This window comes from Zonotrichia leucophrys, unplaced genomic scaffold (assembly GCF_028769735.1).
Source record: "Zonotrichia leucophrys gambelii isolate GWCS_2022_RI unplaced genomic scaffold, RI_Zleu_2.0 Scaffold_228_81185, whole genome shotgun sequence".
Classification (NCBI taxonomy): domain Eukaryota; kingdom Metazoa; phylum Chordata; class Aves; order Passeriformes; family Passerellidae; genus Zonotrichia; species Zonotrichia leucophrys.
The window spans coordinates 17,333-81,185 of record NW_026992433.1 but is presented as its reverse complement, the minus strand read 5'-3'; the positions used below and the strand labels follow the sequence as shown (position 1 = coordinate 81,185).

At 51.4% G+C, this 63,853-nt stretch overlaps 2 protein-coding genes across 2 annotated transcripts; one reads left to right on the top strand and one right to left on the bottom strand.

The window, feature by feature from the left end:
• Nucleotides 1-3,873: 3,873 nt before the first annotated feature.
• Nucleotides 3,874-4,942, bottom strand: LOC135461231 (zinc finger protein 239-like). Its single transcript, XM_064738237.1, has 2 exons — nucleotides 4,880-4,942; nucleotides 3,874-4,464 (listed from the first exon to the last, which is right to left on the bottom strand). The coding sequence occupies exons 1-2, from the start codon at nucleotides 4,940-4,942 to the stop codon at nucleotides 3,874-3,876; spliced, it is 654 nt and encodes a 217-aa protein (XP_064594307.1).
• Nucleotides 4,943-9,812: 4,870 nt separating this feature from the next.
• LOC135461232 (zinc finger protein 883-like) lies at nucleotides 9,813-42,054 on the top strand. Its single transcript, XM_064738238.1, has 3 exons — nucleotides 9,813-9,864; nucleotides 10,052-11,110; nucleotides 41,408-42,054. The coding sequence occupies exons 1-3, from the start codon at nucleotides 9,813-9,815 to the stop codon at nucleotides 42,052-42,054; spliced, it is 1,758 nt and encodes a 585-aa protein (XP_064594308.1).
• The last annotated feature ends 21,799 nt before the right edge of the window (nucleotides 42,055-63,853 follow it).

Sequence of the window (63,853 nt, the reverse complement as noted above, 5' to 3'; positions counted from 1 at the left end):
TTCCTATATGAAAAAAATTTCCCCAGCCATCAAAAACCACCCTTCATCCCCCATGGCTACCCCTGTTCTCCCCCCGTCTCCACACCACTGCCCTCAGAGCCTCGCCTGTACTTGCTGGTTTGTGATGGGCCCCCAAAACCCCATTTTGGGAGACTTTTGTGTTTCTCCAAAAGGTCTGTGAAAATGGAAAAATAGTGGAAAAGGGAAATTTTCTCCCAAATGTTCCCTTGACAGAACAAGGGTCAATATCTCTAAACAAAACAAGGGGGGATTTACAATTGTTAGAAGGAGGAAATATTTTACAGCTAGGAGAGGGGCACAAAATGGCAATTTTTTTCCCAGGAAGTGGTTTCCCCATAAGGGAAATTTGCCCAAGATCTGTAACCATGGAATAAACATCTGGAAACCCTCCAGCGGAATCCTCTCCTTTTTCTCTTCACCATTGCCAGAAGCTCTCTCTCCTGAGGTAAAAAGAGTTCCTGACAAGCTTGGACTTGTTCAGTGCCCTGGTGCAATCTCCAGCAGCCAAGGTATCTCTGGGGTGATCTACACCACAGTGCCGCCTTTGGCCCAGCAGCGAAGGTCAGACTGGCCCAGGCACCATCTTACTGGTAATATTTGGATTCATATTCCAATATCTTTCTAAGGGACAGGACTGAGAAAATGTCCCCAGATTCCAGGTAGACCAGAACACTGGTGGCAGTGATGGCAGGTGGGGACAAGCGAGGGAAAGGTGTCTCTGATGCTGAGCAAACCTGTGCCTCTGTCCCTGCAGGCTGTCGGCATCCGCCGGCTGCCCCACCTGGCTGGGCCCTTCCTTTGCTGACAGCTCTGCCCCCTGCCTGCCTCTGCCTGCCCACACAGAGCCTTGGGCTGCTCCAGGCTCCTGCTGGGGACGTGCTGCACCACAGCCCTCCCCTGCCAGGGAAATTCCTTTCTCCTGGTGTTTAGTCTGGACCTTTGTAACTGCACTTGGTGCTATTATGTCTTCTTCAGGCTCATTCCTACTATGAAGAAAAGTTCAAGCCACTCTAAAACCACCCTTTCATCCCTCCATGGCTACTCCTGTTCTCTCCCCGTCTCCACACCACTGACCTCAGAGCCATCGGCCTGTACTTGCTGGTTATGTGATGAGGCCTCCAAACCCCATCTTGGGAGACTTTTGTGTCTTCTCCAAGGTCTGTGAAAATGGAAAAATAGTGGTCAAAGGAATTTTCTCCCAAATGTTGCCTTGACAGAACAAGGGTCAATATCTCTAAACTAAACAAGGGTGGATTTACAATTGTTAGAATGAGGAAATATTTTACAGCTAGGAGAGTGGCACAAAATGGCAACTGTTTTTCCAGAGAAGTGGATCCCCATCACAGGAATTGTCCAAGATCAGGACAATTTGTGCAGCCTGACCCAGTGAAACTCTCTCATTCCCAGGGACAGAATTCCTGTAGTGTGGGTTCTCTCACTAGGGTGACCTCACAACGTTTCTGGCCAGAATGTTGCTGAGGGCAGCCAGGCTGCTGCAGGGGCAGTGACCTCACAGCCATCACCATGGCAGCCCTGTCCCCTGGGCCTGGCTCTGCCCTTTGCTCTGCCCCTGCCTTGGCTCTGCTGCCATGAAGACTTTTGTCATTAATATATTTTCCCCAAGGTGCTGGGGCCAACGGCTTCCCAGTCAGGCTCCTGGAGCAGAAGTGGCTTTCCAGAGCCCAGCCAGGAGTGAGCCCTGAGGCAGCAGCTCTGCAGTGGTGGCCGCCAGGCCGGACTGCCAAGGGAGGCTTCTGGCCATGGCCTGCAAGCAGCTGCTGCTGCCAAGGTGCCTTTGGTGCCTCAGGCTCTCCCTGGCCCAGCTCCCAGCACGGCACTCTGCCCTTGTGCCCGAGCCCTTCCCTGTGCTGGGGCTGGCCTGGGGCTTTTCCTGCAGCGGGACCTGCCCTGCTGATGGCACAGGAAAGGCAGTTCCTACTGGAGCAGGAGGCTCTGCCTGCAATGGGCTCCAACAACTCCAGCAAGGCCTTGTTGACTTCAAAATTGCTGCCTAGAGCACTATACTCTAATAATAGTTATAGCTCCTGAACTGTGGAGTAAATAACTGTGCTAGTGATCTTTCCATCTGATCATGATCAGAATAACCAGAGACATATTTATATAAATGTATCTGGTATTCTGTCATTAACCCTGAGAGACAAATTTTTGTGTTAAAGTTGAATTCCACCAGTTCAATCTTTTACAACTTTGATAATTTTCTGGGGCTGGCATTGGATCCAGCCACTCCCAGTCTCCTGTCTTAGAAGGAATTTTAGAAGTCGAGGGGCCCTGCAGGGGTTTCAGAATCCATGGTGGCTGTTCAGTGTCATTTCTCCACCTCTTGTCTCAGCAGGAGTTTATCCAATAAAGAAATAAAGTTTTTGCCTGAAGCTCCCACTGTGCCCATGACAGGAACCCCTGTGAGTGTCTGGGACATCCCAGCTCTTTGGCAGCCTGGGGACTCCTGGGGTGTCACTGTGGAGCCCCTGTGAGTGCCTGTGACAGATCAGTGCCTTTGCAGCCCAAGGTGCCCTGGGATGTCACCATGGAATGGCTGTGACTGCCTCTGACCACAGGGCTCTTTACCATCCCCAGAAAGCCCTGCGAGGTCTCCATGGAGCCCCTGTCTGTGCCTGTGACATTCCATCTCTGGAGCAGCCTGGAAACTCTTGGAAAGTCCCTATGGAACCCCTCTGAGGGCCTGAGACAAATCTGATCCTTAGGAGGCAACCATCACCAGGACCCTGTTGCTATAGTCAGTTTCCATGGCAACCATCACCAGCTCCCTGTTGCTATGGGCAGTCCCTTGGCAGCTCCATGGAGACCCCATGCCAGGGGTGGTTGCCATGGACACCAGCTCAGGCCTGCAGCCACAGCCCGTTGCCATGGCAACCATTTGCAGCCCCATCCCCAGGCTCATGGGATCCCAGAGCCACAGAATTGGCTGAGCTGGGAGGGACCCATCAGGATCCTCCAGTCCAACTGCTGGCCCTGCACAGGACACCCCAACAATGCCAGCCTGGGCCTGGCAGCGCTGTCCAAACGCTGCTGGAGCCCAGAGAGCCCTGGAGCTGGGACCCTTCCCTGGGGAGCCTGGGCAGGGCCCCAGCAGCCTCTGGGCAAAAACCTTTTCCTGACATCCAACCTGAGCCTGCCCCGACTCAGCTGCAGCCGTTCCCTCCACTCCTGTCCCTGGGCACCAGAGGGAAGAGGTTCCCACAGCCCCAGCCAGGGACCCGCTCCCAAGGCTGTTGCCCTGGCCACCAGGGCTGGCACCAGCTGGGATGCTCGGTTTCCACGGGCCGGGGTTCAGGAATGGGGTTCCCCAATTTTCTGCTCTCACTAAAACTGTGCTGCCTTTGCTGCCCTCCCACCTCCCATGGAAAGCACAAAAGGCAAAGATCCTGGGCTGGGATAAGAACCATTTATTGGGAACAGCAACGAGATAAGGAACAAACAGGAACAAAAACAATATTGATAACAGAAGGGATAAGTAAAACTATTTGCAGAGAAAACTAAAACATCAACAATTGGCTCTTCATGGCAATGTATTTCCTCCTGTCTGCAAAGGACACCTTCTCACCCTGGGGTGAGAAAGAGTCCCTTTCCTGCCCCGGGAAATGTTCCGAGGTAGGAGTGAATGTAATGACAGGGCCATGGCCAGACCCTCATGTTTTTCCATCCCACATCATGTCATTGGCAGGGGCAGGAAAAGGGACAGGTGTCCTCCTTGCATGGATCATGGGGAACATGGATCACCAGGGCTCTTTCCAATATGGGTCCTCAAATGAGGGATGAAGCTGAAGCTGGGCATGAAGCTCTTCTGCTTTTGGGGCACTGATAGAACGTCCCTTACCGGTGCTTCCATTCGTGATTGGTCAAGTCAGAGCTCTGGGTGAAACTCTTCCCACACTGGAGACACTCGAAGGGCCTCTCCCCTGTGTGGATGGGCTGGTGCCTGATGAGGGTGAACTTATGCTTGAATCCCTTCCCACAGTCAGGGCAGCGGAAGGGCCTCCCCTCTGTGTGAATCCGCTCATGCAGACGGAGATTTGAGCTGGTCTGAAACCTCTTCCCACAGGTGGGGCACTCGTAGGGCCTCTCCCCAGTGTGGATGCGCTGGTGGATGATGAGGTGGGACTTGCGCTTGAAGCCCTTCCCACAGTCAGGACAGCAGAAAGGCCTCTCCCCAGTGTGAATGAGCTGGTGCCTGAGGAGATCAGAGCTTGCCTGAAAGCTCTTCTGGCACTCGGGACACTCGTAGGGCCTCTCCCCGGTGTGGATGCGTTGGTGGGTCACAAGGGTGGACCTGTAACTGAAGCCCTTCCCACATTCGTAGGCCCATTCCCTGGTATGGATCATCTGGTGGCGGATCAGGGTGCTGCTCTGCCTGAAGCTCTTCCCACACTCCAAGCACTTGTGGGGCTTCTCCCTATCATGAAGCTGCTCACGAACCACCAGCTCTGTGCTCCGGCTGAAGCTCTGTCCACCTTCCTGACTCAGGGTGGGTCTTTCCTCCTCAGCACACCCTGGCCTGGGTTTGGAGCCCCTCTTCCTGTGGAATCTCCGGGGATTATCCTCCCCATTGAATTCCTGTGTCATGGAGCTGCTCAAAACAGCCTCTTCCTCCAGGTTCTGCCATGGGGATTTGTCCTCCCTGGTCTCCATCCTCAGCTCCTTCTCTGGCGGAGGAATAACAAGGAGAGGATGGGATTTGCCCCCATGCCAGAGGGAAAGGGAAGGAGATCCCACCAGTGCATCCCCAGAAGGATGGCATTGGCAGAAGGGTTGTTCTGCAGCCCAGGGGCCATGCTGGGCTGGGAGATGGAGCAGGAGAGAGGGAGAAAGGGGCACTGACTTCCTCCTCACCTATCTGGGTGTCCTGGGGCATCTTCCTCTTCCTCGCAGTCTCTCCCTCCATCTGGCTAAGTTTTAGGAATGGGAAATTCTGTTTTGGGAGGAAAACAAGCAATGAGCACACTAAATTTTGTACCGGATTGAAGGCAAACCTGGGGGAGAGTCTAAGCCAGAATTCCAATTCAAAAACAAAATTGGGATCAATGATACAGAAACCCTGCCTTAAACTGACAGAGTCAGGATATAACCTGACACCCTCTTGGTCAGGGTGGTGGCAGCCGTCCCATTAAATGGTGGCTGCAGTCCTGTGGGAGTGATGAAGGTGAGTCTGTCCAAGAAGTGATGCTGTAGAAGGGTCTGGTCTTCCTCTGAAGGTCCAGTGATGGTTATGGAGCTCTTGTGCTCTGGGAATCCAGCAGGCAAGATGCTCCTGGTGTTGCCAGCCTCAGCTTATATCCAGGTAGGAATGCTTGGATCCTCCCCCTGGGCGGAGCATCCCACAAGGGGATGATGGAATTTTATCAGTCCTGCAGTGACACTCAATGGCCCATTCACAGAAGATATCTCCCCTGGAGGGTGTTATCAGGGCTGAGTCATGGAAGAGATAAAGAACCCTGCCCCACCTGTTTATAGCAGTTGATGAAGATGGGGATTGAAAACATGCATTTGGTTACATCTTGCATGGCAACCTGAAACAGTGGGGTAATCCCTGCTCAGGGGGTGAACACCACCCCCCTTACCCAAACTGGCTCAGGTGTAAAACCCCCACCCTGGGAAGGCCACACACACAGGGGACAATGTCACACTTTCCCTGCTCCAGGTGAGGTCTCTGTCCCTGTCACTCTCTTTCAAAGGCTGGAGGCTTTGCCAAATTTTAGAATAATTTTTCTCTTTGTCCCTGTCACCTTTGTGACAGCTACACAGAGCTTCCCCTTCCTTTTCATAATCCCTATTGGGCCTAATTTCTACTTTTCTTTCATCAGAATGTGCCAGCAGCTGAGCTGGATCTGTGCAGGAACAATGGAATTTGGATTTGCCACAAAATAGCTCCTATTGTAAGTTTATAAAATTTTGGGATTTGTTTGCATTTCCATCACAAGTGACTTGTGGGAAAAGCAAATTCAAGGCATTTTATCTAAGATTTTGATTTCTGACAAGAAACAACATTACTTTGTCCGGTGCCCAGGGTTGATCGAAGAGCCTCTGTGCCTCTCACCCTGGGATGTGCTTCGGGAGGTCCCTGTCCCAGACCATTCCCTAGGGGGTTTGTCCCTGTCCCTGTCACCCCAGCCATTCCCCAGGGGGTCTCCATTTTTCTCACCCCAGGGAATGCCTGGGGATTCTCCGTCCCTCTCACTCCTGTGCCAGGGGGTGCTCGGGGCAGTTTCTGTCCCTCTCAGCCCAGGGGATGCTCAGGGGTCTCTGTCCCCTTGCCCTGGGGGATGCTCGGGGGGTCTCCATCCCTCTGGCCTCAGGCAATGCCTGTGCAGGGCTGGGGACCAGGGGCTCTGTGTCCCTCTCACCGCTGAGGCTGCTCGGGGCTGGGGGGGCTCTCCCACCTTCTCACACCTGGGGAGGCCGGAGGGGTCTCTGTCCCTCTCAGCCCTGGTGGGACCTCACCCAAACATCATCGGGGTCAGAGGGACAGAGACACTCCCAAAGCCCCAGAAGGGCTGAACTTGTGGATGGAAAATGCCCAGCTGCCCTTTCCTTCTGGTGCCTCCTCCTCTCCTCAGCTGAGGATGTCAAACTCCCCAGGAGCAGGAAAATCCCCATTCCCTGTTTCCTTGTGGCTGCAGCCCGGAACATCCCCTCAGAATGGAGAACTTTCTGATAGCTCTGCTGAATGACAATGGCAAGAGGTTTGTGAGAATGGGAGGAAATTGTGTTTTGATAGTAAATAAAATGTGCAAAATTATTTCGTTCTGACATATTCCTTTTCAGTCAGTTCTGGTCTGTTTTCAGAGTGCCACTTTCTCAGCTGATTTTTTTGTGCCCTGCTTTCTCTCCTGCCTCTCTTCCTCTGCTCTGTTTCTCTCTCAGTGTCTCCCTTGACCCAGGGCAGCTCCCACCAAAGACCCTGCCCTGATTTAATTCCCAATCCAGGATCTACAACAACCATGGGTGAAGATATGAAGGCTGGCAGTGAAATGTCACTGTAGGATCTTGCTCCACTTGGCTTTTGGCTCCTTCTTGAGAGCTTTTCCTTCCAGGGCAGGAACATCTTTTGCTGGCAGGGAACTGGAATTCCAGTCCCTGGGAGTGTGTGCCGTGGATCCCAGAGGGGCATTCCCGAGGCTTCCAGGACACAGGGAATGGGGATTTTCCTGCTTCTGGTGAGTTTGACATCCTTGCCAAAGGAGAGGAGGAGGCACCAGAAGAAAAGGGCAGCTGGGCTTCATCTTTCCACTTGAATTAGGTGGGGGGGAAATCTCTCCTCCTGTCTGTAGCTGCTTCCACAGGGATGTGAGGGCTGATCCCAGAGCCCTAAGGGTCACAGTCAGGGCTGCCCTCAGGGAATGCTCATCTCGTATTGAGGTGGGAGCATGGGAGCCCCTGGATCTTGGAGCACCCAGCTGCTCCCCATGTTTGGAGGTGCCTGAGGAGGGCTGGGATGATGCCAGGGACATCCTGCAGTGACATCCCCTCTGTCCCGCTCTGGGTGAGCTCAGTCCCAAACCTGACCCTGATCCTGGTCTCAATCTCACTCCATGTTTAGACACACTCACAGTTCTGTATTTAATCACATCCCAATTCCAAACTTGTCTAGCCCCAGACCCAATCCCAACCCCAGCCCTAAAGCAAATCCCATGTCTAGCCTTAACCCCAATCCCAGCTCTAATCCAAATCTCAGCCCCAACTCCAAGCCCAGCCCCAATTCCAGCCCCTTCCTAAATCCTCAGCCCCAAACCAAATCCCAGGTTCAGCCCTTCTGGGGGTTTGGGGGTGTCTTTGTCCCTCTGACCCCGATGATGTTTGGGCACAGGCATTGCCTGAGGCCAGAGGGACAGAGACCCTCCGAGCATCCCCCAGGGTGAGGGGACAGAGACCCCCAAGCATCCCCTGGGCTGAGAGGGACAGAGACTGCCCCGAGCACCCCCTGGCACAGGGGTGAGAGGGACGGAGAACCCCCCAGGCATTCCCTGGGGTGAGAATGATGGAGATCCCCTGGGGAATGGCCTGGGGTGACAGGGACGGGGACACCCCTGGGGAATGGCCTGGGGTGACAGGGACAGGGACAATCGCAAAAAATTCCCCCTGAGCGTCCCCCAGGGTAAGAGGCACAGAGACCCCTTGAGCATCCCCAGGGCACTGGACAAAATAAACTAGGCAGAAATCAAACTTAATCCTACATAAAATACTTTGATGAATATTTGATTTTCCCAAGAGTCACATGTGATGGAAATGCAAACAAATCCCAAACAGGAATAAACTGACAATAGAAGAAATTCTGTGGCAATTCCAAGTTTCATTGGTTTCTGCACAGCTCCAGCTCAGCTGCTGGCAGGTTCCAATAAAAGAAAAGTGGAAATTAGGCCCAATAGAGATTATTAAAAGGAAGGGGAAACTTTGTGTAGCTGTAGGGATGAAGAGAATAATGGTTCTCACATTTGGCAAACAACCCAAGCCTGTGAATTCCAGAGTTATTTGGGAATTTAGGTACTTGAGCTGGGCTTTTTTTGGGATTTATAGCAGCCTTGTGTTCCTCACCATGGGGTGAATGAACCTTGTCAGTCTCGCTGGTATCATTTGCTTCCTTTCCTCCAGTGATTTTAACAAACATTTCAAGGAAGGACAACAAAATATTTTCTTTTTCACTGGCCACCTACAACAGCCAATTTCCTCCTCAGTTCTCCCATAAGTTGCTCAGAGGAAGCTGTGTCCAAGTTTCCAAGAGTTCCTCCAGAGAGAACCACAATCTTCTCAGAGGAGGGAACCATGCTGTTGTCAAAGGCACTTGGGGTCAGACAACAGTGCCCTGAACCCACTATGGCAAAATAATGTCGCAGTCTGGTTAAGAAAATTGTTGGAGAGATGCCTCTGCCCCAATTAAGGTGCTAAAAAGACCAAATCCAAGGTGGATTTTATTGAACAGTAAATGTGAGGTAGAAAGGGTTGGAAAGAAAGAGAAAAGGGGGGAGAGTAAGGGAGTGACAGGGACAGAGACCTCACCTGGAGCAGGCCAAGTGTGACATTGTCCCCTGTGTGTCTGCCCTTCCCAGGGTGGGGGTTTTACACCTGAGCCAGTTTGGGTAAGGGGGGTGGTGTTCACCCCCTGAGCAGGGATTACCCCACTGTTTCAGGTTGCCATGCAAGATGTAACCAAATGCATGTTTTCAATCCCCATCTTCATCAACTGCTATAAACAGGTGGGGCAGGGTTCTTTATCTCTTCCATGACTCACCCCTGATAACACCCTCCAGGGGAGATATCTTCTGTGAATGGGCCATTGAGTGTCTCTGCAGGACTGATAAAATTCCATCATCCCATTGTGGGATGCTCAGCCCAGGGGGAGGATCCAAGCATTCCTACCTGGATATAAGCTGAGGCTGGCAACGCCAGGAGCAGCTTGCCTACTGGATTCCCAGAGCACAAGAGCTCCATAACCAGCACTGGACCTTCAGAGGAAGACCAGACTCTTCTACAGGATCACTGCTTTGACAGAATCACGTTCATCACTCCAACAGGACTGCAGCCACCATTTAATGGGACTGCTGCCACCACCCTGACCAACAGGGTGTCAGGTTATATCCTGACTCTGTGAGTTTAAGGCAGTGTTTCTGTATCATTGCCTTGATCCCAATTTTGTTTTTGAATTGGAATTCTGGCTTAGACTCTCCCCCAGGTTTGCCTTCAATCCGGTGCAAAATTTAGTGTGCTCATTCCTTGTTTTCCTCCCAAAACAGGATTTCCCATTCTTAAAACTTAGCCAGATGGAGAGAGAGACTGCGAGGAACAGAAAGGTTCCCCGGGACACCCAGGCAGGTGAGGAGGAAGTCAGTGCCCCTTTCCCCCTCTCTCCTGCTCCATCTCCCAGCCCAGCACAGCCCCTGGGCTGCAGAACAACCCTGCTGCCAACGCCATCCTTCCGGGGATGCACTGGTGGGATCTCCTTCCCTTTCCCTCTGGCACGGAGGCAAATCCCATCCTCTCCTTGTCTTTCCTCCCCCAGACAAGAAGCTGAGGATGGAGACCAAGAAGGACAAATTCCCCCAACAGAACCTTGTGGAAGAGGCCGTTTTGAGCAGTGCCACGGTGCAGAATTCAAACTGGGAGGAAATGCCTCAGAGATCCCACAGGAAGAGGGGCTTCAAAGCCAGCCCAGGGTGCTCTCAGGAGGAAAGACCCACCCTGAGCCATGAAGGTGGACAGAGCTTCAGCCAAAGCTCAGAGCTGGTGGTCCATGAGCAGCTTCATGATCAGAAGAAGCCCTACAAGTGCTCAGAGTGTGAGAAGAGCTTCAGGCACAGCCGCACCCTGATGAGCCACCAGATGATCCACACTGGGGAATGGCCCTACAAGTGTGGGGAGTGTGGGAAGGGCTTCAGCTGCAGCTCCACCCTCATCACCCACCAACTCATCCACACCGGGGAGAAGCCCTACAAGTGTGCCCAGTGTCAGAAGAGGTTTCGGACCAACTCCAGTCTCCTCCAGCATCAGCAGATTCACACAGAGGAGAGTCCCTTCCACTGCCCTGACTGTGGAAAAGGCTTCAAGTGCAACTCCCACCTCATCAGGCACAAGTGGACCCACACTGGGGAGAGGCCCTACGAGTGTGTGGAATGTGGGATGAGCTTTAGCCAGAACTCTAACCTGATCTCCCACCAGAAGACCCACACCAGAGAACGGCCCTATGAATGTGGGGAATGTGGGGAATGTGGGGAATGTGGGGAATGTGGGAAGAGCTTCAGTCTTAGGTCTCTCTTGAGCTGCCACCAGAGGATCCACACTGGGGAAAGGCCATTCAAGTGTGGGGAATGTGGGAAGACCTTTAGTAGGAGGCCCCAACTGATCATGCACCAAATGACCCACACTGCGGAGAAGCCCTACAAGTGCCCTGAGTGTCAGAAGTTGTTTCACACCAGTTCTGATCTCGTCCAGCACCAGCAGATTCACACGGTCGAGAGGCCCTTCCGCTGCCCTGACTGCGGGAAGGGCTTCAAGCACAACTCCACCCTCATCACCCACCGGTGCATCCACACTGGGGAGAGGCCCTACGAGTGTCCCCAGTGTGGGTAGAGCTTCTCCAGCAGCTCTCACTTGACCAGACACCAACGGAGTCACCAGTAAAAGAAATCCTGCACATGCCCCAACTGCAGGAAGAGTTCATGCACTGCTCCAGCTTTATCCCCCATGGGAGAACCCACGTTGGGAAGAGCCCTGGGGACCCATTTTCCCTGTGATCCATGCTGGGAAGACAGCTGTACCTTTTCCTGCCCCTGCCAATGATATGATGTGGGATGGAAGGACATGAGGGTCTGTCCATGGCCCTGTCATTACATTTACTCCCACCTCAGGTCATTGCTAGGGGCAGGAAAGGGACTCTCCCTCTCCCTGAAGAGAAGGATGAAATTTCCAGGCAGGGGAAATTGTGGCCAGGCAGACTCAGTGAATTATCAATATAATTCTGTTATCAATATAATTTCTGTTCCATTTGTTCCTTATCTTGTTGCTGTTCCCAATAAATCGTTCTTATCCCAGCCCGGGATCTTTGCCTTTTGTGCTTTCCATGGGAGGTGGGAGGGCAGCGAGGGCAGGGCGGTTTTAGCTGGGGCAGGAAATTGGGGAATCCCATTCCTGAACCCCGGCCCCTGGAAACTGAGCATCCCAGCTGGTCCCAGCCCTGGTGGCCATGGCAACAGCCTTGGGAGCAGGTCCCAGGCTGGGGCTGTGGGAACCTCTTCCCTCTGGTGCCCAGGGACAGGAGTGGAGGGAACGGCTGCAGCTGAGTCGGGGCAGGCTCAGGTTGGATGTCAGGAAAAGGTTTTTGCCCAGAGGCTGCTGGGGCCCTGCCCAGGCTCCCCAGGGAAGGGTCCCAGCTCCAGGGCTCTCTGAGCTCCAGCAGCGTTTGGACAGTGCTGCCAGGCCCAGGCTCCATTGTTGGGGTGTCCTGTGCACGGCCAGCAGCTGAACTGGAGGATCCTGATGGGTCCCTCCCAGCTCAGCCAATTCTGTGGTTCTGGGATCCCATGAGCCTGGGGATTGGGCTGCCAATGATTGCCATGGCAACGGGCTGTGGCTGCAGGCCTGAGCTGGTGTCCATGGCAACCACTCATGGCATGGGGTATCCATGGTGCTGCCAAGGGACTGAGCATAGCAACAGGGGGCTGGTAACGGTTGCCATGGAAACTGACCATAGCAACAGGGGGCTGGTAATGGTTGCCTGCTAAGGATCAGATTTGTCACAGGCCCTCAGAGAGGTTCCATGAGGACTTTCCAAGGGTCTCCAGGCTGTTCTAGAGCTGGAATGTCACAGGCAGAGACAGTGGCTCCATGGAGGCCTTCTAGGCGTTTCTGGGATGGTAAAGAGCCCTGTGGTCAGAGGCAGTCACAGCCATTCCATGGTGACATCCCTGGGGACCGTGGGCTGCAAAGGCACCGATCTGTCACAGGCACTCATGGGGGCTCCACGGTGACATCCCAGGAGTCCCCAGGCTGCCAAAGAGCCGGGATGTCCCAGACACTCACAGGGGTTCCTGTCATGGGCACAGAGGGAGCTTCAGGCAAAAGCTTTATTTCTTTATTGGAGAAATTCCTGCTGAGACATGAGGTGGAGAAATGACACCCAACAGCCTCCATGTATCCTAAAACCTTTGCAGGACCCCTAGACTTCTAAAATTTCTTCAAAGAGAGAAGACTGGGAGTGGCTGGATCCAATCCCAGCCCCAGAATTTGTCAAAGGTGTAAAAGACTGAACAGGTGGAATTCCACTTTAACACAATTTGTCTAGCTGGATTAATGATAGAATACCGGATTAATTTATATAAATATGTCTCTGGCTTATTCTGATCATGATCAGATGGAAAGATCACCAGCACAGTTATTTACTCCACAGATCAGGAGCTATAAAAACTATTAGAATATTGTGCTCTAGGCAGCAATTTTGAAGTCAACAGGGCCTTGCTGGAATTGTTGGAGCCCATTGCAGGCAGAGCCTCCTGCTCCAGCAGGAACTGCCTTTCCTGTGCCATGAGCAGGGCAGGTCCTGCTGCAGGAAAAGCCCCAGGCCAGCCCCAGCACAGGGAAGGGCTCGGGCACAAGGGCAGAGTGCCGTGCTGGGAGCTGGGCCAGGGAGAGCCTGAGGCACCAAAGGCACCTTGGCAGCAGCAGCTGCTTGCAGGCCATGGCCAGAAGCCTCCCTTGGCAGCCCGGCCTGGTGGCCACCACTGCAGAGCTGCTGCCTCAGGGTTCATTCCTGGCTGGGCTCTGAAAAGCCACTTCTGCTCCAGGAGCCTGACTGGGAAGCCATTGGCCCCAGCACCGTGGGGACAAGATATTAATGACAAAACTCTTCATGCCAGCAGAGCCAAGGCAGGGGCAGAGGAAAGGGCAGAGCCAGTCCCAGGGGACAGGGCTGCCATGGTGATGGCTGTGAGGTCACTGCCCCTGCAGCAGCCTGGCTGCCCTCAGCAACATTCTGGCCAGAAGCATTGTGGGGGCACCCAGGACATCAGAGAACCACAAAACAGGAATTCTGTCCAAGGGGATGAGAGGGTTCCCTTGGGTCAGGTTGCACAAAGCTCTTGCTCTTGGACAATTCCTGTGATGGGGCTTCCAATTCTCTGGAAAAACGGTTGCCATTTTGTGCCACTCTCATTAATGTAAAAAATTTCCTCTTTCTACCAAATGTAAATCCACCCTCATTCAATTTAGAGATATTGAGCCTGTCACTGCAAGATTTGCAAGTAAATGCCTTTGACTACATTTTTCCATTTTCACAGACTTTGGAGAGGACCCAAAAATCTCCCAAGATGGGATTTGGAGATGTCATCACATAACCAGCTGGGATGGGCTGATGGCTCTGGGGTTGTTCCAGATTGCAAGGCAAGATGTATTCTATTACCATCTGTATGGGGGTTGTCTTGTCAAGTGGGCAGTTTGCCTTATCTCTCTCTCTGACTGATCACAATCACTTCTCCCTTGGGAGGGGGCATCTATTGATAATGGGCTATAAATGTCACTGCATGACTGATAAGAACTATACCATCCCATTGTGAGATGCTCTGGCCAGAGGGAGGAGCCAAGCATTGCTACCCAGATATAATCTGGAGATTCTGGAATACCAGAACAGCTTTCTCCACTGGATTCCCCTGAGGAACAGCAACTGTCTCTTCTTCCACTGGATCTTCATAGGGAGAATACATCCTTTTCTACAGGACCTCCTACTCCAACAGAACCACACCTGACACTCCAGGAGGACTGCAGCCACATTTCCAATTGGACTGCCACCAACACCCTGACCCACAGGGTGTCAGGTTGAGTTGTGACTCTGTCAATGTTGTTCCAATGTACTGCATTGTTTATTTGTTTAATTTTCTTCCCTATTAAAGAATTTTATTTCCTGCTCCCATATCTGTGCCTGAGAGCCCCCTCAATTTCAAATTTATAACAATTTGGAGGGAGGGGGGTTTACATTTTCCATTTCAGGGGTGGCTCCTGCCTTGATTAGCTGACACCTGTCTTTTCAAACATTAACAAAGAGAAAGTTTCAAAGCCTCAAAAGTTATAAAGCAAACAAAGTTTGGAGGAACAAATAAAATACGAATTGGGGATGTTCTATTAGTTCCAGAAGCAGGGTGAAATTTATTAGGAAAGGATTTACAGGTGCATTTTGACATTCTCTGGAGTGCTCCCAGAGAAAGGGAAAATGGTAGTTAAGCTTCTCCAATGAAGGGAAGAAAATGAGGAGAAAATTCAAGAGATGATTTGGGCAAAACCAAAAAACTGAGTTAAATTGAACATGAAACCTATAGTAATAAAAATAACTAATGAGAACCATCCAGTTCAGCTATGACAATATCCACTCTACCTGGAGGGCAGACGAGGACTACAGCCGCTGATCCAGGACCTACTTGAGGACAGGACCTTGGAACCATGTACGTCCCCCCATAATACACCCATATTACCAGTAAAGAAGTCAAATGGGACTTACAGGCTTGTCCAAGATTTGAGAGAAGTGAACAAAAGAACTGTGAATCCGTACCCAGTAATGCCTAATCCCTATACACTCCTAAGTAACATCCCAGTTGTTTAGCATGATAGACCCAAAAGATGCTTTTTGGGCATACCCACTGGCAGAGGAAAGTGGGTTATTTTTGCTTCTGAATGGGAGGACCCTGATTCTGGAAGGAAGCAAAAGCTTCGGTGGACTGGGTTACCCCAAGGGTTTTCTGAATCCCCAAACCTGTTTGGTCAAGCCCTAGGAGAAGTAACAAAATTCTTCTCCATTAAACCTGAGCTAAAGCTCATCCAATATGTAAATTATTTGCTTTTCTCAGGACAGGAAGAAAAAGAAATTTGGAAATCCACCATAGTGTTGTTAAATTTTCTGGGGGGGCCAAGGACTTCAGGTATCAAAAGGGAAACTCGAATTTGTAGAAAGGGAAGTAATATACCCAGGATCTGTGATTTGTCAAGGGAGCTGGTGGCTGAACCCTGAGAGAATTACAGGGATAGTCTCACTCGCACCAAAAACTAAGAAAGAAGTCAGAAGGTTTTAGGCCTGTTGGGATATTGTAGGCTATGGATTGAAGGATACATGCAGGCCATCTGGTTCCTGTATGAAAAGTTAATTGAAGAGATTAGGTGGGAAAAAGATGATTAACAAAAGTTTGAAGCTTTGAAGCAAAAATTAGTCAGTGCACCAGCCCTGAGTCTTCCTGCCTTAGACAAACCCTTCTATTTGTCTGTGGATATAGAAAAAGAGGTAACACATGGAGTGTTAGTCCAGGACTGAAGAGGATCCAGGAAACCAGTGGCCTATTTATCAAAATTACTAGAGCCTGTCAGCCAGGGGTGACCAACCTGCATTCAGGTGTGGCAGTGACTGCCCTACTCATAGCAGAAAGCAAAAAATTAACCTTTTGGGGGAAAATTGAAGATATATGTCCCAGACTCAGTAACGAGTATCCTGAGCCAAAAGGCTGAGAAATGGCTCACTGATTCCCAAATGCTAAAGTATGAAGCCATCTTAATAGATAATGGTTTAGAGCTAATCGTGAGTAACCAACTCAACCCTGCCCCATTTTTGTATGGAGAACCAGATGAGGCACTAATACATAATTGCCTAGAGGTTATAAACTGTCAAACTAGAGTAAGAGAGGACGTAACACATCAACCATTCCAAGGTGGAAAATGATTGTACATCGATGGATCTTCACAGGTAATAAGGGGGCACAGGGTTTCCGGGTATGCTATAGTGCATGAAGGGTTGGTAGCTATAGAAAAGATAATGTTACTTTCCAACTGGTCAGCCCAGGCATTGAGTTGTATGCCCTACAACAAGCTCTGGATGTATTAGCATAGAAAAGGGGAACAATATATACAGACTGAAAATACACTTTTGGAATAGTGCATGCATTTGGAAAAATTTGGGAAGAGAGGGGGCTATTAAATTCAAAGGGAAAGGGATTGATTCACAAAAAAATTTGTCTTAGAAGAGTTAGAAACCATACAATTGCCAGAGAAGTAGTAGTGGTATATGTTGAAGGACATCAAAAAGGGGAGCAAGGGAACAATTTAGCCAATTTAGAAGCTAAAAATGCAACTGAATCAGAGACAGAAAAACTAATAATAGTATTACCACCCATGAGGGAAATGCAAAAAGTCTCTGTATTCAGTGGGACAGAAGAGGAAGAATTTCTCAAAATAGGAGCCAAGAAAGATAAAGGGAAGTGGAGATTAGCAGATGGGAGGCAAATGTTGAATAAACCCCTTTCCAGGAAAATGCTAGAAGGCATACATGGAACAACACACTGGGGTACACAAGTGCTAAGTGATCAATTTTTAAGGGATTGGGGATGCAAAGGAATTTTCAGAATAGCTAAGCAAGTAACTGAACAGTGTGTGATATGTCAACAAGTTAATAAAAAATAATGAGGGAAACCCCCAGAGGAGAGCAAGAATTAGCCTTATGGCCCTTCCAAAATATCCAAGTAGACTTTATTGAGCTTCCCCAGGTACAACAGTGGAAGTTTTTGCCAGTGATACTAGATCACGTGAATTATTGGGTAGAGGTGGTACCCACTATGAAATTCAATGCCAATGTTGTGAGTAAAACAATTCTAGAATCAATCATTCCCTGATATGGGATGGCAAACAAGATTGATTCAGACTGGGGAACTCATTTCACAAAGATATTGCAGAAAGTTGTTCAGGCCCTGGGAGTAAAATGGGAATTACACACTCCATGGCATCCACAGAGTTCCAGTCAGGAGGAGTGTCAGTACAAAGCTCTCCAGGGACTCGTTAAAGCAGATAATTGGAGGCTGTGACTGTACAATCTTACTCACAGAGTCTGTATCAAAAGGGAAACACCAAGTACCTTAAAATAACTGAAGCACCTTGAAGCATTAGTGAGCCCCACTGAGTGTTGTTACTGACAAAGAATCTCAAGGGACTAATTACAGCAGATAATTGGAGGACATGATTGCACAAACCTCTCAGAGACTCCAAGGCAAAAGCCAAACCCAAAGTCCTTTGAAAAACCTGCAATCCCTGCAGGGAACATTAAGGAGTCCCCAGGGCCATTCCTGAGCAAGGCTCCCCAGGGACTCCTTCCAGCAGATCCTTGAGGCCACTGGGGTGTGGGCTAGGGGGGGATGCTGAGGGCAGGACAAGGGGCTGACAGTGCCCAGCATGGCTGGGGCTGTGCCAGGAGGCCCCAGGGCCTCAGGACAAGGTGTCTCCTCCCAGCCCTTGGTGGCACAGACCCTGCTGCTGTGCCCCAGGGCACCAAGACTTGGCTTCTCTTTGTCCCCACCTGTCATCACTGCCTCCAGTTCTCTGCTCTGCCTGGGGCCTGGGGACACTTTCTCAGTCGTGTCCCTCAGTGGGACCCATTAAAAGTCCAAGAAACTTTGGAGTTGGATTCTGACTTGGAGTTCTGGAGAGGTTTCTTCAGCTCCCTCTCAGGGACTGATGTTCAGGCCCTCAGCACAAAGCCCCAGAGGCTCATTAAAGTCCTTGTGCTGTGTCTGTGCTGCTGAGCTGGGCTGGGCTCCTGGCACAGAGGCAGCTCCTGGTAACCAAGAAAACCTTCAAAAGCACATTTCTCTTGATGAGCAGCTCTTCTGCCAGCCCAGCAGGGCTGGGGCACTGCCTGCAGCCACCCCAGGCACAGACAGACGCACAGAGAGCTTCAAACAGTCAGGGCTGGGAAGGTGCTGAGAAGTGCCTGGGGCACAATCACTGCCAGCCCTTGGCACAGGAACCTCTGGCTGCAGGACAATGCAGCTGCAGCTCCTGGAGCCATCTCCTAAAGCTGGAACATCCCAATGCCTACAGACTCTGTGAGTACATTCTCTGATTGTCTCTTGTGCAGAGCAGCCAGGGGTGCCCAGGGCTGTCCTGCAGAGCAGGGTCCTGCAGCCTCGGGTGCTGTGCTGGGGCAGGGACTCTGCTGCCTGCCAGGGACAGCTCTCAGCCAGCCCTGGCAGCTGCTCCCAGCACTGGGGGACAAGATGTGGGTTGGAGGAGACAGCTGGTAAGGCTTGGAAGTGTTCTCCTTGTGTGGGGAGGATGCTGCATTGTTCAGGACTGCTGCCAGCATGGCATTTAACTACAGAACATTTCCAAGTACATTATACAGGGAGGACAGCGAGTCAAGGGCTGCATACAAGGGAAAATCCTGCTTTTTTTTATGTACTGCTCAGGGTTGCCTGGGTAGGAAATTGTCTACAGATATTTGTCTCTGATTCAGGTTTAGAAAAATAAAAAAAAGTTATCTCATATCTTACAAACCAGGCAGTGAGAGAAATCAGCACAGGGCCCATTAGAGACTGCATCACTGTCACTTTTCCAGCCTCCTCAGCATTGCTCTGACATTGCCATCAGAGCCTGCAGAGCCAGAGATGCCCCTGGGCAGTGCCTGAGCTGGGAGGGGTCTGCAGGGCAGAGCTGAGCCCCCAGGGCTGGGCTGGGCTCTTGCAGCACTGGCAGGGCCCAGCCCTGGGCACAGGGAAGCAGCTGCTGGCAGGGACAGCTCCAGGCAGCAGAGCCCTGGGCAGGCAGAGGGGGGAAAGTGCCCCCAGGCTGTGCTGGGATATTTAAAGTCCTCTCCAAACATAACTATTCCATGATTTCTTTTCTTACAGATCCCCATGCCAAGACATTGCAAATGTCAAACAACAGCTCCATCAGCCACTTCCTCCTGCTGGCATTGGCAGACACGCGGCAGCTGCAGCTCCTGCACTTCTGCCTCTTGCTGGGCATCTCCCTGGCTGCCCTCCTGGGCAACGGCCTCATCATCAGCGCCGTAGCCTGCGGCCACCACCTGCACACGCCCATGTTCTTCTTCCTGCTCAACCTGGCCCTCAGCGACCTGGGCTCCATCTGCACCACTGTCCCCAAAGCCATGCACAATTCCCTCTGGGACACCAGGAACATCTCCTACACAGGATGTGCTGCACAGCTATTTTTTTTGGTCTTCTTTATCGCAGCACAGCTTTCCCTCCTGACCATCATGTCCTACGACCGCTACGTGTCCATCTGCAAACCCCTGCACTACAGGACCCTCCTGGGCAGCAGAGTTTGTGCCCACATGGCAGCAGCTGCCTGGGCCTGTGCCTTTTTCCATTCAGTGCTCCACACGGCCAATACATTTTCCCTGCCCCTGTGCCATGGCAATGCCCTGGGCCAGTTCTTCTGTGAAATCCCACAGATCCTCAAACTCACCTGCTCCAAATCCTACCTGAGGGAACTTGGGCTTCTTGCTGTTGGTGCCTGTTTTGTTTTTGGCTGTTCTCTGTTCATTGTTTTCTCCTATGTGCAAATCTTCAGGGCTGTGCTAAGGATCCCCTCTGAGCAGGGACGGCGCAAAGCCTTTTCCACCTGCCTCCCTCACATTTCCGTGCTCTCCCTGTTCCTCAGCACTGCCACAGTTTCCTACCTGAAGCCCCCCTCCATCTCCTCCCCATCCTTGGATCTGGCACTATCAGTTCTGTACTCGGTGGTGCCTCCAGCCTTGAACCCCCTCATCTACAGCCTGAGGAACCAGGAGCTCAAGGCTGAAGTGTGGACACTGATGACTGGATGGTTTCAGAAACATTAAACTGCTGGCCAGTGTTTGCAAATCACTTATAATAAAAGTAATATTTGATACTTCTTCTTGGCTTCATTATAGACTTTCTTTACTTTTGTTTTACTTTTTCTTATTGTCACAAAGAAAGGTCATTGTTTGTGCAATTGATCATTTTGTTTCTCTCCACCTTCCCTGTAGCCACAGATTGTGTCAATGAGGGGCTGCACTCTTGGTGCCTTTAAATGAACTTATGACCTCTCCCAACAAAGTTTTCTACAGAAAACTGCAGAACCTTTCTGATCTTTTGTTGCTTTCTCTGGGGCTGCAGCAGCAATGTCTGTGTGCAGAGCTGGGGGCAGATCAGTGCTGGCCCAGCAGCAGCAGCAGCACTTGGTGTTGCCAGTGCTGCTGCCATGGCCCTGCCCCGCTGCCCTGGTGGCCCTGGTGTTGCTGCAGGGCCTGAGTGCTCTCGGGGCCGGGCACAGCCCTGGGGGTGGCAGTGCCGGGGCTGCAGCAGGGACAGGCCATGGGCACTGCTGGGGCAGCGCTGATGCCTCAGGCCAGGGCCTGGGGGCTCCAGGCTCCTTGCCCAGGCTCACTTAAGAACACACCCAGGCCAATGCTCAGCACAGAAAACCCGCATGAGCAGCCTCTAGCCGTGGGTATGGGGAGATAAACATCAGTGAGCACAAATGACATCTACCCCTGGGGCCAGCAAGGACTCGGGGACACCAGGGAAACCACTCAGCTTTGTCCTGGCCTCTGCAGTTAGCCAAAAAGTTTGTTCCCATCAGCTGGGAGTTTCCTGTCCCACTGCAGATGCTGTTGCTCAGAGCCAGGGCTGTGGGGCTCCCTGTTCTGGGCAGTGAGGAGGAGCTGCAGAGGCTCTGCAGGACTGACAGGATGAGCTTTGGGCCTGGCAGGAGAAGCTGAGGGACCTGGGCTGCTGGAGCTTCTGAAGAGGAGGCCCAGGGCTCATTGTGCAACTGCTGCAAGGGTGGTTTGAGAGAATCCCAGAATCAGCAAGGTTGGAAAAGTCCTTTGAGATCAAGTCCAACCTGTGCCCTGACACTCCCTTGTCTCCCCTGAGCCTCCTCTTCTCCAGGATAAACAACCCCATCTCCCTCAGCTGCTCCTCACAGGACTGGTTTTCCAGACCCCTCAGCAGCCTTGTTGCCCTTCTCTGGACACGCTCCAGCCCTTCCAAGTCCTTCCTAAATTGAGGGCCCAGAACTGGACACAGCACTTGAGGTGCTGCCCAACAAGTGCTGAGCACAGGGAAAGAATCACTGCCCTGCTCCTGCTGGCCACACCATTTTCCTGATCTAGGCCAGCAGCCATTGGCCTTCTTGGCCACCTGGGCACACTGCTGCCTCATGTCCAGCCTGCTGTTCATCAGTCACTGCAGGTCCCTTTCTGCCTGGCTGCTGTCCAGCCACTCTGTCCCCAGCCTGTAGAGCTGCAGGGGTGTCACCCTGGTTTGTTAAGATTTTCTAAGCCTTCTGATGTTGACATTCTTGTATGGAACTTTCTCACACACTTTCTGGAAATAACTCATTGTTTTGCATTCCTTTATGGAGGAGACAAGAGTTAATGGACTGTTGGTTTGACCAGTGTCATTGGAGAGGTGTCACTGTCACCCTTCAATCCGTTGTCACTTTTGGAAAACTGTAAATGTTGGAGTCAGAAAATACACTTCCCCTTTTTTCCTTCACCTTGAGAACAACGATGTGAGCTTGCGTTCTTTCGTGTCCTGTAGTGACATCTGGTGACTGCCGGCGTGTACTGCAGCCTAGGCTGAGACACAGAGTCCAGATTGCCGGTGAGGTTTTATTGTCACCCTCTCTTTGGTGCTTTGCCTGCTGTTCTTGGGGTAATGGCAACCTCTGTGGGTTTCAAGGAGGATTCCCTCATTTTGGATCTCTGGAGGGGGGTCCTGGAGTGGAAACAGGTTTCTGTTTCCTGGGATGATTTTGAGAGATTGATTCTGTGGGCCCGAGAGCAAGGGCTCTTTTTGGACCCTGCAAAGGCATTCTCCAGGAAGGCACGGTCTCTCATGGGTGTCCGCCTCATGGAGGCCCTCTTTGATGATTGCACCGTAGACATGGGATCGCTGCTGGTGCAGTGGAAAAAGTGTGAGGAGCTTTGGCAGGAGTCTGGTTCTTGTACCCCTCAGAGTTCCCAGAGGAACCCTTCTGTCTCAGACGTGGATGAGGGGAAGTTTGAGTTTCTGTGCGAAATGGAGTCCCCCTCCCTGCTCCGGGACAGTGTGCTGGTGGGTGGTGATTGTTCCCTCAGGTTGGATTGGGCTCCTGGGCAGCTGGTCCTGAGTCTGAAGGGCAGAGCTCCGTGGGCTTCTGGGGGCTCTGTGGATCCAGAAGGCCATCCTCGCCCCACCCCGCCCCGCCCCGCGTGGGCGGCAGGGCAGCGTCATGCTGCCCTCTCTTTGTGCCTTCCCAGCACTTGAGGGTCAGTCTCTGCCTCGGATTGAGTCTGATTCGGGGAGGAGTCTTTGTCCGAACTGCAGGGTTTCCACATTTTCCCCCTGAGCGTAGCAGGGGCAGGTTCAACTGCCTCCGAGTCAGGCTCCTCAGCAGGGAGAGCGACTTCGCCCATCTCTGGGCCTGCACAGCCTGCTGGGCATGCGCAGTCGGTGGAAGCAGCCGGGGGCAGGGCATCGGTCGGTGTTCTGTCTGGCCTCGCTCCGGTGGGCAGGCAGTCCACCCCGCTCCAGTCGGACTCTCATAGGGGCTGTGCCGGGCTCCCTTGTGCCTCTTGCAGTGACGCAGCTCGTCCCGGCCCGCACCGGGTTGGAAGGCCATGCTGGCGCCTGTGCCCGCCAAGGCACCCCCTGCCGGGGCAGCGGCACGACAGGGTGCTGAGGTATTTACCTTTAGCGCAAATGCCGATGCGGCCGGTGGGAGGCAGGTGGGTTCCCGGGGCTGTGGCACCTCCTCGTCGAATTTGTGGACACTTCCCTCGTGCCAGGTGACTGTGTGTCTGAGGCACCCCGTGCGTTTCTGGCGAGAAGCCAAAACTAAGTCCGATGAGATGTCTGAGCCTGCCTCCTCACGGCATCCGCAGGGTAACGGAGTGGGGTCCTCTGGCTCTACCGGTGCTGTGGGGGGTGCAGGGGCGAGTGGTGTTGAGTTAGCTCCCAGTCGATCATCTACTCTTGTCGCTGTGGGGCCCAAGGACCAGGACACAGCAGGTGCTGTGACTTTGCCAGGGGGTTCCCAGGCTTTCCCTGTGCTCAGGGGTGTTACTCATAACACCCATCAACCTCTTTTGTATAAGCTGGAGAAGGAAGTCCATGATGCAGTTGGTTAGCATGGTTTGGGGTCTCTTGAGGTTATGCAGACTCTCCAGAGGGTTGCTATGGACATGCTGACGCCTCATGACCTCCATCGTGTGGTGCGCTCTCTTTTCTGCCCTGTACAGTTTGATGGTTTTGAGACCAAGTGTGCTCATTTGGCAGCCCACACGGTGGTGCAGAATGCTACACTGGCACTGCAGGACTCCAGGCGTGGGGTTGTCACTGCTGTTGGGCACTGGACGTTATGAAAATGCTCAGGGGCAGAGTAGATTCGATCCCCTCGTGCTTGACCAGTGCCACACACTGGGCATGGCAGCGATTGTTCAGACCTGGAAATGGCTGCTCCGAGGCAGCCTTTTGCCACCATCGTCCAGGGGGATGTTGAGCCTTTCATGGCATTTGCGGTAAGTCTGACTGCATCTGTGGAGAGGCAGGTGCCTGATCCTGTGGCAAAGAGGATTGTGATTGCAAACCTTGCGAGGTGTAATTGCAATGATGCTTGTAGGAAGGTCATAGCGGCTGTGCCTGGTTTTCCTACTGTCTCCCAGATGGCAGAGGCCTGTGTGGACATCATCCCCTCAGGTTGGAAGTTGGCTGCCATGGTTGCCGCTGTGCAGCCAGTCTGGGCGGCACTGCAGGGCAGGTGGCCACAGCAGGGAAATGTGCAGGCTGGCAAGAAGCAGGGGAAGAAAGCACAGAAGGTCAAATTCCCCATGCTCTTGTGCGGTCGGTGTGGTAGGCCGAATCACATGTCCAATATCTGCAAGGCGACTGTTCATGTTAATGGCCAGGCTTTACCGGGCTTGGGAAACGTGAAGCGGAGCACGCAGAAGGGATGTGCCCAGACACAAATTTCTCTCCAGATCCAGGAGCCAATGGAGGTCAACTTTGCCGGCTTGCAGCCAGCACCCGCGGATCAGCAGGTGTGGATGTCTGCACCGCAGCAACAGTTGTCTTAGAATCTTGTAAAATACACAAGGTTCCCCTGGATGCCTCTGGTCCCTTGGGTGGGGGCATGAGTGCTCTCCTGATGGGGAGGTCTAGTGCCACCCTTCAGGGCATCATTGTGCCCCTGGGGCTCATTGATGCAGATTTCACACGGCAGATTTGTGCCATGGTCTCCACACCCACTCCCTCCTGTCACAATCCCAAAAGGGACACGGCTTGCTCAACTTGTGCCTTTTAAGTCCTCTGTTTGCAGGACAGCTGACCGGTCACGTGGAGCTGGTGGCTTTGGATCCACTGGGCCGCCTCAAGTTTGCTGGACTGCTGTCCTGACCAAGGACCATCCTGAGATGCTGTGTACCCTGTCTGTTCCTGGTGCGACGCCATCGGAAATCCACCTCCGCGGGCTTCTCGACTGTGGTGCTGACATTGTGGTTCTCTGCCTTGCCGCCTGGCCCCCAGAGTGGCCCCTGGATCTGGTGGGGACATCTGTCACGGGTCTGGGAGGGACAGCTCAATGCTATGTGAGCCTGTGGCCCGTGCTGGTCATGAACCCGGAGGGACAGACGGCCTGGGTTAGGCCTCATGTTTCTTCTACTCCTGCCAACCTCTGGGGGAGGGATATTCTGTCTGTCTGGGGGCTATGCATCGGGACGGGTTTTTGATGTGGGCCACTGCGATGAAGGGCGCAGAGTGTCCTACACCTCCTATTTGGTGGCTGGTGGACAAACCTGTCTGGGAAAAACAGTGGCCCCTCCCTCAAGATAAATTGGTCGCCCTTCACAATCTGGTGCAGGAGCAGTTGGACCAGGGTCATCTGGAGCCTTCTACCATTCCCTGGAACACTCCTGTCTTCTGCATCAAAAAGAAATCTGGGAAATGGAGGTTGTTGCAAGACCTCCGAAAGGTTAAAGCCATGATAGAAAGCATGGAAATATTGCAGGTGGGCATGCTATCACCTACCATGCTTCCCGCAGACTGGCCGGTCCTCATCGTGGATCTGAATGATTGTTTCTTTACGATTCCTTTGCATCCTGATGACAGACCGAAGTTTGCCTTCTCGGTGCCAGCGATTAACGAGGCTGAGCCTGCACAGAGATATCAATGGAGGACGTTGCCTCAGGAAATGTGCAATTCTCCTGCCATATGCCAGTGGTATGTGGCCCGTGCCTTGTCTGGAGTTGGCAAGCAGTTTCCTGATGCATGCCTGTATCATTATATGAACGACATTTTGGTGGCCGCATCCACCCAGGATGAGCTGCTGAGGATTCAGCCTCGGTTGCTCGATGCTTTGCATGCTCAAGGACTGCAGGTGGCTCCAGAAAAGGTTCAACGACAACCACCTTGGAAGTACTTGGGGGTCAAAATTCTGGAACAGACGATCCGATCCATCACCAGGAGGTGCAATGTGTGCATTCTGTGAAGACACTGAATGATGCTCAGAAATTGGTAGGTGTCATCACTTGGTTACGTCCGCACTTGGGACTCACCATCATACAGATGTCTCCTCTGTATGATTTGTTGAAAGGAGACTCTGATCTAAAGTCACCTGGCACACTGACCCCTGAGGCACATAAGGCGTTGGAGGTGGTTCAGCAAGCTGTTTCGTCTTGCCAAGGTTATCACATTGATCCCTCCGTTGATGTCACTGTGTTCATCACCACTCCAGATTCGCATCCCACAGGCATCATTGGCCAATGGATTGACGAATGGTCTGATTCCTTGCACGTTCTGGAATGGGTTTTCCTGCCCCATCAGCTGCAGAAGACGGCAACTGCATCGTTTGAGCTGATTGCTCGCTTGATAATCAAATGCCGGCAACGGTGTTTGCAATTGATGGGTGCGGATCCTGCAAAGATCATACTCCACGTACAGCAGGAGGATTTGACTGGAGCTTTGCAAACAGTGTGTCCCTGCAGAGTGCTCTGGAAAACTTTTCAGGGCAGATCACTTATCATCTGCCCAGCCATAGGATGTTGCATATGGCGAAATCCACACAAATTTCTTTGCGGCCCAAGAATAGTCAGGCACCCGTGCAAGGACCCACCGTCTTCACTGATGGTTCAGGGAAAACAGGAAAGGCCATTGTTACCTGGAGGGATGGATCTGAGTGGCAGGTTCTGGAAGGCCATGAGGATGGGTCAGCCCAATTGGTTGAACTGAGGGCTGCTGTCATGGAATTTGAGAAATTTTCCCAGGAACCTTTCAACTTGGTCACGGATTCTGCCTATGTGGCTGATATCACACAGAGGTTGGGTCATTTGGTTTTGAAGGAGGTCAGTAATCCTGCCTTGTTTCATTTACTGAAGACCTTGTGGTGTGCCATTCAGGCCCGAGTTCATTCATTCTATGTTCTGCATGTGAGGAGTCACACCGATTTGCCAGGCTTTATAGTGGAAGGTAATGCGAGGGCTGACAAGTTGGCTAACCCAGCGTGGGTAGCGCCTCAGCCTGCTACGCTTGCGCAGGCCAAGGCATCGCATGGGTTTTTCCACCAGAATGCACATACCCTGCAGAAGCAGTTTCAGCTGACACCAACTGAGGCTCGTGACATTGTTGAGTCATGTGATGACTTCCATGCACTTGCTCTGCCTTTGCTGGCAGGGGTAAACCCCAGAGGCCTTAGGGCCTTGGAGTTTTGGCAGACCAATGTCACCCAGATTGCCATGTTTGGCCGGCTCAAGTATGTGCATGTCACTGTGGACACGTTCTCCTCTGCAATGTGGGCTTCGGCTCACACTGGGGAGAAGGCTTGTGATGTCCTTGCCCACTGGAGGCAGGCCTTTGCTGTTCTGGGCATACCTTCTGCTGTGAAAACCGACAATGGTCCTGCTTACGCATCGCAAAAAGTGTGGCAGTTCCTGCAATTGTGGGGTGTCTCGCACAAGTTTGGTATCCCTCATTCTCGAACTGGTAAAGCTCTTGTAGTATGTGGTCATGGTACTCTGAAGCAGGTTCTTCAAAAACAAAAACGGGGAATGCAGGGTGAAACCCCGCACAGTCGGTTGGCAAAAGCTTTGTGCACAATCAGTCATCTCACTGTGCCACAGAACTCAAATAACCCTGTCATTTTGAATCACCATCTCTTGTTGCAGGCTGCAGGCGACACACACCAGCCTTGAGCAAAGGTTCGGGTGTGGAATTTAGTCAACAAACAGTGGGAAGGTCCTTATGACCTTATCGCTTCGAGACAGGGGTATGCTGGGTACCTTCAAAGTGTGCTTGCCCTGACCTGCACCACAGAGACAGAATCGAGCCGACGAGCAAGATGGAAACTGTGACCAACCTGAACGGCATCAAGTGGATGAATCATTGAGTGATGACTCGGATGCAGATGATGGCAGTGATCACTCTGATGATTCCTCCGCAAATGGACACTGAACATTGTTCATGTTTTCTTTTTCATATTGTTCATTTTCTTTTCTCCTTTTTCTTTTTTCAATGGAAAAGGGTGAGCTGTCACCCTGTTTTTTTAAGATTTTCTAAGCCTTCTGATGTTGACATTCTTGTGGTGAACTTTCTCACACACTTTCTGTAAATAACTCATTGTTTTGCATTCCTTGATGGAGGAGGAGAGAGTTGATGGACTGTTGGTTTGACCAGTGTCATTGGAGAGATGGCACTGTCACCCTCCAATTTATAGTTTGGAAAACTATAAATGCTGGAGTCAGAAAATAAATTTCCCCTTTTTTCTTCACCTTGAGAACAATGGTGTGAGCTTGTGTTCTTTTGTGTTGTATAGTGCCACTCCTGGGCCAGCGACTCCCTCTGAGTGGGGCCTCTCCCAGCCGGGAACTCTCCCGTTTGCTGCACTCCGGGATCCCGAACAATGACAGAGCCTGGGCCGATCCCCCCTCTCCTCCAGGCTCAGCCCTTCACCTGCTGGGGAGATGCCAAAGGATCCACAGTGAGCATTCCCTGCTCTCAGGGGAATTTCTCACAGGTGCCTTGCACTGACTCTTGGTGTCTGTGTGCACACAGGAGTGCCTGTGCTGCGGAAATGTGGCAGAAATGCTGCTCTCTGAGCAGTTTGAGTGCCTTGGATAGCTGAGTCAGTCAGGCCTGTAAGTAAGGTTAAATCACAAGGTCTAAGTGAAGTTTAATGCTGCTAAGAGATGTTCTTTGCTAAGTTGTTATGTTTAATATAAGTTATAAGCTAAGTTTTGTTAAGTGTTATTCCTGTGTTAAATTGTTAAGTCATAGGTTATAATTTAGGTGCTATTCTTTTGCCAAATTGTGAAGTTGAAGGTATCAGTTAAGGTTAAGGCATAATTTAAGTCCTGTTAAGTTTGAGCTTGAGCTCTGTTAAGCTTCTACACCATATTCTTTTCATCCTTGCCCTCACTGTCCTTGTGTCACACACACTCACACAGGGACAGTTCTTGCTTAATTTCTGGTTTGATTGCCTGGATTCTGTTTTGTTTTGTTGTTGCTTTGTTTCCTTGCTGTGCCCGAAGTGTCCAGTCAGGAGCAGAGTGACTCTTGCCAAGGAACTTAGCCATGATGTCGCTTAATATTAAATCTGGTTTTTGATGCTCCCTTGTTGGGGATGTTTTCAGCGCTCTCAAGCCCTCGTTCATAACAGGGTGAAGGAGCCTTGGTCCAGGCTCTGGTCCTGGGGGACACGGGGACACTGCCGGGGGGGTCCCTGTCCCCCTGTGCCACCCCCAGGGCCCCGGCCCCCGTCCCCATGTCAGGCTCTGGGGTCGATCTCGTGGAACATCCTCTGGGGGAGGCTGCGGGGCCGGGGGTGGGGGGACCCGGGGGGACAGGGGACCCCGCTGTGCACGAGCAGGGTTGGACTGCTCTGGGGGAAGTTGTGAGGGGGCTGGGGCAGAGTGACCTCCCCAGTGACCTCATGTAGCCCCTGTGATGTCATTGTGCCCTTGTGATGTCACACAGCCCCTGTGATGTCACACAGTCCCTGTGATGTCACACTGCCTCCTATGATGTCACAGATCTAACTCTGGGATGTAACCCTGGAATGTCATGCAGCTGAATGTGATGTCACAAAACCATCCTATGATGTCATTGTCTGTTCTGTGACATCACAGCCTGCTCTATGATGTTACACAGCCAATTGGTGATGTCACAACCCACTCTCTGAAGTCACAGAGCCACCCTCTATGATGGCAGGATCATTCAATGGCCACACACTCTACCGTATGATGTCACAGACAGCTCTGTGATGTCACAACTCCTCTCAGTGATGCCACAAAACCTTCTCTATGATGTCACACTGAAAGTCTATAATATCACAGCGCACACTTTGATCTCACAGCCTGCTCTATGATGTCATACAGCCATGCCATGATGTCACAACCTGCCCTGTGTTGTCACAGAATCTCCTCTATGATGCTTAGCTGCTCAATGACCTCAGAAAACAAACTCTGTGTTGTCATAGCCTAATCTGTGACCTCACAGAGCCCACTCTGTGCTGTCACACAGCCCCTTGTTGACATCCCAGCTCCTCTGTGCCTCTAAGACACAGCCACAGAGGTGCTGCTGTGACACAGCCCCCTCTGGGACATCCCACAGCCCCTGCCAGTGCTGAGCCCCTGTGAGCTCTGTCTGTGCCCTGCTGGTGTCCCTGAGGGGCCCTGGCAGTGCCCCAGCCCTGCTGGGCTGTGCACAGGAGCTGCTCCTGGCCAGAGCTGTCTCTCTGCAGCGCTGCCCTTGCCAGGAGCTGCCTCTGGGCCAGGAGCCCGGCCCAGCTCAGCAGCACAGGCACAGCACAGGGACTTTAATGAGCCTCTGGGGCTTTGGTGCTCTTTGCATCAGACCCAGTGCCTCAGAGAGGGCTCAAAAATTTCTCAAGAACTCAAAAAGAGATTGAAACACTGAAGTTTCTCATACTTTAAATAGATCCATCTGTGCAACAGGACTGAGAAAGTGTCCCCAGGTTCCAGGGAGAGCAGAACACTGGAGGCAGTGATGAACGGTGGGGACAAGAAAGGCAAAGGTGTCTCTGGTGCTGAGCAAACCTGGATGTGTTTCAGGAATGCAAAGGGCCAGGCCTGAGCCCCAGTCCCTGGCCAGGCAGATCCTGTCCCTCCCTCCCTGCTCAGGGCTCTTCCCGGGATGGGCACTGGCATGTGGGGATGTGCAATGGCAAGGGCAGGAGCATGGGGCGGCCCCTGCCAGGCTGCTGAGCAGGGACAAGGAGGCAATGAGGCCCCAGGCCTGCAAGAGTCACCTGTCCCCTGCTCCTGCCTCAGGCCCAGGCCCAGCAGCCATGGCCAAAGTGCTGCCCAAGTTGGCTCTGGCAGGGCTGTCTTGCAGCTGCTGCCCATCCCTGTCCTCTGTGCAGCCCAGGCTGTCCCACGGTGTCCCTGCCCTGCGCCTCTGTCCCTGCAGGCTGTCGGCATCCCCCGGCTGCCCCACCTGGCTGGGCCCTTCCTTTGCTGACAGCTCTGCCTCCTGCCTGCCTCTGCCGTTGCACACAAAGCCTTGGGCTGCTCCAGGCTCCTGCTGGGACGTGCTGCACCACAGCCCTGCCCTGCCAGGGAAATTCCTTCCTCCTGGTGCCAGTCTGGGCCTCCCCAGCTGTACTTGTGCCATTATTTCCTTCTCATGGTTATATCCTTTATGAAGAAAAGCTCCAGCCCCTCAGAAACCACCCTCCAATCCCTCCCAAGCTATTCCTGTTCTGTCCTCAGTCTCCACATCAGAGCCCAGAGCACTCAGCCTTGCCCTGCTGGTTTTGTGATGAGGCCTCCAAACCCCATCTTGGGAGATTTTTAGTTCCTCTCCAAGGTCTGTGAAAATAGAAAAATAGTGGTCAAAGTTATTTTCTGCTAAATCTTGCAGTGACAGAACAAAGGTCAATACCCATAAACAGAATGAGGGTGAATTTACATTTGTTAGAAGGAGGAAACATTTTACAGTTATGAGAGTGTCACAAAATTCAGCTTTTTTCCCAGAGAATTGGATGCCACATCCCAGGAACTGCCCAAGATCAGGAGCTTTGTGCAGCCTGATCCAGTGAAACCCTCTCATTCCCAAGGACAGAATTCCTGTAGTGTGGGTTCTCTGATGTGCTGGGTGCCCTCACAACGCTTCAGGCCAGAATGTCTGCTGAGGGCAGCCAGGCTGCTGCAGGGGCAGTGACCTCACAGCCATCACCATGGCAGCCCTGGTGCCCTTGGCCTGGCTCTCCCCTTTCCTCTGCCCCTGCCTTGGCTCTGCTGCCATGAAGAGTTTTGTCATTAATATCTTGTCCCCAAGGTGCTGGGGCCAATGGCTTCCCAGTCAGGCTCCTGGAGCAGAAGTGGCTTTTCAGAGCCCAGCCAGGAATGAGCCCTGAGGCAGCAGCTCTGCAGTGGTGGCCACCAGGCCGGGCTGCCAAGGGAGGCTTCTGGCCATGGCCTGCAAGCAGCTGCTGCTGCCAAGGTGCCTTTGGTGCCTCAGGCTCTCCCTGGCCCAGCTCCCAGCACGGCATTCTGCCCTTGTGCCCGAACCCTTCCCTGTGCTGGGGCTGGCCTGGGGCTTTTCCTGCAGCGGGACCTGCCTTGCTCATGGCACAGGAAAGGCAGTTCCTGCTGGAGCAGGAGGCTCTGCCTGCAATGGGCTCCAACCACTCCAGCAAGGCTCTGTTTGCAAAGCCCCTAGTGGGAAATTAAGGAGGGGTGTCACACTGCTTTGGGGGTGAATAATGCTGAAACCAGCCTGACTCCTCCATCCCAAAGTTCAGCATCCTCAGAGGGAGCTGAAGCTGTGGCAGAGGTGGAAAAATCCCCAGAGAAAGGAACAACCAAGTAACACCACTGAGAGCCTCTGCAGAGCTGCTGAGCTGGCCCAGCCTGGGCACATCTGACTGACAGGGCAGCACCTCAGACTGGAAAAGCCCCATCCCAAATATAAATGGCAGCATCTCCTGACATTTCCCTTCTTGGGGGGTGTGGAAATTCCTCCCTGCAGTGGGGACACCCCTCAAGGTCACTTCTCCAGCCTGAGTCGAAGGGATTTGCCCACAGTCATTGGTCTGCAGGAGTAACATCAATCTCTGCATAATTACAGATTTTGCTTTAATGCAGTTCCTTTGAAATAATTTCTTAGTGCTCTATATACTATATTATACATCTCTTACATCCTGGTTAAATATTTATGATTTAGGCAATTTTTTCTAATCATTACCATAATATTTCATACATATTTATATAAATATATATGTATTTCATACATATTTATATAAATATATTTGCCATCCCTAATCCTGTGGGAAAAATTCTACAAAGATTTATTTCCAACTTTATAATACTTTACACACAAACTCTGTAAAAGTCTGTAACTGGGATTGGAAACCGCTGCTCCAAGGCTACTCTCACAGAAGGCATTGAGAAAGCCTGGAGGTCCTTGGGGGTATCTGTGGGTTTGTGGGGGCTATTGGGGCTCCTTTCTGCACCTTGTGACCCAACAGGAACTTCTCTAATAAACATTGCCTGAAGCTCCCACTGTGCCCATGACAGGAAGCCCTGTGAGTGTCTGGGACATTCCGGCTCTTTGGCAGCCCGGGGACTCCTGGGATGTGACCGTGGAGCCCCTGTGAGTGCCTGTGACAGATTGGTGCCTTTGCAGCCCAAGGTGCCCTGGGATGTCACCATGGAATGGCTGTGACTGCCTCTGACCACAGGGCTCTTTACCATCCCCAGAAACCCCTGGGAGGTCTCAATGGAGCCCCTGTCTGTGCCTGAGACATTCCAGCTCTGGAACAGCCTGGAGACTCTTGGAAAGTCCCCATGGAACCCCTCTGAGGGCCTGTGACAAATCTGATCCTTAGCAGGCAACCATAACCAGCATCCTGTTGTTATGGTCAGTTTCCATGGCAACCATCACCAGACCCCTGTTGCTATGCTCAGTCCCTTGGCAGCTCCATGGAGACCCCTTGCCAGGGGTGGTTGCCATGGACACCAGCTCAGGCCTGCAGCCACAGCCCGTTGCCATGGCAACCATTGGCAGCCCCCCATCCCCAGGCTCATGGGATCCCAGAACCACAGAATTGGCTGAGCTGGGAGGGACCCATCAGGATCCTCCAGTCCAACTGCTGGCCCTGCACAGGACACCCCAACAATGCCAGCCTGGGCCTGGCAGCGATGTCCAAACGCTGCTGGAGCTCAGAGAGCCCTGGAGCTGGGACCCTTCCCTGGGGAGTCTGGGCAGGGCCCCAGCAGCCTCTGGGCAAAAACCTTTTCCTGACATCCAACCTGAGCCTGCCCTGACTCAGCTGCAGCCATTCCCTCCACTCCTGTTCCTGGGCACCAGAGGGAAGAGGTTCCCACAGCCCCAGCCAGGGACCCGCTCCCAAGGCTGTTGCCATGGCCACCAGGGCTGGGACCAGCTGGGATGCTCAGTTTCCATGGGCCGGGGTTCAGGAATGGGATACCCCAATTTCCTGCTCCCACTAAGACCGCCCTGCCCTCGCTACCCTCCCACCTCCCATGGAAAGCACAAAAGGCAAAGATCCTGGTCTGGGGTAAGAACGATTTATTGGGAACAGCAACAAGATAAGGAAAAATGGAACATAAATTATATTGATAACAGAATTGATAATAAAAACTATTTACAGGGAAAACTAAACACAATTCACTGGGTCTGCCTGGCCACAGTTTTCTCTGCCTGGAAATTTCACCCTTCTCTTCAGGGAGAGAGTCCCTTTCCTGCCCCAAGCAATGCCCTGAGGTGGGAATAAATGTAATGACAGGGCCATGGCCAGACCCTCATATTCTTCCATCCCACCTCATGTCATTGGCAGGGGCAGGAAAAGGTACAGCTGTCTTCCCAGCATGGATCACAGGGAAAATGAGTTCCCAGGGCTCTTCCCAACGTGGGTTGTCTCATGGGGGATAAAGCTGGAGCAGTGCATGAACTCTTCCTGCAGTTGGGGCATGTGCAGGATTTCTTTTACTGGTGACTCCGTTGGTGTCTGGTCAAGCTGGAGAAGCTCTACCCACACTGGGGACACTTGTAGGGCCTCTCCCCAGTGTGGATGCGCCGGTGGGTGATGAGGGTGGAGTTGCACTTGAAGCCCTTCCCGCAGCTAGGGCAGAGGAAGGGTCTCTCATCTGTGTGAATCCGTTCATGCAGGAGAAGATCAGTGCTGGTGTGAAACCTCTTCTGACACTCAGGACACTCGTAGGGCCTCTCCCTGTGGGATCTCAGGATCTAAGTCCTGAGATGCCGGGCCACCGAGACCACCCTTGGGGGGCCCGGGAGTCATGGAATGTTGCCAGAAGTGTCTGGTGGCAGGACTTTGACCCTACACAGGAGACTACACCTGTATGAAGATAAGAGGACTTCACCGGGGTGAATGGCGAAGAGATTAGTTAATTAGAGAGTGAGACACAGGGTTTAGGATTTATGTACAGGGGGGTTTAGAGAAGTAATATGGAGGAATTGGGGTGTGTCCTGTCCTTCTTCTTCTTCTTCTTCTCCTCCATCTTCTTTGGTGATGGTGGCATTTTTGGATTGGTTATTACTGAAAGTGCACCGAGTAATAAGAATAAATGGTATTGGGGAAAAATGATAAATATTGTACACGTAACAATGGGTATAAAGATAGGTGGCTTTACGGAGAGCAGCACAGTGTGCTCATGGCTGACTGCTGAGCAGATCTCTGTCGGGCTGAAAGAACATCTTTTAGATAAACAATTAATAAACATAAAAACCGAAAGAAGAACTGAAGCCTCTTCTCGTCCTTCGATACGCGGGCTGTCCCAAGGCCACTCCGGGCCTTTCCAGGCCCTTCAAACAGACCAGAAAAACCCGACATCTCCCCAGTGTGGATGCGCCGGTGGCTGACGAGGGTGTAGTTGCGCTTGAAGCCCTTCCCACAGTCAGGGCAGCGGAAGGGCCTCTCCTCTGTGTGAATCTGCTCATGCTGGAGGAGACTGGAGCTGGTCTGAAACCTTTTCTGACACTGGGCACACTCATAGGGCTTCGCCCCAGTGTGGATGCGTTGGTGGGTGAATGAGGGCGGAGCTGTAGCTGAAGCCCTTCCCACACTTCTCACACTCGTAGGGCCATTCCCCAGTGTGGGTCATCTGGTGGCTCATCAGGGTGCGGCTGTGCCTGAAGCTCTTCTCACACTCTGAGCACTTGTAGGGCTTCTTCTGATCATGAAGCTGCTCATGGACCACCAGCTCTGAGCTTTGGCTGAAGCTCTGTCCGCCTTCATGGCTCAGGGTGGGTCTTTCATTCTGAGAGCACCCTGGACTGGATTTGGAGCCCCTCTTCCTGTGGGATCTCTGAGGCATTTCCTCCCAGTTTGAATTCTGCACAATAACACTGCTCAAAACGGCCTCTTCCACGAGGTTCTGTTGGGGGAATTTATCCTTCTTGGTCTCCATCCTCAGCTCCTTGTCTGGGGAAGGAAAGACAAGGAGAGGATGGGATTTGCCTCCATGCCAGAGGGAAGGGGAAGGAGATCCCCCGAGTGCATCCCCGGAAGGATGGTGTTGGCAGCAGGGTTGTCCTGCAGCTGGGGGCCATGTTGGGCTGGGAGATGGAGCAGGAGAGAGGGGGAAAGGGACACTGACTTCCTCTTCACCTGCCTGGGTGTCCTGGGGCATCTTCCCCTTCCTCTCAGTCTCTCCCTCCATCTGGCTAAGTTTTAGGAATGGGAAATCCTGTTTTGGGAGGAAAACAAGGAATGAGCACACTAAATTTTGCACCGGATTGAAGGCAAACTTGGGGGAGAGTCTAAGTCAGAATTCCAATTCAAAAACAAAATTAGGATGAAGGCAATGATACAGAAACACTGCCTTAAACTCACAGAGTCAGGATATAACCTGACACCATCTTGGTCAGGGTGGTGGCAGCCGTCCCATTAAATGGTGGCTGCAGTCCTGTTGGAGTGATGAATGTGATTCTGTCAGAGCAGTGATCCTGCAGAAGGGTCTGATTTTCCTCTGAAGGTCCAGTGGTGGTTCTGGAGCTCTTGTCCTCTGGGAATCCAGTAGGCAAGCTGCTCCTGGTGTTGCCAGCCTCAGCTTATATCCAGGTAGGAATGCTTGGATCCTCCCCCTGGGCAGAGCATCCCACAATGGGATGATGGAATTTTATCAGTCCTGCAGTGACACTCAATGGCCCATTCACAGAAGATATCTCCCCTGCAGGGCGTTATCAGGGCTGAGTCATGCAAGATGTAAAGAACCCTGCCCCACCTGTTTATAGCAGTTGCTGAAGATGGGGATTGAAAACATGCATTTGGTTACATCTTGCATGGCAACCTGAAACAGTGGGGTAATCCCTGCTCAGGGGGTGAACACCACCCCCCTTACCCAAACTGGCTCAGGTGTAAAACCCCCTCCCTGGGAAGGGCACACACACAGGGGACAATGTGACACTTGCCCTGCTCCAGGGGAGGTCTCTGTCCCTCTCACTCCCTTACTCTCTCCCCTTTTCTCTTTCTTTCCATCTCTTTCTACCTCACATTTACTGTTCAATAAAATCCACCTTGGATTTGGTCTTTTTAGCGTCTTAATTGGGGCAGAGGAATCTCTCCAACAATTTTCTTAACCAGATTGTGACATTATTTTGCCATAGTGGGTTCAGGGCATTGTTGTCTGACCCCAAGTGCCTTTGACAATAGCATGGTTCCCTCCTCTGAGGAGGTTGTGGTTCTCTCTGGAGGAACTCTTGGAAACTTGGACACAGCTTCCTCTGAACAACTTATGGGAGAACTGATGAGGAAATTGGCTGTTGTAGGTGGCCAGTGAAAAAGAAAATATTTTGTTGTCCTTCCTTGAAATGTTTGTTAAAATCACTGGAGGAAAGGGAGGAAATGATACCAGGGAGACTGACAAGGTTCATTCACCCCATGGTGAGGAACACAAGGCTTCTATAAATCCCACAAAAGCCCAGCTCAAGTAGCTAAATTCCCAAATAACTCTGGAATTCACAGGCTTGTGTTCTTTGCCAAATGTGAGAATCATTATTCTCTACATCCCTGTCACCTTTGTTACAGCTACACAGAATTTCCTCTTCCTTTTAATAATCTGTATTGGGCCTAATTTCCGCTTTTCTTTTATTGGAACCTGCCAGCAGCTGTGCTGGAGCTGTGCAGGAACCAATGAAACGTGGAATTGCCACAGAATTTCTTCTATTGTCAGTTAATTCCTGTTTGGGATTTGTTTGCATTTCCATCACATGTGACTCTTGGGAAAATCAAATATTCATCAAAGTATTTTATGTAGGATTAAGTTTGATTTCTGCCTAGTTTATTTTGTCCAGTGCCCTGGGGATGCTCAAGGGGTCTCTGTGCCTCTCGCCCTGGGGGACGCTCAGGAGGAATTTGTTGTGATTGTCCCTGTCCCTGTCACCCCAGGCCATTCCCCAGGGGGTCTCCATCATTCTCACCCCAGGGAATGCCTGGGGGGTCTCCCTCCCTCTCACCCCTGTGCCAGGGTGTGCTCAGGGCTCTCTGTCCCTCTCAGCCCAGGGGGTGCTCGGGGCAGTCTCTGTCCCTCTCAGCCCAGGGGATGCTCGGGGGTCTCTGTCCCCTCACCCTGGGGGATGCTCGGGGGGTCTCCATCCCTCTGGCCTCAGGCAATGCCTGTGCAGGGCTGGGGACCAGGGGCTCTGTGTCCCTCTCATTGCTGAGGGTGCTCGGGGCTGGGGGGGCTCTCCGACCTTCTCACACCTGGGGAGGCCGGGGGGGTCTCTGTCCCTCTCAGCCCTGCTGTGACCCCACCCAAACATCATGGAGGTCAGAGGGACAGAGACACCCCCAAACCCCCAGAAGGGATGAACCTGGGATTTGGTTTGGGGCTGAGGATTTAGGAAGGGGCTGGAATTGGGGCTGGGCTCGGAGTTTGGGCTGAGATTTGGATTAGAGCTGGGATTGGGGTTAAGGGTAGACATGGGAATGGCTTTAGGGCTGGGGTTGGGATTGGGTCTGGGGCTAGATGAGTCTGGGACTGGGATGAGATTAAATACAAAACTGTGAGTGTGTCTAAACATGGAGTGAGATTGAGACCAGAATCAGGGCCAGGTTTGGGACTGAGCTCACCCAGAAAAGGACAGGGGGGATGTCACTGCAGGACGTCCCTGGCATCATCCCAGCCCTCCTCAGGCACCTCCACACATGGGGGGCAGCTGGGTGCTCCAAGATCCAGGTGCTCCCATGCTCCCACCTCAATAGGAGGTGAGCATTCCCTGAGGGCAGCCCTGACTTTGACCCTTGGGGCTCTGGGATCAGCTGTCACATCCCTGTGGAAGCAGCTACAGACAGGAGGAGAGATTTCCCCCCCACCTTATTCAAGTGGAAAGATGAAGCCCAGCTGCCCTTTTCTTCTGGTGCCTCCTCCTCTCCTTTGGCAAGGATGTCAAACTCACCAGAAGCAGGAAAATCCCCATTCCCTGTGTCCTGGAAGCCTCAGGAATGCCCCTCTGGGATCCATGGCACACACTCCCAGGGGCTGGAATTCCAGTTCCCTGCCAGCAAAAGATGTTCCTGCCCTGGAAGGAAAAGCTCTCAAGAAGGAGCCAAAAGCTGAGTGGAGCAAGATCCTACAGTGACATTTCACTGCCAGCCTTCATATCTTCACCCATGGTTGTTGTAGGTCCTGGATTGGGAATTAAATCAGGGCAATGTCTTTGGTGGGAGCTGCCCTGGGTCAAGGGAGACACTGAGAGAGAAACAGAGCAGGTAAAGAAAGGCAGGAGAGAAAGGAGGGCACAAACACAATCAGCTGAGAAGGTGGCACTCTGAAAACAGACCAGAACTGACTGAAAAGGAATATGTCAGAATGAAATAATTTTGCACATTTTATTTACTATCAAAACACAATTTCTTCCCATTCTCACAAACCTCTTGCCATTGTCATTCAGCAGAGAGATCAGAAAATTCTTCACTCTGAGTGGATGTTCCAGGCTGCAGCCACAAGGAAACAGGGAATGGGGATTTTCCTGCTCCTGGGGAGTTTGACATCCTCAGCTGAGGAGAGGAGGAGGCACCAGAAGAAAAGGCAGCTGGGCATTTCCATCCACAAGTTCAGCCCTTCTGGGGCTTTGGGGGTGTCTCTGTCCCTCTGACCCCGATGATGTTTGGGTAGGGTCACAGCAGGGCTGAGAGGGACAGAGACCCCCCCAGCCTCCCCGGGAGAGCCCCCCCAGCCCCGAGCACCCTCAGCGGTGAGAGGGCCACAGAGCCCCTGGTCCCCAGCCCTGCACAGGCATTGCCTGAGGCCAGAGGGATGGAGACCCCCCGAGCATCCCCCAGGGTGAGGGGACAGAGACCCCCGAGCATCCCCTGGGCTGAGAGGGACAGAGACTGCCCCGAGCACCCCCTGGCACAGGGGTGAGAGGGAGGGAGACCCCCCAGGCATTCCCTGGGGTGAGAAAAATGGAGACCCCCTGGGGAATGGCCTGGGGTGACAGGGACAAACCCCCTAGGGAATGGTCTGGGACCGGGTAAAACCTCCCGAAGCACACCCCAGGGTGAGAGACACAGAGGCTCCTCGATCAACCCTGGGCACTGGACAAAGTAATGTTGTTTCTTGTCAGAAATCAAAATTAATCTTAGATAAAATGCCTTGAATTTGCTTTTCCCACAAGTCACTTGGGATGGAAATGCAAACAAATCCCAAAATTTTATAAATTTACAATAGAAGCTATTTTGTGGCAAATCCAAATTCCATTGGTCCTGCACAGCTCCAGCTCAGCTGCTGGCACATTCTGATGAAAGAAAAGTCAAAATTAGGCACAATACGGATTATGAAAAGGAAGGGGAAGCTCTGTGTAGCTGTCACAAAGGTGAAAGGGACAAAGAGAAAAATCACTCTAACATTCGGCAAAGCCCCCAGCCTGTGAAAGAGAGTGACAGGGACAGAGACCACCCCTGGGGCAGGGCAAGTGTGACATTGTCCCTGTGTGTGTGGCCTTCCCAGGGTGGGGGTTTTACACTTGAGCCAGTTTGGGTAAGGGGGGTGGTGTTCACCCCCTGAGCAGGGATTACCCCACTGTTTCAGGTTGCCATGCAAGATGTAACCAAATGCAGGTTTTCAATCCCCATCTTCACCAACTGCTATAAACAGGTGGGGCAGTGATCTTTATCTCTTGCATGACTCACCCCTGATAACGCCCTGCAGGGGAGATATCTTCTGTGAATGGGCCATTGAGTGTCACTGCAGGACTGATAAAATTCCATCATCCCCTTGTGGGATGCTCTACCCAGGGGGAGGATCCAAGCATTCTACCTGGATATTAGCTGAGGCTGGCAACACCAGCAGCACTTGCCTACTGGATTCCCAGAGGACAAGAGCTCCAGAACCACACTGGACTTTCAGAGGAAATCCAGACCCTTTCTACAGCATCACTGCTTTGGGACAGAATCACCTTCATCACTCCAACAGGACTGCAGCCACCATTTAATGGGACTGGCTGCCACCACCCTGACAAGAGGGTTCAGGTTATATCCGACTCTGTGAGTTTAAGGCAGTGTTTCTGTATCATTGCCTTGATCCTAATTTTGTTTTTGAATTGGAATTCTGACTTAGACTCTCCCCCAAGTTTGCCTTCAATCCGGTGCAAAATTTAGTGTGCTCATTCCTTGTTTTCCTCCCAAAACAGGATTTCCCATTCCTAAAACTTAGTCAGATGGAGAGAGAGACTGCGAGGAAGAGGAAGATGCCCCAGGACACCCAGGCAGGGTGAGGAGGAAGTCAGTGCCCCTTTCCCCCTCTCTTCTGCTCCATCTCCCAGCCCAGCACGGCCCCCAGCTGCAGGACAACCCTGCTGCCAACACCATCCTACCGGAGATGCACTCGGGGGATCTCCTTTCCCTTCCCTCTGGCATGGAGGCAAATCCCATCCTCTCCTTGTCCTTCCTCTCCCAGAGAAGGAGCTGAGGATGGAGACCAGGGAGGGCAAATCCCCACGGCAGAACCTGGAGGAAGAGACCATTTTGAGCAGCTCCATGACACAGGAATTCAATGGGGAGGATAATTCCCGGAGATTCCACAGGAAGAGGGGCTCCAAACCCAGCCCAAGGGGCGCTGAGGAGGAAAGACCCACCCTGAGTCAGGAAGGTGGGGAAAGCTTCAGCCAGAGCACAGAGCTGGTTGTTCGTGAGCAGCTTCATGATGGGGAGAAGCGCTACAAGTGCTCAGAGTGTGGGAAGAGCTTCAGGCAGCACAGCACCCTGATCTGCCACCAGATGATCCACAATGGGGAATGGCCCTACGAGTGTGGGGAGTGTGGGAAGGGCTTCAGGTACAGGTCCACCCTTGTGACCCACCAACGCATCCACACTGGGGAGAGGCCCTACGAGTGTCCCGAGTGCCAGAAGAGCTTTCAGACAAGCTCTGATCTCCTCAGGCACCAGCTCATTCACACTGGGGAGAGGCCTTTCTGCTGCCCTGAGTGTGGGAAGGGCTTCAAGCGCAAGTCCCACCTCATCATCCACCAGCGCATCCACACTGGGGAGAGGCCCTACCAGTGCCCCACCTGTGGGAAGAGGTTTCAGACCAGATCAAATCTCCGTCTGCCTGAGCGGATTCACACAGAGGGGAGGCCCTTCCGCTGCCCTGACTGTGGGAAGGGATTCAAGCATAAGTTCACCCTCATCAGGCACCAGCGCATCCACACAGGGGAGAGGCCCTTCGAGTGTCTCCAGTGTGGGAAGAGTTTCACCCAGCGCTCTGACTTGACCAATCACGAATGGAAGCACCGTTAAGGGACGTTCTATCAGTGCCCCAACAGCAGAAGAGCTTCATGCCCAGCTCCAGCTTCATCCCTCATTGGAGGACCCATATTGGAAAGAGCCCTGGTGATCCATGTTCCCCATGATCCATGCTAGGAAGACCCCTGTCCTTTTTCCTGCCCCTGCCAATGACATGATGTGGGATGGAATAACATGAGGGTCTGGCCATGGCCCTGTCATTACATTTACTCCTACCTCAGAACATTGCCTGGGGCAGGAAAGGGACTCTTTCTCACCCCAGGGAGAAGGGTGTCCTTTGCAGACAGGAGAAAATACATTGCCGTGAAGAGCCAATTGTTGATGTTTTAGTTTTCTCTGCAAATAGTTTTACTTATACCTTCTGTTATCAATATTGTTTTTGTTCCTGTTTGTTCCTTATTTCGTTGCTGTTCCCAATAAGTGGTTTTTATCCCAGCCCAAGATCTTTGCCTTTTGTGCTTTCCACAAGAGTTGGGAGGGCAGCGTGGTTTTAGTGGGAGCAGAAATTGGGGTACTCCATTCCTGAAGCCCGGGCTGTGGAAACCGAGCATCCCAGCTGGTCCCAGTCCTGGTGGCCATGGCAACAGCCTTGGGAGCGGGTCCCTGGCTGGGGCTGTGGGAACCTCTTCCCTCTGGTGCCCAGGGACAGGAGTGGAGGGAACGGCTGCAGCTGAGTCAGGGCAGGCTCAGGTTGGATGTCAGGAAAAGGTTTTTGCCCAGAGGCTGCTGGGGCCCTGCCCAGACTCCCCAGGGAAGGGTCCCAGCTCCAGGGCTCTCTGAGCTGCAGCAGCGTTTGGACAGCGCTGCCAGGCCCAGGCTGGCATTGTTGGGGTGTCCTGTGCAGGGCCAGCAGTTGGACTGGAGGATCCTGATGGGTCCCTCCCAGCTCAGCCAATTTTTTGGTTCCAGGATCCCATGAACCCAGATGAGCTGGGGCTGCAAATGGTTGCCCTGGCATGGGGTCTCCATGGAGCTGCCAAGGGACTGACCATAGCAACAGGGGGCTGGTTGCCATGGAAACTGACCATAGCATCAAGGTCCTGGTGATGGTTGCCTGCTAAGCATCAGATTTGTCACAGGGCCTCAGAGGGGTTCCATGGGGACTTTCCAAGAGTCTCCAGGCTCTTCCAGAGCTGGAATGTCGCAGGCACAGACAGGGGCTCCATGGACACCTCCCAGGCGTTTCTGGGGATGGTAAAGAGCCCTGTGGTCAGAGGCAATCACAGCCATGGTGACATCCCAGGGGACCTTGGGCTGCAAAGGCACCGATCTGTCACAGGCACTCACAGGGGCTCCACAGTGACATCCCAGGAGTCCCCAGGCTGCCAAAGAGCCGGGATGTCCCAGACACTCACAGGGCTTCCTGTCATGGGCACAGTGGGAGCTTCACGCAAAGTTTATTAAAAAAGCTCCTGTTGGCTGACAAAGTGCAGAAAGGATCCCCAAATGTCACCATTGAATTTGAGATTACATAGACTCGGATCAGATGTCTAAGGGCTAAAAGCCACCTATTTTTTCAATACTTTTCTTTAATACCTTGCTTTGCTACAGGTGGACCTCATTGGTCATTTAATTAACAGATTTCACATGATTGGCCAATCAAGCCAACACCCTTCAGTAAACAACTTTATGGAAAAAACAACTTATTATAAATATTATCAGTGCACCAGTTATTGATGTTTGTTTTACTTTGGGCAATTATGGGGGCTGCCTGGATGGGGGAAACCTTCCTGGAGCAGTTCAGTGCCAGGTAAAAGGAGATACACAGGACCTTTTTGGTCTTCAGCTTCTAGTTTATTGTTATCTCAAGTTTTGCATTGCTGTCCACATCAGGCTCAGCATGCTGCAAGAACACCTCAAAATGTCCCCAAAATATTCGGTTTTAAGGTCAATAAAAGTTATCTCATCCAAATAACTCTTAAAATATATATTATCTCTCCTTATCGACCAATAGCTCATCCCTTGACTGTCTACATGATCTCTGCACTGTGGTTTCCTTTTCCAATGACTCTGTGTCACCAACACTGCAGAACATGGAGTAGGTGAAGACGGTGAAAGGAACTACATTCAAATTCCTCCATCTTGCTTCCTATCTAGACGACCCTTAAAAATCCCAAAACATAAATTTCTCACCCAAGGGACATAGTATAGAACCTTTTCATTTATTTCACACTTTGATAAATTCTAATCTTTCTCAAAGCCCTGGAAGTCCTCTCCATGGGCGAAGGTTAAAGGCAGTGTTTCTCTGGGGGCTCAGAACCCTCAGAGCAGACAGAGAAATATTCCCCGTGCCTTGGATTCCCACACATTTAACCTAGAAACTCTTAACATGTGATGTTACCCAAAAATGTTCCAGGAAAGTAGGATTAGAAGGAGAAGAAATGAAAAACAACAGAAAGACAGAAAATCAATAGAAAGACACACACATAGGGACCAACTTCTGGGGTTCCAACATCATTAACAAAAGAACACCAGGAGAAGGCAGAATCCAAACCACAGGCTGGCCTCGTGCTCCAGCTTTTAAGCCCCTGGGACTTCATGGGCCCACCCCTCGGGTGGGACTGCTAGTTTCTAGTCCAACCAGAGGCAGGGTAGCACCAGCTGCTAGTGTGTGATTGATTGAGTAACAGCTGGGCTAATTAGAACTGGATCAGCATCACCTCCTGCTGTGTGATTGACAGCTCTGCCAGGCCAGGGCTGGGGGCAGGGCTCTGTCCCACCACAAACCAAGGCCTAACCAGGCCCTGCCCCACACGGGCATTCCGAGCATCCCAAGGTGTCTCAGGACATCAATTTCATTCAGCCTCTGACAGCAACCACGGTGACACTATGGAACCTCATGGAACCATGGGTCAGTTGTGACAATGGAGATCCAAGAAAACTTTGGTGAGACTGTGGAATCCAGGAATCATGGAATCAAGGAGACCATTGTGTAAATCACGGGCCCTATGGAAGCAAGGATCAATGATCAAACTGTAGTTTGATTGTGATTGATTTAAAATAGAAACAAGGAGCCATTGTTTCACAGCGGGTCTGTGTGGGGCCAATGGATCCTTGTGACTCTGTTGGGGCTCATGAAACCAAGAAGCCATTGTGACATTGCCAGACCTCATGGAATCAAGGAGACAATTGTGGCAGTGTGGGGACCGACAAAGTCAACGGAGCATGGAACAGGTCTGCCTGGTTTGGCCTCCTGGGGGCTGTCTGACAGGTCCCGCTGAATTTGACATGTCAAGGGCCACTTCCTATCTGACCGTGAAGCACTGGGGCTCCGTGCTTTTATTCGTATGGGAAAGAAGTGTCTTTCTTGTCTAGGCACCCGTGGCCAAAACTGGGATTCTGCATCTAAATTTTTCTATATCCAAGGGTTACTCCCAGACAAAATCTGCCCGTACTATTCAAGTCTGGGTAGCCTTGGCCTCTGGTGACTGCCTCTCATCTGCCCCTGCGCCACTAGGGCTTGGTTGTTTCCTTCCTATGGAGACCATTGTGACACAGTGGAAGATTTGAAACCAGTGGGCCATGGTAACACTGCAGGCCTTTGTGGAACCTGTTATACTTTAGGAACTTGTGGAACCAAGGGGAACTTTGTGACCCTGCAGAGTACCATGGATCAAAGGGGCCACTGTGACACTGTGGGGCCTCGTAGAACCAAGGACAACTTTGTGGCCCTGTTGGGCCACATGGTCCCAAGGGGCAAGTGTGAAGCAGCAGGGCTTTGTGGAACCATGAGGCCATTGTTGCATTTCAGGGCCTCGTGGAGCCAAAGGGCCATTGTGATTGTGTGGGGCACCATGGATCCATGGAGGTCATTGTGACATTGCAAGGCCCCATGGAATCATGGAGACCATTGTGACTCTGGAGGCCCTCATGGAAGGAAGGGGCCATTGTGACACTATGGGAACTTAAGGAACCAAAAGACTCATTGTTGCACTACTTGCCCCCAATGGAACCTAGGGGCCATTGGACACAGCGAGGCTTCATGGAACCAATAGACCGTTATGTCACTGTCAGGACTTGTGGAACCATGGAGACCAATAAGATCCTAAAGGATTTGTGTTGTCAAGGGGCCATGACACCTGAAGGCCTCATGGAAGCAAGAGAACCATTGTGGCACTGCAAGACCTCATGGAAGCAAGGAGCCATTGTGACACTGCAGGGCCCTGTGGAACCAAGGGAACATGAAATAGGTGTAGCTGCCATGGCCTCCCAGCAGTCACCTGACAGGTCTGGCTGACCATGGAATGTGGAAGGCCACTTCCATCTGCCGCTGAAACACTGGGGCTCTGGGGTCTTCTTTTCATGGAAAAGAAATACCCATTTTTCCAGGAATCCATGGCCAAAATTAGGATTCCGCCTCCAAATTTTTATGTAATAAAAGATTGCTCGCAGACAAAAGTTGCCAGGACAGACAAGTCTGGCTGATCTTTAACTCCTAAATGGTAGCACTCACCTATTTTCCAAACTCTGGAAGAGGGCTCTGTGCATTTGTGTTCATGAAAAAACTCCATCTCTCTTCTCCAGGCACAAATGTTTTAAATTAGGACTCCACATTCATAATTTCAAATGTCCAAGAGTTGCTCCATCCAAACCTTCCAGGACAGACAGGTCAGGCTTGCCTTGCCTCTGGTTGTTGCTGTTCATCAACTCCTGAAGCATGGAGGCTCCGTGGTTTCCCTCCTATGGAGATCAATGTGACACTTGGGAGCCTTGTGAAAAGGGGCCATTGTGACACTGCAGAGCACCATGGATCCAAGGGACCATTTTGACGCTGTAGAGCCTCGTGGAACCAAGGGCATCATTGTGGCTCTGTTGGGCCACATAATCCCAAAGGGCCAGAGCAAAGCAGCGGTGTGGCAGTTAGCCCAGTTGTAACTCAGAGTCAGCCAGATTTTACCCCGGAAGAACTGGGCACGAGTTTCAAGCCCTGGGAATAATTTGTTTAACTTAGGGTGAGCCTGAAAGTTCCCCCATAAGAGTTTAGTGTTGTTGTGCTAAGTTGTCCAAGTTCTACTCCCCTATTGGTTACTTGCTTCCCCTACAGGGTTATTGTTCTAGAGTGTTCTACCCCCAAGTGTACATGCTGTTGCTTCCCCTTTGTCTCGGGTCATTACATTCTGCCCCTCATACTGTTCTCAACTTCTCCATGTTTATTGTTTTTCACCCTATTGTGAAAGTTCCTTTTAAACAACTCCATTGATCCTGCTCCTTTTCATTTCTGCCATCCTCGCCCTGAAGTCAGGGAACCAGAGAGGTTTGTTGCAGCCACCTTCATTGTGACTTTTGTCGCCCGAACAGGGACCATGGCATTCAGGGATCCGTGTCAGTCACGTCAGATGGGGTTAGCTGATGGATAGGCCAGCGCTCCCTGGGATTTTGGATTTTGCCGGGCCCAGCAGATTCATCGTTGCATCGAGGGATGTTGGCCAGGATCAGCAGGAACAACAACGGTTTCACCTGCATAGGATTGCAGGTGGGTTTGGGGAAATGCAAGACATTTATTGCCCATTTTGCCACTGTATTTTTACAACATTCACCCAAGTCCCCTAATTGATTTGAGGGGTTCCGGTGGCTCTTCCCCAAAAGGCAGAGAAAGAGAAAAATGGGCAGCCACATGTCCACAGTAGAAAGGAGCATATATGGATGCTTTAATTCTCACTGATCATGATATGATATTTTCAAATAATAAATTAAAATCAATCATGAGATGGATCATTAAAAATTTTCCAGATGCCTCTGCTGACGAAATACATACCACTGAATTTTGGGTCTCTGTGGAAGTTAAATTGTGCAACCTTTCGATCAAAAGGGATCTCATTGCACCCAGAGTCAACCTGAATCTGCATACTCCCCATCTTCCACACCATCCTTGAGACCCTTCATCAGCAAGCAGTGTGTTGAAAACTCAATCCGTTGGTCACTCCTAACTCAGGACCTCCCCTCAAACCTGCCGTTCTTGGACCTTCCACAGTGGTCCAAGATGGCAATGGCCATGCGGTCTTGGAGCATCATGCCCTGGAGACTCAAGATGGAAGAAGCCTGAATGTGGTCAGGAGCCCGACCATCCTCCCTCCAACTTGGCTCCTCCACTTCCTGCTACCACAACCTTCTCTTCTGTCCTGAATGAACCCCCAGACTCCACCCCCATGACTGAGGGTCACGCCCCCACTTTCAATCATTCCACCTTAACTCTGGGCCATGCTTCCAGAATGCCAGCCTGGAACTCTGCCATCCTAAGATCAAGGCCCTTCCTCCCCAACACCTGAAAAAGTTGCCCTTTGCCTCCCTCTCTGACAACAATATAACCCCATGATCAAAGCTACTAAGCCCAACTGCCACACTATTTCTAATCCGAATGTTTCTGCTCCAAGTTATTCTTCCTAGTCAGAAGGATTCCCCAGAGCCACCTCGCCACTAAACTCCACAAGATCCCTTGGAAAGGATCCGGAAAGAAGCAGTTAAGGAAGGGGACTGGCAAATAGTCTCGAAACTCCTCATTGCCCCCGTATGTTATGAAAGAAGGGGGCAGAATCCCAGGTATCAGCCATTGGTTTACAGGTAAATCAAGGATCTGTGTAGGATAGGTAAAGACTGTAGGAAGGACTTACCTTGTTTTAATGGCCTAATGAGGGCCATGTTTACAGCATATGTTTTTAGCCCCTATAATTTAAAATATATTCTGACCATGTTGTTGTCGCCTACAGAATACACCCTGTGGGAAGGTGGATGAAAGTGTTTACTAAATCACTTCATAGCAGAATATGCTAATACTGTGGCAAGGGCAGAATTGACAATCAACTATCCAGCTGGAGAAGGACAACACAGCCTAACAGATGATCAAGCAACAGGTATCCCCAGAGATGTATTGGATGATATCAAAGAGATGGCTTTGCAAGCTCTAATCTAGGTATCGGATGGTAGCACCCTCAATTTGGACTAGCTTGGGCGGCTGCAGCTAAAGCTTTAAGACAATTAGAGCATCCTGAGTGCCTGTTAAGTAAGCAAACCAATGCTACCTCCCTCAGATTGAGTGGCCTGCTCTCAGACATAGAGACCATCAGACAGGCCACCTTGCAGAACAGAGATAGAGTTTTTATTCTGGGCACATGGGCATGGCTGTGTAGACTCAGAGGGCATGTGTTGCATGAACGTCTCCAGCCACAACAAGTCCATCCAAATAGCATTAAGGTACTGAAGTAAGAGTTCAAAAAGCTTCAAGTGGAAAACAAAGACTGGTTTAATAAACTCTTCCAATCCAAGGGACTAAAGGGTTGGATGATGACTAGCTGAAACAGGACTATTAATTCTCTTAGTGGTTGTTGTTGCATTGTTAATTGTCCCATGTTTGTTTGGATGCTTTAAGAAAGCCTTGTAAAATTCTTTCAGTTCCACCATTGCTGTAAAACATAAAGGGGGAAGATATCCAACACAGGCTCCTAATGGACTCGTTGGAGAACTGGCGGTCAGGATGGCACAAACATCCCTCAGAGACTCAGTTTGGGAAGGAAAATCCTTAAAAGTACCTAAACGTATTCTTAAATCCATAAACTACCTTAAAAACGTTGAGTATCTCAAGGCATTAATGAGCTCTACTGAGTGTCAGTACAAGGCTCTCCAGGGATTAGTTAAAGCAGATAATTGGGGCCATGATTGCTCAAACCTCTCACAGAGTCTGGATCAAAAGGGAAACACCAAGTACCTTAAAAAAACTGACGTACCCTGAAGTATTAATCAACCCCACTGAGTGTTGTTACTGACAAAGCCTCTCCAGGGACTAATTACAGCAGATAATTGGAGGCCATGATTGCACAAACATCTCAGAGACTCCAAGGCAAAAGCCAAACCCAAAGTTATTTGTAAAACCTGCAGTCCCTGCAGGGAGCATTCAGGAGCCCCCCCAGGGCCATTCCTGACCAAGGCTCCCCAGGGACTCCTTCCAGCAGATCCTTGAGGCCACTGGGATGTGGACTTAGGGGGGATGCTGAGGGCAGGACAAGGGGCTGACAGTGCCCAGCCTGGCTGGGGCTGTGCCAGGAGGCCCCAGGGCCTCAGGACAAGGTGTCTCCTCACAGCCCTTGGTGGCACAGACCCTGCTGCTGTGCCCCAGGGCACCAAGACTTGGCTTCTCTTTGTCCCCACCTGTCATCACTGCCTCCAGTTCTCTGCTCTGCCTGGGGCCTGGGGACACTTTCTCAGTCGTGTCCCTCTCTGGGACCCATTAAAAGTCCAAGAAACTTTGGAGTTGGATTCTGACTGGGAGTTCTGGTGAGGTTTCTTCAGCTCCCTCTCAGGGACTGATGTTCAGGGCCTGAGCACAAAGCCCCAGAGGCTCATGAAAGTCCTGGTGCTGTGTCTGTGCTGCTGAGTTGAGCCTGGCACAGAGGCAGCTCCAGGTAACCAAGAAGAGCTTCAAAAGCACATTTCTCTTGATAAGCAGCTCTTCTGCCAGCCCAGCAGCACTGGGGCACTGCCTGCAGCCACCTTGGGCACAGCACAGAGGCACAGAGAGCTTCAATCAGTCAGAGCTGGGAAGGTGCTGAGAAGTGCCTGGGGCAGAATCAATGCCAGCCCTTGGCACAGGAACCTCTGGCTGCAGGACAATGCAGCTGCAGCTCCCGGAGTGATCTCCTACAGCTGGAACATCCCAGTGCCTACAGATGCTGTGAGTACATCTCTGAGTATTTCTGGTGCAGGGGAGGTAAAATGCTCATGAAGCTCTGACATGCTGAGGGTTTTTGATCAGTCATAGAATATTTCCAAGACAAAGATTTTTTAAAAAAATGTGTAGATTTCCAAAGACTCTGGATTCAGTTTCCTACTATTGTACCATGGCATGGAGGGGGAGATAAATTTTTAAAGCTGATTATTAATTATTTATTATTAATTTTGACAAGTGCCTGAGACATCCAAATCGTACCTTTTAGTGATCAGAAGTAGATCCCTAATGTGCTTTCAGCCACTCTGCCCATGGACAGCAGCAGCATCACCTTTGATGGAGCCATCAGGCTCAGGCTGAGCTGTCCTTTCTCCAAGCTGCAAACTTAACCTGCCCCAGCCAGTGCCCTTCAAACAGGCAGGTTCTGTCAGGCCAAGGAGAGGGCACAGAGATTTGGGGTTTATGAATGCTGGGCATGGAGAGATCAGGCACAGGGAAACACCTGCAGGTAGGAAATCTCCAGGAAGCAGAGAGAAGATTGGGCAATGAGGGAAAACAAAACCCAGCAATGTTGTAGCAGGGAGAGTTTAGAGAGTTCCTCAGGATCCCCTCCAGTGCAGCCCCTCCCTCTGAACAAGCCCCCTCCCTCCTGTCCCCCAGCCAAGCCTCTGCCCTCAGGGGAGCTCCAAGGCGTGCAGCCCCTCCTGTGTTACCATTCCTACTCTCTGGCACTGGGGGTGCAGAGGCTGACAGAGCCTTCTGTCTTAACAGGGTTTCAAAGTGGAAAATAAGAACAGGACTCTGTCCTCCTCCCACATCTGTAGAGCAAGGCTGAATTATAAAAACCCTGTGTGTAGCTGCGCTGAACCTGATGTCCCACTAAGTCAGTATTAGCCAGGGCTTCCCACTTGGAGCTAAAGGAAAAGCTGATAGAAAATTAGAGGGTATCAGAGGGTTACAACAGAAGGGTCTGTCAGAAAAGTCTTTAATTTTGCTGGAAGAATATTGTCCTAAAGTGTCACTGACTTTTCTCCATTAACATCTCCCCAAGGCCTGACACAGCAAATGTCCAACAGCAGCTCCATCAGCAACTTCCTACTGCTGGCATTGGCAGACACACGGCAGCTGCAGCTCCTGCACTTCTGCCTCTTGCTGGGCATCTCCCTGGCTGCCCTCCTGGCCAACGGCCTCATCATCAGCGCCGTAGCCTGCGGCCACCACCTGCACACGCCCATGTTCTTCTTCCTGCTCAACCTGGCCCTCAGTGACCTGGGCTCCATCTGCACCACTGTCCCCAAAGCCATGCACAATTCCCTCTGGGACACCAGGAACATCTCCTGCACTGGATGTGTTGCCCAATCGTTTTCTTTTTTTTTGTTTTCTGCACTGCAACAGAGCTTTTTCTGCTGACCATCATGTGCTACAACTGCTACGTGTCCATCTGCAAACCCCTGCACTACGGGACCCTCCTGGGTAGCAGAGCTTGTGCCCACATGGCAGCAGCTGCCTGGGCCAGTGCCTTTCTCAATGCTGTCATGCACACAGCCAATACATTTTCCCTGCCCCTTTGCCACGGCAATGTCCTGGGCCAGTTCTTCTGTGAAATCCCACAGATCCTCAAACTCTCCTGTTCAAATTCCAACCTCAGGGAACTTGGGCTTATTGTGTTCTCCATATGTTTAGCTTTTGGCTGTTTTGTGTTCATTGTTTTCTCCTATGTGCAGATCTTCAGGGTTGTGCTGAGGATCCCCTCTGAGCAGGGACAACACAAAACCTTTTCCACCTGCTTCCCTCACCTGACTGTGCTCTCCCTGTTTTACAGCACTGTTATGTTTGCCTACCTGAAGCCCCCCTCCATGTCCTCCCCATCTCTGGATCTGTCCCTGTCAGTTCTGTACTCAGTGGTGCCTCCAGCCCTGAACCCCCTCATCTACAGCCTGAGGAACCAGGAGCTCAAGGCTGCAGTCTGGAGATTGGTGACTGGATGATTTCAAAAACATTAAACTGCTGGTAATTTCTGCAAAACACTTGTAATAAAAGTCATCTTTGGTACTTCTTGTTGGTTTGGTTTTGGTGGTATTTTTTCATTTGTGTTAGGTATTCATATTGTCCAAAAAAAAGCAACTCTTTGTTCCATTTCTCATTTTGTTTCTCTCCATCTTCCCTGTGGCCACAGACTGTGTCGATGAGGCGCTGTGCGCTTGGTGGCTTTAAATGACCTAAAGGATCTTCCAGCAGAGTTTTCTGCAGAGATGCCCTTTTGTTGCCTTCTCAGGAGCTGCAGCAGCAATGTCTGTGTGCAGAGCTGGGGGCAGATCAGTGCTGGCCCAGCAGCTGTGCCCAGCAGCAGCAGCACTTGGTGTTGCCAGTGCTGCTGCCGTGGCCCTGCCCCGCTGCCCTGGTGGCCCTGGTGTTGCTGCAGGGCCTGAGTGCTCTCGGGGCCGGGCACAGCCCTGGGGGTGGCAGTGCCGGGGCTGCAGCAGGGACAGGCCATGGGCACTGCTGGGGCAGTGCTGACGCCTCAGCCCAGGCCCTGGGGGCTCCAGGCTCCTTGCCCAGGCTCTCTCAAGAACACACCCAGGCCAATGCTCAGCACAGAAAAGCCCCGTGAGCAGCCCCAGGCTGGCCGTGGGCAGGCTGGGGGCAAACAGCATGGCTGGGGCTCTGCAAGGGCCCTGGGGCAGACGGGAAGGAGCAGCAGAGCAGGGGCTGATCCATCCCCAGTGCACTGCACAGCCCAGGCCGGTGTCCCAGAGCATCCTCATGGAGCTGCCAACAACATCCCCCCTCTGCAGCCCTGGCCTCTCCCCCAGCTCACACAGGTGCCCCATCCTTGCAGGCACAGACACGGCAGCACTGGCTCAGGAGCCCGTTTGCATTGGAAAGAGCAGGGGGAGCACCCCCATGCTGTTGGTATGGGGACATGAACCTGAGGGAGCACAAATGCCATCAGCCCCTGGGGCCAGCAAGGGCCGGGGGACACCAGGGAAACCACTCAGCTTTGTGCTGGCCTCTGCAGTCAGCCAGAAAGTTTGTTCCCATGAGCTGGGAGTTTCCTGTCCCGCTGCAGGCTCTGTTGCTCAGAGCCAGGGCTGCCTGGCAGCCACCCCCAAACTGCCCTGAGCATTTCTTTTGCTTCACCATTGCTTTCTTTACTCTTCAGCTACAAATTTCTTCCTTTTGCTCACCACAGAGGGCTTAGAACTGGACATAGCACTCCTGTGGACGCAAGACTCTGTGTGGGCAGGCAGAGGCAGGCAGGAGGCAGAGCTGTCAGCAAAGGAAGGGCCCAGCCAAGTGGGGCAGCCGGGGGATGCCGACAACCTGCAGGGACAGAGGCGTGGGGCAGGGACACCGTGGGACAGCCTGGGCTGCACAGGGCACAGGGATGGGCAGCAGCTGCAAGACAGCCCTGCCAGAGCCAGCTTGGGCAGCACTTTGGCCATGGCTGCTGGGCCTGGGCCTGAGGCCACGAGGGGACAAGTGACCCTTGCAGGGCTGGGGCCTCATTGCCTCCTTGTCCCTGCTCAGCAGCCTGGCAGGGGCCGCCCCATGCTCCTGCTCTTGCCATTGCACATCCCCACATGCCAGTGCCCATCCCGGGATGAGCCCTGAGCAAGGAGGGAGGGACAGGATCTGCCTGGCCAGGGGCTGGGGCTCAGGCCTTGGCCCTTTGCATTCTTGAAACACATCCAGGTTTGCTCAGCCCCAGAGACAAAATTCTTTTGCTTGTCCCCACATGTCATCACTGCCTATAGTGTTCTGCTCTCCCAGGAACCTGGAGACACTTTGTCAGTCTTGTGCATCAGAGAGATCTCTTCAAAGTAGAAGAAATTTCAGTGTTTCAATGTAACTTTGAGTTCCTGAGGAATTTTTTGAGCCCTCTCTGAGAGACTGAGTCTGATGAAAAGAGCACCAAACCCTGAGAGGGCACCTGTGTGGCTGTGTCATAGAGGCACAGAGCAGCATTGATGTCTTGATGTCAGAAAGGAGCTGTGTAACAGCACAATGTGGGTTCTGTGAGGTCACAGATTCGGCTATGACATCACAGAGTTTTTTTTGTGTGAGGTCACTGAGCAGCTACAGCATCATAGAGGGGATTCTGTGACAACACTGAGTAGGCTGTGATGGCATGGCATGGTTGTATGACATCATAGAGCCAGCTGTGACGTCAAAGCGTATGCTGTGACATCACAGAGTGTCAATGTGACATCACATAGAGGGCTTTGTGACCTCATTCAGGGATTGTGACACCACAGAATGAGCTGTGACATCATAGAGCAGGGTATGTGGTCATAGAGCAGATTCTGCCATCATAGAGGATGGCTCTGTGACATCACTGTTGGTTGTGACATCAGTGGGGGCCTGTGAAACATCATAGAGCAGGCTTTGACATCAAAGAACAAGATAATGACATCACAGAACAGACAGTGGTATCACATGGTGATTTTGTGACATCAGAGTCTTTTGTGACATTACAGAGCGGCTATATGATATCACATGGTGACATCACAGGGATGCTCTATGATATCATAGGGGGCTGTGTTATATCACATGAAGGGTTTGTGGCATCACAAGGACTTTGTAAGGTCACTGGGGAGGTCACTCTGCCCCAGCCCCCCTCACAACTCCCCCAGAGCAGTCCAACCCTGCTCATGCACAGTGGGGTCCCCTGTCCCCCTGGGTCCCCCCAGCCCCACGGGCTCCCCCAGAGGATGTTCCACGAGATCGACCCCAGAGCCTGACACGGGGACGGGGGCCCGGGGCCCTGGGGGTGGCACAGGGGGACAGGGACCCCCCGGCAGCGTCCCCGTGTCCTCCAGGGCCAGAGCCTGGGCCAGGGCTCCTTCATCCTGTTACAAATGAAGCCTTGAGAGCACCGGAAAAATCCCTGGCAAGGGAGCAGCAAAAAACAGATTTAATATTAAGGGACAGCAGCACAAAGTTCCTTGGCAAGAGTTGCTCTGCTCCTGACTGGACACTTCAGGCGCACTAAGGAAAAAAAGCAACAACAAAAGCAAACCAAATCCAGGCAATCAAATCCGAAATGGACTGAGAACTGTCCCTGTGTGTGTGTGTGACACAAGGACAGTGAGGGCAAGGATAAAAGGAATATGGCCAAAGAGCTAAACAGTGTTCAAACTTAACAGGACTTGACTTATATCTTGACCGTAACTGATACCTTCAACTTCATAATTTAGCAAAAGAACAATACTTAAAAGTATTTAACCTAACTTATATCCTATGATTTAATGATTTAACAGTGGAATATCACATAACAATAGCCATCTTACCTTATAACTTATATTAAACCTAATGACTTAGCAAAAAAACAATTCTTAGAAACATTTCAGTTAGCTTAGACTTCGTGACTTAAACTTCACTTACAGGCCTGACTGACTCAGCTGTCCAAGGCACTCAAGCCCCTCAGAGAGCAGCATTTCTGCCACATTTCCCAAGCACAGGCACTCCTGTGTGCACACAGACACAAAGTGTCGGTGTAGGGCACCTGTGAGAAATTCCCTTGAGGGCAGGTGTTGCGGTGTGTTGCAATGTCCTGTTTTAAACTTCCGGGTCCCTTCCCAGGTGTGCCTATGCCTCTCTCCCTGCCCCCTCGCCCCCTTGCTGAGTGAGCCCTGTCAATCAGGTTTAAGATTCCAGCAAGGCGTCGTGTGGTTAGTCAGATTCAAAAGATGCCCCTATGCCCAGAGGTCATTGGCCTGTCTAAGTGTCATCCTCCCTTGAGACCCTGCCCCTCTCACCTGGTTGGTAACTCACCTGTCCCCTCCCCTTCCCCTGTCCCCAAGCTTATAAGGTTAATGAGACCATGCGGCCGGTATTCTGTTAGCAGCAGTTGCCCTGGTGCAGACATCTCTGTAACCATGGAATAAACATCTGGCAACCCTCCAGCAGAATCCACTCCTATTTTCTCTTCACCATCGCCAGAAGCTCTCTCTCCTGAGGTAAACGGAGTCCTGACAAGCCTGGATTTGCGCCTGTGCCCCGCTGCACTCTCCAGCAGCCAAGGTATCTCTGGGGTAAAACACCACAGTGCTGCCTTTGGCCCAGCAGCGAGGGTCAGAACTGGCCCAGGCACCATCTAACTGGTTATATTGGGATCATATTCCAATGTATATTGGCGCCCCTGGGCGGGCAAAGCGACTTCGCAGCCTGAGAACGGACTCGCAGTACCTCAGAGAAGTTTCTGCCAGCCGTGCATCCAGCTGGAAGGGCTTTGGTTGCATCGCCCTCAGCTAGAGACTTTGGGAATATTCCCAGAAGAAGTTTCGTGGACTGTTCGGCGCCTCTGGAAAGCCCAGCTTCATTGTGGTGAGTAGATTTTCCAGAGGAAGAAAAGGGTAGCCTCTCTTGCACCCAGAGAGAGGTCCTTTTCCAGTGGAGACCTGCCTGCCTAGACCCAGCCTACAGCTTCCATTTCACGTGAACATCTCTGCTTTCGGTAGAGCAGAAGCTCAAAAACAGACTCTGCTGCGAGTTCTGTTCCTTTTTGCCTTTGCATTTTTGGCTGCGCCGCCCCACAGACGGGAATTCATAGCGTTCTAGCTTTAGCTTTCTGCTGCGTGTTTCACTGTCTTTTAGAATTCACGCCGGAGCGGGATCGCTCTCTGCCCTTCCCCCCCGGCACGGCAGCGTGCTCGGACACGTGTTAGGAGACTGTCTTTCTTTCTCTGAGCGGGGGAGGGGGGGGGGGCTCTCTTTCCACGTGACCGGGGAAGGGGGGGGCTCTTGGCTCTCTGCTCCGTGGAGGACTCTCTCTCTTTCTCTGTGTGGGGGAGGGGGGGGGGCTCTCTTTCCATTTGCCGGGGGGATCTGCGGGGTCGGGAGTGTTCTCTTCACACGCGGCGCAGGGGCCCCGGTTTTGGCTGCCACGTGGAGTGGCTGCTCTCTCTGCTCCACGGGGGGGCTGCATTCCACCGCGGGGGAGTCTTTGTTTCTGCCTCGGTTCGGCAGGGCGTGCCCTGCTGTTGCTGCCCGGGAATTTTAAAAGCAGTATATACAGCTGCATTGTGAAGCTTTTGTCTGCTCGTTATCGCTTTCTATCTGTGGGTTTTTTTTAGAAATTGGTAGCTGATTTTAGCTTTGTTTTTAGTCAGGCAGGATTAAGTTCTTTGCTTTTTACATCTAACATGGGTTCCAAACTTAGCATGGTACAAAGGGGAGTGTATTATAATATTGTTAGCATTTTAGTCAAGGGTAATGTGAAATTCTCTAAAGGAAAATTGAAACAGTTTATAAGATGGCTTTTTCTGCAGTTCCCAAACATTTCCCCTGAAGAAACCCACAATATTCAATTCTGGGATAAAGTTGGGAATGAATTGATAACCTTAGGACAATCTGGCAAATCACCCTCAGCTAAATTTGTGTTCTGGATTTTACAAATTCGAACAGCATTGCTCAAACAAAAGGAAATGGAGAAAAAGCCAAATGTAAAGCCATGTACCTCTGCTCTCCCGGTTTCTCCCAGCTCTAAAACCACTAAACCTCTTTCCCCAAAACTTGGTATTTTAAAGAGTGCAAACTCATTGGGAAGTCGGCTCCCAGAGTCTGGAAGAATACCTGAGTCGTCTTGTTCACAAAGCCCTGGCCAGGCTGCGTGGCTTTCCCAACCCCCTGTATCCCCTCCTCTAAAACCCAGAGCACGTGTTAGCTTTCCGGAGAGCAGTGATGTCCAAAATGGCCCCCAGTCCCTAGGGGGTCCGCAAAATGGTGGATGCCATGTGGCATCTTCCCAAACCTGGTCTTCTTCTTCCCAAAATCCTCTTAAGCATTCCAAATTTCCATCCCCATCACCCTCTCCTCCTGTTCCTCGTGACACCTTCCCCCCTCCCCCTGCCTTTCCTGCAGTACCCTCGGCTCCGCCTCTCTACTCCTCCCAGGGGGCGTCTGCTGACGTGATGTCACCAGGCGTCCCGGCCCCCTGCCAGCCCCTTGACCCGCCCCTTGTTCCCATGGCGTCCCCCCCCTTGCCGGCTCCCTGTCCCCGCCCCCTCCCCGGGTTCCCACGGTGGGGACACACCCACTGCCTGTCCCCAAACTTGTAGCTGTGATCCCAGTGCTTCTGATTCCAGGGATACAGAGCAGGGGACAGCAGACCTAATGCATAGTCCCATGTTGTCACTAGCTCCTGTTACCTTTCAGCCTGCAGCTCAGGGAGGAGCAGCCCCAACTGCTAATTGGAGTTCTTTTGGACGACAATTGATTAAAGAGATCTGTAAATCTCATAAAGAATATGGTCCACACAGTCCATATTTCCGTGGCCTTTTAAATTCTGAATTAAGTAGGACTGTTGTAATTCCACATGATTTAAAACAGCTTTTTTCATGTCTCATGACATCCACGAATTCAAATTATGGGAATCAGCATTGAAACAACTGCTAAAAGATGCTCTCCCAAGCTTACAGGCTGATCCAAACACAGCAAAAGACAACAGTGGTAACCCCATCACCATGGAGCACCTCTGTGGTGAAGGCCAGTGGTCTTCTCCCTCAGTCCAAGCTGCTGCAATTCCTGCAGAAACACTTGAGAAAGTAAAAGAAGCAGCTGAAAAAGCATTCTTTTCCCTCCAACCTGAGGGGCCTTTTGAGCCCTACAGTAAAATCAAACAACTACCATCAGAACCTTTTTTGAAATTTGTAGAAAGGCTAACTAGAGCCATTGAAATACAGGTTAAAAAGGAAAATGCTAGGGAAGCAATTTTAGAAGAAATGGCATTTACAAATGCAAATGAACAGTGTCAAGCGGCAATCCTGAGCCTTCCTATGGAACCTTCCCCTACATTAAAAGATATGCTTCTAGTCTGTAACAGGAAAGTGCCTCTGATGACTGTGGCTGAAGACACCAGACCAAGGCTGCTGCCAAGACCACCTCAGCGTGTCGCTGTTGCCAGCCCTGCGCCTTTTCCCTCAGCACAGCAGTACCCTGGGCAGCAGCGGAGACCAGCAATGGTTGAGCCCACTAAACCATGCCTGCTTTGTAATAACCAAGGACACTGGAGTAACCAGTGCCCCCTGAAAAGGGAATTTGATGAATTTAGAAATGGCAGGGGAGGAGAACTACAAGCCCTCCCTGGGGGTCAACAACAAAAAAACGAAGAAAAAAGCGCCAGCCTGCCAGGTGTGCAGACATAAAAGGAGCAGGCCAAGAGAATAAGGGTAGCAAAACAAATCAAGCGCGCGATAACATTAACATTTGTATAAGTGAAGCAGGTGCTTCAAAGACCAAGTCTGCTAGTCCACTGTTGAAAGTGAAACAAAATAACCTTTGTTATGACTTAAGTGATTCTGTATTAACCGCATCTTCTGTCAATGAGCCTTACAGGTTGCAGCTGACTGAGTCACTCCACCTGAAGGACACTGAGGGGCATTTTGTCTCTGTAAATCCTGAACAGAAGGGTACTTGGAACCGAATTCGTTGTAAGTACATCGTCATTGGGGACAAAAACACACCACAAGAGATCGAAATTGCTCCGGGAATGACAACATCAGATCCCAAGCAATTTGTTCTTGGCTAGCACTGTTTCTACCCACCCCTGTTTCTTCCCAAGGGACAAATTGTTGCTCAAGCTATCCCTGTGCCATCTTTACCTGAAAATATCGAAAAACAAGGGCCCACAGGCGCCAGGGTCCAAGTTATTGGGACAGATAAACCCAAATTGTGGTGCAATGTCAGTGGGGGTGGGGAGTCTAAATGCATTGAGATGCTTGTAGACACAGGTGCAGACTGCACAGTGATTCCAGTACAAGACTGGCCAGCACATTGGCCTTTACAAAATGTTGCTGGTCACCTTCGAGGTGTAGGAGGTCTGCAATTGGCAAAACAATCCAAAAGCATTATTCAATTCGAGGGTCCAAACGGACAATTGGCAAATATCCGTCCATTTGTGTTAGATTATTCAGAACCTTTGTTAGGGAGAGATTTAATGGCCCAGTGGGGTGTCACAATTGATATTCCAGACTCTCCACAGCATTTTTGTGCAGCAGTCATGGAACAACAGCTCCCCACTCAAAAACTGAAGTGGAAAACAGACGAACCAGTTGATGTGAAACAGTGGCCACTCAGTAAACAAAAAATAAAGGTGCTTGAAGAACTAGTACAAGAGCAACTAAGAAAGGGCCACATTGTGGAGACCATGTCCCCATGGAACTCTCCAGTGTTTGTCATCCAAAAAGCTGACAAAAAGAGGTGGCGACTCCTCTGTGACCTCCGACAAATTAATAATATAATTGAAGATATGGGTTCTCCCCAGCCTGGTATGCCATCCCCAACAATGCTTCCCCAAGATTGGAAATTAGCTGTTATTGATATTAAAGATTGTTTTTTCCAAATCCCATTGCACCCTGACGATGCACCGCGTTTGGCATTCTCTGTCCCTTCTATCAATTCAGAAGCTCCTATGAAAAGGTACCATTGGACTGTTCTTCCTCAGGGATTAAAGGTATCTCCAGCTATCTGCCAGTGGTATGTCTCTTCCCTGCTATCCCCAGTGCGTGCAGCCACAGAGAAGGCCATCATCTATCATTATATGGATGATATCCTTGTGTGTGCCCCCAATGATGATTTACTAACACATGCGCTTGACCTAACGATCGATGCATTGATTGTTGCAGGGTTGGAGCTCCAGGAAAAGAAAATTCAAAAGATGCCACCTTGGAAGTATTTGGGCTTAGAAATTGGAAATAGGACCATTGTTCCTCAAAAACTAGAAATCAATCCAAGGATCAAGACCCTTGCGGATTTCCACAAGTTGTGTGGGTCTTTGAATTGGGTAAGACCGTGGCTCAGTCTGACTAACGAAGACCTTGCCCCTCTCTTCAATTTATTGAAAGGGGGAGAAGACCCAGGTGCTCCTAGGTCTATTACCCCAGAGGCACGGAAAGCTCTAGAAAAGGTTCAGATTGCAATGTCCACAAGACAGGCCCACCGATGCCGGCCTGACCTGCCATTCAAATTTATCATCCTAGGTAAGTTGCCACACCTCCATGGAATTATTTTCCAGTGGGAGGAAAAACAAACACCGAAGGCAAAGGACACACCAAAAAAGGACCGGGACCACAGGGACTCTCTCTTGATCATAGAATGGGTTTTCCTCAGTCACAAAAGGTCCAAGAGACTGACAAAGCCTCAGGAACTGGTAGCAGAACTGATCCGGAAAGCAAGGACCCGGATCAGGGAGTTAGCAGGATGTGATTTTAAGTGCATTCACATCCCAGTTGAGTTAAAATCAGGTCAAAATACTATGAAAATACTGGAACAATTGTTTCAAGAAAATGAAGTGTTGCAGTTTGCTCTGGATTCCTACTCAGGACAATTTTCGGTAGCACGGCCCCCTTGCAAATTGTTTGAACAAGATGTTCAATTTACTTTAAAATTAAGAACTGCTCTAAGTAGGAGACCTTTAAAAAGGGCTCTAACTGTCTTTACAGATGCGTCCGGGAGGTCACACAAGTCCGTTATGACTTGGAAGGATCCTCAAACCCAGCAGTGGGAGACGGACATTGCTGAGGTGGAAGGTTCACCTCAGGTTGCTGAATTGGCTGCGGTTGTTAGGGCTTTTGAAAGGTTCTCAGAACCATTTAATCTGATTACAGACACTGTGTACGTGGCAGGAGTAGTATCCAGAGCAGATCAAGCAATACTGCAAGATGTATCTAACATCGCACTTTTTGAATTGCTTTCAAAACTGGTAAAGTTAGTCACTCACCGAGAGCAACCATTTTATGTGATGCATGTCAGGTCACACACTGACTTGCCAGGGTTTATCGCTGAAGGCAACAGAAGGGCAGATGCTCTTGCTGCACCTGCAGTGGTGGCCACTCTCCCAAATGTTTTTGAACAGGCAAAAATCAGCCACCAGCTTTTCCACCAAAATGCACCTGGCCTGGTTCGCCAGTTTAACATCACTCGAGAACAGGCCAAAGCGATTGTGGCCACGTGCCCAAATTGCCAACAACATGCACTCCCTACAGTGAGTACGGGAGCAAACCCAAGGGGACTGAACAGTTGTGAACTGTGGCAAACAGATGTAACACACATACAGGCTTTTGGATGGCAGAAATATGTTCATGTTAGTGTAGATACCTTTTCTGGAGCGGTCCATGCTTCTGCCCACACACGAGAATCATCTATTGATGCTATTAAGCACCTCTTACAGTCTTTTTCTTTCATGGGCATCCCCAAGGAGCTGAAAACTGATAATGGGCCTGCTTATAAATCCAAGGAATTTGAGAGCTTCCTGCAGCAATGGGGAGTAGAGCATAAAATGGCATCCCCTACTCCCCTACCGGTCAAGCCATTGTAGAAAGAACTCACCGTGATATTAAAAGGATCCTGGACCAGCAAAAACAGGTTCTGAAGGTAGAACCTCCCCACATCCGGTTATCCAGGGCACTATTCACAATCAATTTTCTGAATTGTTCTTTTGACAGCCTGAACCCACCCATCCTACGCCACTTTGGGGGGAGCAGTCACAGGTTGATGAAAGAAAAGCCTCCGGTTTTAGTAAAGGACCCTGAGACTTGGAAAATGGTGGGACCTTACAAATTGGTTACGTGGGGACGTGGATAAGCCTGTGTGTCCACCCCCTCTGGTTTAAGGTGGGTTCCTTCCAAATGGGTAAAGCCCTATGTTCCCAAAGTCTCAGAGAAATCTGCAGAAGCACCCCAGGTGGCTCACGCTGCCTGGAGAAGAAAACGCCGCACGCGTTCTCTGGAGGAAATTCCATTTAAGCCTCCTATCTGGAATAGTTTGTAATATATGTCTGTCTCAAGTTCCTTGTACCAGTTTAGATCCCACTGTTCGTGTGTAGCCTCGAGACGCCATGAGACCGAGCCTGCTTCTCGTCCTACTCGTGATCATCCCACCTGCGATCTCCTACATAGTACCGCAGCCCAAACGACATACGGACTACCTTGACAAAGGCTCTCAGACATCAACAGAGAAACTGACAACGGGCTGAATGGACTGTTCAAAGGCTGGGGACTCTCGGGCTGGTTGGGATCTATCCTGAAAACTGTGTTTTTAGTGCTGTTTATTTTAGTTATAGTTAATGTAGTTTTTAGCATTGTTTTTGGAGTAATCAGACGCATGGTTCTCAAGTTAATCTCAAGCTCATCTCCC

Coding starts and splice junctions, on each gene's coding strand:
- LOC135461232 (XM_064738238.1), top strand. CDS start 9,813: ATGGAGAGAGAGACTGCGAGGAACAGAAAGGTTCCCCGGGACACCCAG. Junction 9,865..10,051: donor TCCCCGGGACACCCAGGCAG/GTGAGGAGGAAG, acceptor TTCCTCCCCCAG/ACAAGAAGCTGAGGATGGAG. Junction 11,111..41,407: donor GCCCTACGAGTGTCCCCAGT/GTGGGTAGAGCT, acceptor TGAGTCAGGAAG/GTGGGGAAAGCTTCAGCCAG.
- LOC135461231 (XM_064738237.1), bottom strand. CDS start 4,942: ATGGAGGGAGAGACTGCGAGGAAGAGGAAGATGCCCCAGGACACCCAG. Junction 4,465..4,879: donor CCCAGATAGGTGAGGAGGAA/GTCAGTGCCCCT, acceptor GTTCGTGAGCAG/CTTCATGATAGGGAGAAGCC.